Below are 71,773 nucleotides of genomic sequence, written 5' to 3'. Positions count from 1 at the left end.
TACTTTCAGGCAAAAGTATAGACACAGCCTTTATAATTAAAATAACATTGTTCTTACAATTGGGACACATGTCACTAGAACATGATACTCTTCGAGCACTGAGCCGCTATTAAACGAGCGCCTTCTAAGACTTCTTCAAAATAGTGCTCGGCCGATACCCAGCCTACCGTCGAACTCTGGGATGCAATAGCGGTGGCCTCCATCTCTGCCCAGTATGTCTTGACACGGGCAAGAGCCATCCGCGCACCCTCTATGCACGCCGACCTCTTCACAGTGTCGATATGCGGCACAACACCAAGGAATTGTTGCACTAAGCCAAAATAACTATTCGGCTTTGGTCCTTCCGGCCAAAGATGATCCACAACTGACCTCATGGCAAGCCCGGACAACCTATGGAGCTCGGCCCATTCAGCCATTTGCTCATTTAACAGCAGCGGACGCGCCGGAGCATTGAACTCCGACCAGAACAACTTTTCTACTTCGTGATCTTTTTTATCTTCGAAAAACTTGGTCGCATCAGCAGCACTTGCTGCCAAATCCAGGTACGCGTCCGCAGAACTCCATAATTGATCCAGAAGGGCATACTTAGGATCTCCGAACTTTGTCCGCAACAAAAAGGGCTTCCCAGCCGTCATATTTCCGGCTTGACGTAGCTCCTACTTCGCCGCTCTGATTTTAGAGCGGGCTTCCTTGGCTGCTACCGTGGCTTTCTCCAGGTCCACCGTCTTCGTTTGGTTTTCCTTTTCAAGAAGCTCATAACGGTCGGCGGCATCTTTCAGCTCAACAGCCATCTTGGCTATTTTCTCTTTGCTCTGGCAATGCGCAGCCTGTTCGGCTCTTAGCTCTTCGACCGCCTTTAGGGTGGCCGCATCACTCCTCGTGGCTTGTTCCTTGGCTCGGGCAAGTTCCGCCCGAAGGGTCTCCACGGCGGCAGCTCCATCTGCAGTCACAGCATATTACAGATACTAGCATCATGCTCCTCTTAATATGTGTTGATCATAGGAGAATATGTACCCTGTGCCTCGTCAAGCCGCTTGTTTACAAGCACGATGTCGGCATCTGCCGCATCAAGTTGCCGCTTCAGTTCGGCAAACTCACCAGTCCAGCTAGCCACCGGACCCTCAGCCGCCTGCACGTGAAAGCAGCATGGTTATTACCTGGGACTATGATCCTCTATTTGCCGCCTTTTGCGACAGCAACTAGAGTCTCAGGGGCTACTATCTGCATAGGGCACACCTAGCGTGTGCGGTACCGTAAAAAAATTACTTTGCGTACCTCAAAGCCTCTCAGCAGGCTCATGAAAGCTTCATGCAATTCGCTTTTGGCGGATGAAATCCTCTCAACCACCGTACACATTAGCGTACGATGCGCTTCTGAGATAGCCGCTTGCTCCAGAAGATTCATCAGTGCGTCTGGTCGCGCACCGGACAGTCCCGGACTCTTTCTGTTGCTCTCCTTAGGAGCCGAATACTCTGGACTTCGGGTGGCCGAAGGGTTACCCTCTGGCCTGGGCGAATCAGGAGAAATCCTCCGTGACGACACCTCAGGGTCGTCCACCTCACGAGGCGGGGAGGCACGGAGAGGCGTTTCGCTCTCCATCATCTCCGGAAGAAGATCCCCCGAAGACGAACTCTGTCGAGAAGGGCCGAACTACAAGACATACGTCTTGGTTATTGTTCTCAGAAACGAAGCAGGGTATATTTACTATAAAGCACTTTTGTTTACTTACAGCTCGGTGGAGGGTTGGTCCCCTTGCGGGTACTGTGCGATAAGGATGCCCTCCGAGGTAGGTGTCAGGACCCCAATTCTAAGTCACACCGATCTAGCCTGTAACACCTCATATCACTTTGCGGCCTCACGCACGGTATTCCCACGGGTGTCGCCTTACCATGGCCCGGGACCGTTTGCGCCTTTCGGCTCATGTATATGATAATGTCGCTAGCATCCATATGACAGAGAACCCGGGCCGACATGACTAGTCGTGAACCCAAAGTGGCACTAACTTACGGGGACAGGCATACATGAATCAACATCGAGCATGACGGTCAGCAGCGTGTGAATCCGGGCTGTAGCACTGGGCTAACAGGACTCCGGGAACCCGGGCTGTAGCAGGCTAGGCAGGACTCCAGATGTCACCGCGTGACATTTCCCCGGAGGGACAGACACAGGAACGAAGTGAATCACATGCCGGCCAGTCAAGTGTTCCGGAGCAGTAGTGCTGGGCTAGCAGGACTCCGGTGAACCGGGCTGTAGCGGACTACTATGGCTCATGGAAGCACAAGACTACATTTCCCCATAAGAGAGGCTACCAAGGATAAACAACTAGGTTGTCGGATCCCACACATACCAAGCATTTCAATCATACACACAATACGCTCGATATGTGCAAATACAACATGGCATCACAACAAGACTCTACGACTCAGAGTATTTATTCATTAGGCTCCGAAGAGCCAGATATTACAAACATGGCTCTCATGACCCAACATTCAGAGCATACAAGTCAAACACATGCGGAAGCTTAACATGTCTGAGTACACACATCTACAAATGAAAAAAGGCTGAGAAGCCTGACTATCTACCAGATCCTGCCGAGGGCACAAGATCGTAGCTGAGGTATCCAGCTAAACGTCGAAGTCCACACGGAACTACTAGCGAGACCGGCGTCTCTCTGCAAAACATAAAATAGGCAAACGTGAGTACAAATGTACCCAGCAAGACTTACATCAGAACTAGCTACATATGCATCGGTATCAACAAAGGGGGGTGGTGGAGTTTGACTGCAGCAAGCCAGCTTTGACTCGGTGGCTATCCTAAACTATGACTGCAAGTAACTCTTTGAGGTGGCGCACACGAGTCCACATATTCACCATATCCTCCACTATGGATCCGCTCCCGTCTCCCTACGAGAACGCCATCCATAGCACTCACGCTTATCTTGCGCATTTTAGAGTATCCACTTTCACTTGTCTATGAACTGTTATAGGCAACGCAGAAGTCCTTTACCGTGGACACGGCTATTCGAATAGATGATGTTAACCTTGCAGGGGTGTACTTCGACACACACGCTCTCACCACTTACCGCCGTTTACACGACATGTACTCGGCAACCTTCAAGCTGAAGCCCAGCGAGGGTGTCGGCCACAGCTTACCTAAACACTCAAGTCTCTAGTCCAGGTTTATCGCCTATTCAGGTTCCATCCGCAGGGAGTCCGGCCGAGGTTTCCACATACGGCCCCGAACGATGTGTGCGGGGTTCCGAGACACCAAACGGGCGCCCGGCATGCCCGGCCACGTGCCTACCGCATCACAGCCCACCCCTCCGGTCAGCGCTGCCCACGGCCTCCAGCATACTACAAACACCAGAAACTACTTGCAACTCCTGGACAGAGGACAAGGGTGATTAAGAAGCCGAGAGGGTCCATTGGTTTCGGGCCCAATGCGTGGTAGTAACTGTATCATGGATCACAAACACAGAACTCAGTTCCTGAGGACGGCTGCAATGAGACAACCCACCATGTACTCCTACATGGCCTCTCACCGCTACCTTTACCAAAACGTGTTCACACACTTAGCTCACACACAGTAGGACATGTTCATCACCATTCCAACTCATCCCCGATGAATCAGACCTGACACAACTCTAAGCAATAGCAGGCATGACAAACAAGCATGAATGAGTAGGCACACCAGGGCTCAAACAACTCCTACTCATGCTAGTGGGTTTCATCTATTTACTGTGGCAATGACAGGCCATGCAGAGGATAAGGGGTTCAACTACCGCAGCAAGTAACAGATGAATCGTTGTTGTCCTAATGCAGTAAAAGAGAGCAGGAGCGAGAGAGAGTGGGTTTGTAACGGAATGGACAAGGGGGTTTTGCTTGCCTGGCACTTCTGAAGATATTATAGTTCTTCATCGGTGTCATCGATCACGTCATCGGAGCATCGGCTACTGAGAGGGGACGGTTACCGGCAAACAGAGAAGGACACAATCAATGCAATGCGACAATATGGTGCATGGTCATGACATGTCAAGAATGTTATGATTTACACTAATGCATCTAGCAACAGTTTAAATGAGGTCCATATGAACTAAGGGTTCATATGCAAACTCCATATTTAGCATTTATAATGTCATTATCATGTTTTCACCTATACAGCAGGTATAACTTAGTTTGACATGCATGAAAATGATACAGATGGATAGATTGTATTTTTCTGATCATTTTTCATATATAAATTATTTCATTTTGAGCTACGGTTGATTTTATATGATTTTTAGAAGTTTATACTATTTTCTGGAATTTTCTGAATAACAATAAATCCAGAAAATGATTTATTGCATCAGCACTGCGTCACTATGATGTCAGCTGGTCAACAACGCCTAACCAGAGTCAAACCTGACAGGTATGGCCCATATGTCAGTGACACAGGGGCTAAACGCGGTCAAACCCAATGCTGACTGGGTTTGACCCTGCGGTAGGGCCCGCTGTCAGTGGCTGTTAGGGTGATTAGCTGGTTGGGTTAGCGCCTAATGACGTCCACGTCATCGGTCGCCGGAGTTCAACCGGCCGCGACCATAGAACACGGCGGGGCACGCCGGACTTGCGCTAGAGGCGTCGGCTTGGCACGCTGAGGGCAATAGGGGATAGCCCTTGATCTTGCGCATCCAAAGGACCAAGTGAGAGGTCGCGGGGTCATCGGAATTCATGCCGGCGACGAGCTTTGGCGGCGGTGTTGTTCGGTGGTGCACGGGCGCGTCGCTACGGTGTATCAGTGAGCAAATGGAGGGGCTGGGCAGCACCTGCTAGGCACGGGGAGCACTAAGAGCAGCGCGGTGAGGCCAGGGGAGCACGGAGGCTATGCGTGCAGCGGCAATGGCGGACGGCGGCTTCGGTGCTCGTGGGGAATGGTGCTATGGCAACCAAACGGAGACAGGGTTAGGGGGAAATGACCCGGGGCTCACCGCGGTCACGAAGAGCTTCTCGGCGAGCTCGGGGAGGCACGGACGGCGTCGAATCGACGGTGGGGTTGCCGGCGGCCGAAGCTCGAAGACGATGACGGTGCAGTCGTTGCAGGGCGTCCGGAGTGGCTTATTTAGGTGGAGAGGCATAGCGCGAGGTGGCGGAGCTGCTGGGCATCCTAGCTAGGCGGGGGGGCTCGGTGGCCACGGCAACGGCGAGCGGCGTCGACGAGCTCCACTCGGGCAGAGAGGAAGAGGGAGCAGAGGAGGGGGAAGAGGTCGGGAGAGAGAGCAGCGAGTGAGGGAGAGGAGAGAGGGGTTGAGGGGAGTGCGTGGCGCCCTCGGGTGCCTCCAGCGGCGAGCAGGTAAGCAGGAGGTGGCCGGCGCGTGGCCAGCGTGCGGCGAGCACGCGCTCGTCCTTCTGTCCAGGGAGGAAGACGACAAGGGGGGCTAGCTGGGCTGGGCCGCCACAGTGGTGGGCTGGCCTAGCCACTTGGGCTGCAGGTAAGGCCCAGGTATCTCTCTTTTATTTCTGTCTTTAGTTTCTGTCTTCTATTTTCTTTCTCTGTTTTGGATTAGCAAAAATACTAATTCATGCTGTAAAATCCTGAAAATAATTGTGGGCACTTTTGAAAATATTTCCAACAGCCCTCAACTAGTTTCAGAATTATTAGAGCATTTAAAATATTTATAGGATTTAAATGCCCCAATTCAAATACAATATGAGTTAATTCAAAAATCCAAAAATGACCTAGAAATATTGGCATCATTTTTGGCAGAGGTTTTCACCTTTATCAAAAATCATGAACATTTTCAAAGGCATTTTGGGTTAATTGAAAATATTGTTTATTTGAACCTAGTTGAATGCATTTGGTGCTAGGGTTTCAACATCCCCATTTCAAGTTTCTTTGAAAATTAAACATGATGACATGAGAAACAAGAAAAGTCAAACAAGGGCTGATCTGGGGCTGTGACAGTAGGGCCCTCTGACAAAGGTTTCTTCCCTCGTTTGAAAACCATTGTTTCCAAGTCTTTAGAGGCGGCCCTCTTCCTTCCTTGGGGAGAGAGAATTTTAGATTCTTCTCCCCGGTTATCTCCTTCTCGGAGGCACTAATTCCCCCGGTCTAGATGAATAATGAGTGCGGCCCGCTTTCGGCTGCTTTGTTCCTCCCTTTATCTTCCCCTGATGGCGCTTGATAAGGCGCAAGCTCAAGCATCCTGGCTAGTACAGGATCCAGTGGGCCTTCGGGAAGGGGGGCCGAACACCTGATCATCTTCGCCTTTTTTATCCAGCCCTGGTCAGAAGGCGACTTTTCAGAATGATGTTGTGGTTGTTGGAAATATGCCCTAGAGGCAATAATAAATGGTTATTATTATATTTCTTTGTTCATGATAATTGTCTATTGTTCATGCTATAATTGTGTTATCCGGAAATCGTAATACATGTGTGAATACATAGACCACAACGTGTCCCTAGTAAGCCTCTAGTTGACTAGCTCGTTGATCAACAGATAGTCATGGTTTCCTGACTATGGGCATTGGATGTCATTGATAACGGGATCACATCATTAGGAGAATGATGTGATGGACAAGACCCAATCCTAAGCATAGCATAAAAGATCGTGTAGTTTCGTTTGCTAGAGCTTTTCCAATGTCAAGTATCTTTTCCTTAGACCATGAGATCGTGCAACTCCCGGACACCGTAGGAGTGCTTTGGGTGTGCCAAACGTCACAACGTAACTGGGTGACTATAAAGGTGCACTACGGGTATCTCCGAAAGTGTCTGTTGGGTTGGCACGGATCGAGACTGGGATTTGTCACTCCGTGTGACGGAGAGGTATCTCTGGGCCCACTCGGTAATGCATCATCATAATGAGCTCAATGTGACTAAGGCGTTAGTCACGGGATCATGCATTGCGGTACGAGTAAAGAGACTTGCCGGTAACGAGATTGAACAAGGTATTGGGATACCGACGATCGAATCTCGGGCAAGTAACATACCGATTGACACGGAATTGTATACGGGATTGATTGAATCCTCGACATCGTGGTTCATCCGATGAGATCATCGTGGAACATGTGGGAGCCAACATGGGTATCCAGATCCCGCTGTTGGTTATTGACCGGAGAGGCGTCTCGGTCATGTCTGCATGTCTCCCGAACCCGTAGGGTCTACACACTTAAGGTTCGGTGACGCTAGGGTTGTAGAGATATGAATATGCGGAAACCCGAAAGTTGTTCGGAGTCCTGGATGAGACCCCGGACGTCACGAGGAGTTCCGGAATGGTCCGGAGGTGAAGAATTATATATAGGAAGTCAAGTTTCGGCCACCGGGAAAGTTTCGGGGGTTACCGGTATTGTACCAGGACCACCGGAAGGGTCCCGGGGGTCCACCGGGTGGGGCCACCTATCCCGAAGGGCCCCATGGGCTGAAGTGGGAGGGCAACCAGCCCTTAGTGGGCTGGGGCGCCCCCCATGGGCCTCCCCCCTGCGCCTAGGGTTGGAAACCCTAGGGTGGGGGGGCGCCCCACTTGCCTTGGGGGGCAAGTATCCCCCCTGGCCGCCGCCCCCCATCCAGATGGGCTCCTGGCCAGCGCCCCCTCCCTCCCAGGGGGCCTATATAAAGGGGGGAGGAAGGGCAGTAGTATTACAGCCTTGGGAGCCTCCCTCCTCCCCTGCTACACCTCTCCCTCTCGCAGAAGCTCGGCGAAGCCCTGCCGAGACCCGCTACATGCACCACCACGCCGTCGTGCTGCTGGATCTCCATCAACCTCTCCTTCCCCCTTGCTGGATCAAGAAGGAGGAGACGTCGCTGCACCGTACGTGTGTTGAACGCGGAGGTGCCGTCCGTTCGGCACTCGGTCATCGGTGATTTGAATCACGGCGAGTACGACTCCGTCATCCACGTTCATTGGAACGCTTCCACTCGCGATCTACAAGGGTATGTAGATGCACTCCTTTCCCCTCGTTGCTAGTATACTCCATAGATGGATCTTGGTGAGCGTAGGAAAATTTTAAAAATTATGCTATGATTCCCAACAGTGGCATCATGAGCCAGGCCTATGCGTAGTTACTATGCACGAATAGAACACAAAGCAGTTGTGGGCGTTGATGTTGCCAATTCTTCTTGCCGCTACTAGTCTTGTCTTGTTTCCGCGGTATTGTGGGATGAAGCGGCCCGGACCGACCTTACACGTACGCTTACGTGAGACAGGTTCCACCGACTGACATGCACTAGTTGCATAAGGTGGCTAGCGGGTGTCTGTCTCTCCTACTTTAGTCGGAACGGACTCGATGAAAAGGGTCCTTATGAAGGGTAAATAGAAATTGGCAAATCACGTTGTGGTTTTACGTAGGTAAGAAACGTTCTTGCTAGAAACCTATACAAGCCACGTAAAAACTTGCAACAACAATTAGAGGACGTCTAACTTGTTTTTGCAGCAAGTGCTATGTGATGTGATATGGCCAGAAGATGTGATGAATGATATATGTGATGTATGAGATTGATCATATTCTTGTAATAGGAATCACGACTTGCATGTCGATGAGTATGACAACCGGCAGGAGCCATAGGAGTTGTCTTTATTATTTTGTATGACCTGCGTGTCATTGAATAACGCCATGTAAATTACTTTACTTTGTTGCTAAACGCGTTAGCCATAGAAGTAGAAGTAATCGTTGGCGTGATGACTTCATGAAGACACAATGATGGAGATCATGATGATGGAGATCATGGTGTCATGCCGGTGACGAAGATGATCATGGTGCCCCGAAGATGGAGATCAAAGGAGCATAATGATATTGGCCATATCATGTCACTATTTGATTGCATGTGATGTTTATCATGTTTTTGCATCTTATTTGCTTAGAACGACGGTAGTAAGTAAGATGATCCCTTATGATAATTTCAAGAAAAGTGTTCCCCCTAACTGTGCACCGTTGCGAAGGTTCGTTGTTTCGAAGCACCACGTGATGATCGGGTGTGATAGATTCTAACGTTCGAATACAACGGGTGTTGACGAGCCTAGCATGTACAGACATGGCCTTGGAACACACGCAATACATTTAGGTTGACTTGACGAGCCTAGCATGTACAGACATGGCCTCGGAACACGGAGGACCGAAAGGTCGAGCATGAGTCGTATAGAAGATACAATCAACATGGAGATGTTCACCGATCTTGACTAGTCTGTCTCACGTGATGATCGGACACGGTCTAGTTAACTCGGATCATGTTTCACTTAGATGACTAGAGGGATGTCTATCTGAGTGGGAGTTCATTGAGTAATTTGATTAGATGAACTTAATTATCATGAACTTAGTCTAAAATCTTTACACTATGTCTTGTAGATCAAATGGCCCATGTTGTCCTCAATTTCAACGCGTTCCTAGAGAAAACCAAGCTGAAAGATGATGGCAGCAACTATACGGACTGGGTCCGGAACCTGAGGATCATCCTCATAGCAGCCAAGAAAGATTATGTCCTAGAAGCACCGCTAGGTGAAGCACCAATCCCAGAGAACCAAGACGTTATGAACGCTTGGCAGCAGCGTGCTGATGATTACTCCCTCGTTCAGTGCGGCATGCTTTACAGCTTAGAACCGGGTCTCCAAAAGCGTTTTGAGAAACATGGAGCATATGAGATGTTCGAGGAGCTGAAAATGGTTTTCCAAGCTCATGCCCGGGTCGAGAGATATGAAGTCTCCGACAAGTTCTTCAGCTGTAAAATGGAGGAGAATAGTTCTGTTAGTGAGCACATACTCAGAATGTCTGGGTTGCACAACCGCTTGTCTCAGCTGGGAGTTAATCTCCCAGATGATGCGGTCATTGACAGAATCCTTCAGTCGCTTCCACCAAGCTACAAGAGCTTTGTGATGAACTTCAATATGCAGGGGATAGAAAAGACCATTCTCGAGGTATATTCAATGCTGAAATCAGCGGAGGTGGAGATCGGAAAAGAACATCAAGTGTTGATGGTGAATAAAACCACTAAGTTCAAGAAGGGCAAGGGTAAGAAGAACTTCAAGAAGGACGGCAAGGGAGTTGCCGCGCCCGGTAAGCCAGTTACTGGGAAGAAGTCAAAGAATGGACCCAAGCCTGAAACTGAGTGCTTTTATTGCAAGGGAAGTGGTCACGGAAGCGGAACTGCCCCAAATACTTAGCGGACAAGAAGGCCGGCAACGCCAAAGGTATATGTGATATACATGTAATTGATGTGTACCTTACCAGTACTCGTAGTAGCTCCTGGGTATTTGATACCGGTGCGGTTGCTCATATTTGTAACTCAAAACAGGAACTACGGAATAAACGGAAACTGGCGAAGGACGAGGTGACGATGCGCGTCGGGAATGGTTCCAAGGTCGATGTGATCGCCGTCGGCACGCTACCTCTGCATCTACCTACGGGATTAGTTTTAAACCTCAATAATTGTTATTTAGTGCCAGCTTTGAGCATGAACATTGTATCTGGATCTCGTTTAATTCGAGATGGCTACTCATTTAAATCCGAGAATAATGGTTGTTCTATTTATATGAGAGATATGTTTTATGGTCATGCCCCGCTGGTTAATGGTTTATTCTTGATGAATCTCGAACGTGATGTTACACATATTCATAGTGTGAATACCAAAAGATGTAAAGTTGATAACGATAGTCCCACATACTTGTGGCACTGCTGCCTTGGTCACATTGGTGTCAAGCGCATGAAGAAGCTCCATGCAGATGGACTTTTGGAGTCTCTTGATTACGAATCATTTGACACGTGCGAACCATGCCTCATGGGTAAGATGACCAAGACTCCATTCTCCGGAACAATGGAGTGAGCAACCAACTTGTTGGAAATCATACATACCGATGTATGCGGTCCAATGAGTGTTGAGGCTCGCGGAGGATATCGTTATGTTCTCACTCTCACTGATGACTTAAGTAGATATGGGTATGTCTACCTAATGAAACACAAGTCTGAAACCTTTGAAAAGTTCAAGGAATTTCAGAGTGAGGTTGAGAATCAACGTGACAGGAAAATAAAATTCTTACGATCAGATCGTGGTGGAGAATATTTAAGTCACGAGTTTGGTACACACTTAAGGAAATGTGGAATAGTTTCACAACTCACGCCGCCTGGAACACCTCAGAGAAACGGTGTGTCCGAACGTCGTAATCGCACTCTGTTGGATATGGTGAGATCTATGATGTCTCTTACCGATTTACCGCTCTCATTTTGGGGCTATGCTTTAGAGACTGCCGCATTCACTTTAAATAGGGCTCCGTCGAAATCCGTTGAGACGACACCGTATGAATTATGGTTTGGGAAGAAACCTAAGCTGTCGTTTCTAAAAGTTTGGGGATGCGATGCTTATGTCAAGAAACTTCAACCTGAAAAGCTCGAACCCAAGTCGGAGAAATGTGTCTTCATAGGATACCCTAAGGAAACTATTGGGTATACTTTCTACCTCAGATCCGAAGGCAAGATCTTAGTTGCCAAGAACGGGTCCTTTCTGGAGAAGGAGTTTCTCTCGAAAGAATTGAGTGGGAGGAAAGTGGAACTTGATGAGGTGATAGTCACCCCTTCCGTGCCGGAAAGTAGCGCAGCGCGAGAAAATGTTCCTGTGGTGCCTGCACCGACTGGGGAGGAAGTTAATGATGATGATCATGAAGCTTCGGATCAAGTTACTACTGAACTTCGTAGGTCCACAAGGACACGTTCCGCACCAGAGTGGTTCGGCAACCCTGTCCTGGAAATCATGTTGTTAGACAACGGTGAACCTTCGAACTATGAAGAAGTGATGGCGGGCCCGGATTTCGACAAATGGCTAGAAGCCATGAAATCCGAGATAGGATCCATGTATGAAAACGAAGTATGGACTTTGACTGACTTGCCCGATGATCGGCGAGCCATAGAAAACAAATGGATCGAAGACGGACGCGGATGGTAATGTGACCATCTATAAGGCTCGACTCGTGCTAAGGGTTATCGACAAGTTCAAGGGGTTGACTACGATGAGACTTTCTCACCCGTAGCGAAGCTGAAGTCCGTCCGAATCATGTTAGCAATTGCCGCATACTATGATTATGAGATATGGCAGATGGACGTCAAAACGGCATTCCTTAACGGCTTCCTTAAGGAAGAGTTGTATATGATGCAGCCGGAAGGTTTTGTCGATCCTAAGAATGCTAACAAAGTATGCAAGCTCCAGCGCTCAATCTATGGGCTGGTGCAAGCATCTCGGAGTTGGAACATTCGCTTTGATGAGATGATCAAAGCATTTGGGTTTACACAGACTTATGGAGAAGCCTGTGTTTACAAGAAAGTGAGTGGGAGCTCTGTAGCATTTCTCTTATTATATGTGGATGACATATTATTGATGGGAAATGATATAGAATTCTTGGAAAGTATAAAGGCCTATTTGAATAAGTGTTTTTCAATGAAGGACCTTGGAGAAGCTGCTTATATATTAGGCATCAAGATCTATAGAGATAGATCGAGACGCCTCATTGGTCTTTCACAGAGTACATACCTTGACAAGATATTGAAGAAGTTCAATATGGATCAGTCCAAGAAGGGGTTCTTGCCTGTATTGCAAGGTGTGCAATTGAGCACGGCTCAATGTCCGACCACGGCAGAAGATATAGAAAAGATGAGTGTCATCCCCTATGCCTCGGCCATAGGGTCTATTATGTATGCCATGCTGTGTACCAGACCTGATGTAAACCTTGCCGTGAGTTTGGTAGGAAGGTACCAAAGTAATCCCGGCATGGAACACTGGACAGCGGTCAAGAATATCCTGAATTACCTGAAGAGGACTAAGGATATGTTTCTCGTTTATGGAGGTGACGAATAGCTCGTCGTAAAGGGTTACGTCGACGCTAGCTTCGACACAGATCTGGATGACTCGAAGTCACAAACCGGATACGTGTATATTTTGAATGGAGGAGCAGTAAGCTGGTGCAGTTGCAAGCAAAGCGTCGTGGCGGGATCTACATGTGAAGCGGAGTACATGGCAGCCTCGGAGGCAGCACAGGAAGCAGTCTGGATGAAGGAGTTCATTACCGACCTAGGGGTGATTCCCAATGCGTCGGGCCCGATGACTCTATTCTGTGACAACACTGGAGCTATTGCCCTTGCGAAGGAGCCCAGGTTTCACAGGAAGACCAGGCATATCAAGCATCGCTTCAACTCCATTCGTGAAAGTGTTCAAAATGGAGACATAGATATTTGTAAAGTACATACGGACCTGAATGTAGCAAATTCGTTGACTAAACCTCTCCCTAGAGCAAAACATGATCAACACCAGGACGCAATGGGTGTTCGATTCATCACAATGTAACTAGATTATTGACTCTAGTGCAAGTGGGAGACTGTTGGAAATATGCCCTAGAGGCAATAATAAATGGTTATTATTATATTTCTTTGTTCATGATAATTGTCTATTGTTCATGCTATAATTGTGTTATCCGGAAATCGTAATACATGTGTGAATACATAGACCACAACGTGTCCCTAGTAAGCCTCTAGTTGACTAGCTCGTTGATCAACGGATAGTCATGGTTTCCTGACTATGGGCATTGGATGTCATTGATAACGGGATCACATCATTAGGAGAATGATGTGATGGACAAGACCCAATCCTAAGCATAGCATAAAAGATCGTGTAGTTTCGTTTGCTAGAGCTTTTCCAATGTCAAGTATCTTTTCCTTAGACCATGAGATCGTGCAACTCCCGGACACCGTAGGAGTGCTTTGGGTGTGCCAAACGTCACAACGTAACTGGGTGACTATAAAGGTGCACTACGGGTATCTCCGAAAGTGTCTGTTGGGTTGGCACGGATCGAGACTGGGATTTGTCACTCCGTGTGACGGAGAGGTATCTCTGGGCCCACTCGGTAATGCATCATCATAATGAGCTCAATGTGACTAAGGCGTTAGTCACGGGATCATGCATTGCGGTACGAGTAAAGAGACTTGCCGGTAACGAGATTGAACAAGGTATTGGGATACCGACGATCGAATCTCGGGCAAGTAACATACCGATTGACACGGAATTGTATACGGGATTGATTGAATCCTCGACATCGTGGTTCATCCGATGAGATCATCGTGGAACATGTGGGAGCCAACATGGGTATCCAGATCCCGCTGTTGGTTATTGACCGGAGAGGCGTCTCGGTCATGTCTGCATGTCTCCCGAACCCGTAGGGTCTACACACTTAAGGTTCGGTGACGCTAGGGTTGTAGAGATATGAGTATGCGGAAACCCGAAAGTTGTTCGGAGTCCCGGATGAGACCCCGGACGTCACGAGGAGTTCCGGAATGGTCCGGAGGTGAAGAATTATATATAGGAAGTCAAGTTTCGGCCACCGGGAAAGTTTCGGGGGTTACCGGTATTGTACCGGGACCACCGGAAGGGTCCCGGGGGTCCACCGGGTGGGTCCACCTATCCCGGAGGGCCCCATGGGCTGAAGTGGGAGGGAAACCAGCCCTTAGTGGGTTGGGGCGCCCCCCATGGGCCTCCCCCCTGCGCCTAGGGTTGGAAACCCTAGGGTGGGGGGGCGCCCCACTTGCCTTGGGGGGCAAGTATCCCCCCTGGCCGCCGCCCCCCATCCAGACGGGCTCCTGGCGGGCGCCCCCCCTCCTCCCAGGGGGCCTATATAAAGGGGGGAGGGAGGGCAGTAGTATTACAGCCTTGGGCGCCTCCCTCCTCCCCTGCTACACCTCTCCCTCTCGCAGAAGCTCGGCGAAGCCCTGCCGAGACCCGCTACATCCACCACCACGCCGTCGTGCTGCTGGATCTCCATCAACCTCTCCTTCCCCCTTGCTGGATCAAGAAGGAGGAGACGTCGCTGCACCGTACGTGTGTTGAACGCGGAGGTGCCGTCCGTTCGGCACTCGGTCATCGGTGATTTGAATCACGGCGAGTACGACTCCGTCATCCACGTTCATTGGAACGCTTCCGCTCGCGATCTACAAGGGTATGTAGATGCACTCCTTTCCCATCGTTGCTAGTATACTCCATAGATGGATCTTGGTGAGCATAGGAAAATTTTAAAAATTATGCTACGATTCCCAACAGTGGTAAATTAAAAGACAACGTGTTCGGCCGCGGAATTACTTACTTGGGTATCTGGACGATTGCAGCTCAGACCCGCATCCTCGGTGGTGTCCGGACACTTTATTTGTGATCCGAAGAACAATCCGTACATCTCTTCGTGCGTCATGCCGAAGAAGTGCTGAATAGTTCGCGGTCCTTCCGGGTTGAACTCCCACATACGGAGAGATCGACGTTTGCAAGGCAGGACTCGACGAACTAGAATGACTTGCATTACCTTGACAAGGCTGACATCTCTCTCGAGGAGATCTCGGATGCAGCTCTGCAATGTCGGCACATCATTTGCTGGCCCCCAGTCCAGCCCCTTGTTGACCCATGACGCCAATTGTGGCGGGGGGGCCGAGCGGAAAGCAGGGGCGGCAACCCACTTAGTACCACGGGGAGCTGTGATGTAAAACCACTCCCGTTGCCATAAGCTGGACACCTCCGGGAAGGAACCCTTTGGCCATGGAGCATCGGCGCCTTTGCTTATTATGGCACCTCCGCATTCTGTGTGTCGCCCATTAATCATCTTCGGCTTCATATTAAAGGTCTTGAGCCATAAGCTGAAGTGTGGGGTGACGTGGAGGAAGGCCTCACACACGACGATGAACGACGAGATGTGAAGGATGGAATCCGGGGCCAGATCATGGAAATGCAGCCCGTAATAGAACATGAGCCCTCTAACAAAGGGATCTAGACTAAAGCCTAGCCCTCGGAGGAAGTGGGAGATAAATACGACACTCTCGTTAGGCTCGGGAGTGGGGATGACCTACCCTCGAGCAGGCAGCCTGTGCGAAATTTCGACGGTCAGATACCTGGCCTCTCTTAGCTTCTTGATGTCCTCCTCTGTGATGGAGGAGGGCATCCACCGACCTTGAAGGTTGGATCCGGACATGATTGAAGGTCCGAAGCGCCTAGCCTGAGCCTTGGGTGTTGGAACTCGAGGTGGGGGAAGGATTCGATTAAGCGCGAGAAGAACGGGACAGGCCTTGGCCCCTTTATAAAGAGGGTGAATATCAAGCGTCCTTCGCGTGGCCATTTGGGACTTGTCTAAAATCGAGGAGTCATACCAACAGGCACGATTGGGTTACCCATACCCGTATTGATGAGAATCCCGTGATAAGGGGGACACGATCTCTGCTTTGACAAGACGTACCAATAAAACCGCCTCGCGAAACATGCAGTGGCAGGCTCGGAGAAACGGTTCGAATAATGACCGGGCCGTGGTGTGATGCCACGTCATGAAAAGTTGTCAGCGGATTAGATTTGTGGAAGTATTATTCTCTCTACGGTGGTATGTGGAATTTGTTTTGCAGAGCCGGACACTATCCTTGTGTTCAAAATCTTCTATGGAATATTCGGAGGAGGAAGCCGCCTTGCAATGCCGAAGACAATCTGTGCGCCAGACTCATCATCATTGAAGCCTGGTTCAGGGGCTACTGAGGGAGTCCTGGATTAGGGGGTCCTCAGACGGCCGGACTATATCCCTTAGCCGGACTGTTGGACTATGAAGATACAAGATTGAAGACTTCGTCCCGTGTCCGGATGGGACTCTCCTTGGCGTGGAAGGCAAGCTTGGCAATATGGATATGTAGATCTCCTCCCTTGTAACCGAATCTATGTAACCCTAGCCCCCTCCGGTGTCTATATAAACCGGAGGGTTTAGTCCGCAGGACAACAACAATCAGACCATAGGCTAGCTTCTAGGGTTTAGCCTCTACGATCTCGTGGTAGATCAACTCTTGTAATACTCATATCATAAAGATCAATCAAGCAGGAAGTAGGGTATTACCTCCATCGAGAGGGCCCGAACCTGGGTAAACATCGTGTCCCCCGCCTCCTGTTACCATCCGCCTTAGACGCACAGTTCGGGACCCCCTACCCGAGATCCGTCGGCTTTGACACCGACAGGGATAGACAAGGTTGCTTCTTCGTGGACCCTTTGTGGGTGGAGCCCATCGTGGACTCGCGCAACCGTTACCCTTCATGGGTTGAAGTCTCCACCAACGTGGATGTACGATAGCACCACCTATCAGAACCACGCCAAAAATCTTTGTGTCTCCAATTGCGTTTGCACACTCCAATCCCATCCCTTTACTTCTTGCAACTTGCATACTTTACTTTCCGCTGCTCATATACTCTTGAAATGCTTGCTTGAAATGTATTGTGAATGTTTAAACTTGTGCAAAAACTCCACCTTAACTTGAAGAAATTAAAAACTGCCACTTTTACTTGTTGAGGGTCTAATCACCCCGCTCTAGACACCTCTTCTCGATCCTTTCACTCTACCTTCGGGATTAGTGTTGGACCTAAATAAATTCTATTTTGTGTTTGCGTTGAGCATGAATATGATTTAATCATGTTTATTGCAATGCGGTTATTCATTTAAGTCAGAGAATAATTGTTAATCTGTTTACATGAATAAAACCATATATGGTCATGCACCAAATGTAAATGGTTTATTGAATCTTGATTGTAGTGATACGCATATTCATAATATTGATGCCAAAAGATGTAAAGTTGATAATGATAGTGCAACATATTTGTGGCAATGTCGTTTAGGTCATATTGGTTAAAACGCATGAAGAAACTCCATGCAGATGGACTTTTGGAATCACTTGATTATGAATCATTTGATACTTGCGAACCATGCTTCATAGGCAAGATGACTAAAACTCCGTTCTCCGGAACAATGGAGCGAGCTAATGACTTATTGGAAATAATACATACCGATGTATGCGGTCCGATGAGTGTTGAAGCTCGCTGCGGGTATCATTATTTTCTGACCTTCACAGATGATTTGAGCAGATATGGGTATATCTACTTGATGAATCACAAGTCTGAAACATTGGAAAAGTTCAAAGAATTTCAGAGTGAAGTAGAGAATCATCGTAACAAGAAAATAAAGTTTCTACGATCTGATCGCGGAGGCGAATATTTGAGTTACGAGTTTGGCATTCATTTAAAACAATGTGGAATAGTTTCACAATTCACGCCACCTGGAAGTCTGGAACACCACAGCATAATGGTGTGTCCAAACATCGTAACCGTACTTTATTAGATATGGTGTGATCTATGATGTCTCTTACCTATTTACCACTATCGTGTTGGGGTTATGCATTAGAGACAGTTGCATTCACATTAAATAGGGCAGCGTCTAAATCCGTTGAGACGACACCGTATGAAATGTGGTTTGGCAAGAAACCTAAGCTGTCGTTTCTTAAAGTTTGGGGTCGCGACACTTATGTTAAAAGGCTTCAGCCTGATAAGCTCGGACCCAAATCGGAGAAGTGCGTCTTCATAGGATACCCAAAAGAAACTGTTGGGTACACCTTCTACCACAGATCCGAAGGCAAGATATTTGTTGCTAAGAATGGATCCTTTCTAGAGAAGGAGTTTCTCTCGAAAGAAGTGAGTGGGATGAAAGTAGAACTTGATGAGGTAATTGTACCTTCTCTCAAATTGGATAGTAGTACATCAGAGAAAACTGTTCCCGAGATGCCTACACCAACTAGAGAGGAAGCTAATGATGATGATCATGAAACTTCAGATCAAGTTACTACAGAACCTCGTAGGTCAACCAGAACACGATCTGCACTAGAGTGGTACGGTGATCCTGTCCTGGAAGTCATGTTATTAGAACAAGGCAAACTTACGAACTATGAAGAAGCTATGATGAGCCCAGATTCCGACAGATGGCTTGAGGCCATGAAATCTGAGATAGGATCCATATATAAGAATAAAGTGTGGACTTTGGTGGACTTGCCCAATGATCGGCAAGCCATTAAGGATAAATGGATCTTCAAGAGGAAGACAAGCGCTGATGGTAGTTTTACTATCTACAAAGCTCGAATTGTCGCAAAAAGATTTTCAACAAGTTCAAGGTGTTGACTACGATGAGATTTTCTCACTCGTATCAATGCTTAAGTCTGTCCGATTCATGTTAGCAATTGCCGCATTTTATGAAATCTGGCAAATGGATATCAAAACTACATTCCTTAATAGATTTATTAAAGAAGAGTTGTATATGATGCAACCAGAAGGTTTTGTCAATTCTAAAGGTGCTAACAAAAATGTGCAAGCTCCAGCGATCCATCTGTGGACTGGTGCAAGCATCTTGGAGTTGGAATATACGCTTTGATGAGTTTATCAAAGCATATAGTTTTATACAGACTTGCGGTGAAGCCTGTATTTACAAGAAAGTGAGTGGGAGCACTACAACCTTTCTGATAAGTATATGTGAATGAAATATTGTTGATCGGAAATGATGTAGAATTTTCTGGAAAGCATAAAGGAGTGTTTGAAAGGATTTTTTCAAAGAAAGACCTCGGTGAAGCTGCTTACATATTGGGCATGAAGATCTATAGAGATAGATCAAGATGCTTGATAAGACTTTCGATGAGTACATACCTTGATAAGATTTTGAAGGAATTCAAAATGGATCAGTCAAAGAAGGAGTTCTTGCCTGAGTTGTAAGGTATGAAGTTGAGTAAGACTCAAAACCCGACCACGACAGAAGATAAAGAGAGAATGAAAGTCATTCCCTATGCCTCAGCCATAGGTTCTATAAAGTATGCCATGCTGTGTACCAAACCTGTTGTATACCTTGCCATGAGTTTGGCAAGGGGGTACAATAGTGATCCAGGAGTAGATCACTGGACAGCGGTCAAAATTATCCTTAGAGGACTAAGTAAATGTTTCTCGGTTATGGAGGTGATAAAGAGTTTGTCGTAAAGGGTTACGCCAATGCAAGATTTTACACCGATCCAGATGACTCTGATTCTCAATCTGGATACGTATTGAAAGTGGGAGCAATTAGCTAGAGTAACTCCATGCAGAGAATTGTAGACATAGAAATTTGCAAAATACATACGGATCTGAATGTGGCAGACTCGTTGACTAAACCTCTCTCACAAGCAAAACATGATCACACCTTAGTACTCTTTGGGTGTTAATCACATGGTGATGTGAACTAGATTACTGACTCTAGTAAAACACTTTGGGTGTTGGTCACATGGCGATGTGAACTATAGGTATTAATCACATGGTGATGTGAACTATTCGTGTTAATTACATGGTGATGTAAACTAGATTATTGACTCTAGTGCAAGTGGGAGACTGAAGTAAATATGCCCTAGAGGCAATAATAAAGTTGTTATTTTATATTTCCTTATATCATGGTAAATGTTTATTATTCATGCTAGAATTGTATTAACCGGAAACTTGATACATGTGTGGATACATAGACAAAACACCGTGCCCCTAGTAAGCCTCTACTAGACTAGCTCGTTAATCAAAGATGGTTAAGTTTCCTAACCATAGACATGTGTTGTCATTTGATGAATGGTATCACATCATTAGGAGAATGATGTGATGGACATGACCCATCCGTTAGCTTAGCATATTGATCGTTCAGTTTTATTGCTATTGCTTTCTTCATGTCATAGACATATTCCTTTGACTATGAGATTATGCAACTCCCGGATACCAGAGGAATACCTTGTGTGCTATCAAATGTCACAACGTAACTGGGTGATTATAAAGATGCTCTACAGGTATCTCCAAAGGTGTTTGTTGGGTTGGCATAGATCGAGATTAGGATTTGTCACTCCGAGTATCGGAGAGGTATGTCTAGGCCCTCTCGGTAATACACATCATAAGAAGCCTTGCAAGCAATGTGACTAATGAGTTAGTTATGGGATAATGTATTACGGAACGAGTAAAGAGACTTGCCGGTAACGAGATTGAACTAGGTATGAAGATACCGACGATCGAATCTCGGGCAAGTAACATACCGATGACAAAGGGAATAACGTATGTTGTCATTATGGTACGACAGATAAAGATCTTCATATAATATGTAGGAACCAATATGAGCATCCAGGTTCCGTTGTTGGTTGTTGACCAGAGAGGTGTCTCGGTCATGTCTACATAGTTCTCGAACCCGTATGGGCCGCACGCTTAACGTTCGATAACGATTTTGTATTATATGAGTTATGTGATTTGGTGACCGAATGTTGTTCGGAGTCCCAGATGGGATCACAGACATGACAGGGAGTCTCGAAATGGTCGAGAGGTAAAGATTCATATATAGGATGATAGTATTCGGACATCGGAAGTGTTCCGGGGGTACCGGGTACGTATCGGGTCACCAAAAGGGGTTCCGGGCACCCCCCCGGCAACTATATGGGCCTAATGGGCCAAGAGGGGAAACACAGCAGCCAGCATGGGCTGCTGCGCCCCCCATATAGGCCGAAATAGGAGGAGAAGGAAAGAGGGAAGAGAGAAGGAAGGGGAGGGATTCGACCTCCCCCTTCCTTCCCTCCTCTCTCCTCCTTCCTTCCCCCTTCGGAAGTTATGGTAATGGGGGTGCCCCTTGGCTGTCCCCCTCCCCCTCCCACCTATATATATGTGGGGAGGGGGCACCTAGAACACACACCAACAATTGTTAGCCGTGTGCGGCGCCCCCCTCCATAGTTTACGCCTCCGGTCATATTCACGTGGTGCTTAGGCGAAGCCCTGTGCGGATCACTTCACCATCACCGTCACCATGCCGTCGTGCTGAAGGAACTCTCCCTCGACACTTTGCTGGATCAAGAGTTTGAAGGGACGTCATTGAGTTGAACGTGTGCAGAACTCGGAGGTGCTGTACGTTCGGTGCTTGATCAGTCGGAACGAGAAGAAGTTCGACTACATCAACCGCGTTGTCAAAAGCTTCCGCTTTCGGTCTATGAGGGTACGTAGACACACTCGCTCCCGTTTCGTTGCTATGCATGTCCTAGATAGATCTTGCATGAGCGTAGGATTTTTTTTGAAATTGCATACTACGTTTCCCAACACACCATCTATCAAACAATAGAGTAATCATGAGAATCCTACATTAAAAACTAAAAATGCAAATTATGAAAAACTTTGCAATTCAACTTACGTGACTTTGGACTCCAACCCGACTTTGATTCCAACCAAGAAACGGAAGCATAGTGCTCATCAAACTTGTTCACATGTTCTTGGATGGTGGATTATCTATGTTGGAGAGATCACATTACGGGTGGTACTGGTAGGATGCGGCTCCACATATTTCTTGTATTCTTGATTGTGCTTGTAGATCTTCTCCCAATAATTCTTCCCCTTTCCATCCGTGCCACATATAGGGTCCATACTTGTGGTCAACCAAACTTTGACCTATAAAATATCCTCAAAAGTTGTGAATGCTAGACCTCTTGCCTTGGCTACCTTTACCTTTTCTTTCTTCCTAGTACGTGATGCTCCCCCAACATCAAACGTAGGACAATTTGGATCCCCAACTCATATTCCAAACTGTCTGTAGGCTCTTGACCCTCGTTGATCATCTCGGCCATGTAATTCTCCTAAAAAGATCATGATTCCAAATAAACTAACAGAATATGCAACTAATTCATTCAATGGCATATCCAGATAATTGATCCAGTGACATAGCAAAAATACAAACAAAGGGATACAAAATGGAGCAAAATTTGTATTGCCTCCTATTGGGACATTCCGTCGAACATGAGCTGGGTAGACCGGATGCCGACACTGCCCGTGCTTCTCCGCACCCGTTAGAGTTGCGGCAAGCCGCACACCTCGTCGTCCTGCCCCTACATTTATGTAAATCCGCCCGGAATCTCTTAATCGGCCATCAGATCAATGTCGATCACGGGCGGGGGCGAACAACGACTTCATTGTCGGCGCCACGATGGACAGGCGCAACGCAATCGGGCATAGCGAAGGGGACACATCCTCATCGAGGTCCACAACATCCTTGGTTGGAACTCCCTGCACCCTCGCCTCCCTCCGCGCTGCTTCCTTCGCCGCTCCCTCCAGGCGACGTTCTCCGGCTTGTAGCTCATCGCCGCAGACGGGAGCCGCATGGATGACGGCGAGGCAGCATCCGTCGTGGCAGTTGGGGATGGGATACCCGACGATGACAATTAGGGTGGCGGATGGGGGTGGCGGTGCGGATGGGGAAGCAAGGATAGAGGGTGGCTGTGGCTAGGGCGCAGGAAATGGAGGGCGATGGATTTGGTGAACCTGGTCAATTTGGTACAATTTGTGGTGGGTCCTATCTTTTGGATCCGATGTGGCGGATGTGCATGGGCGCATCCGGGCCTCCTCATATCCGCCTCAGATTTGGGCTGGAGATGAAGGGTGTCAATCAGCCCGGACATATAGGGCTAGTTTGAGGAGCCCGACTGAGTCGCATTTTTGTGTCGGTCATTGATTGGGCCATTGCTCGGACGTAGGGGTGTTGAGGAGCCTGGCTGTAGATGCTCTTACCACTCACATATACCCCAAATTTAGTGTAGCGATATAGGTTCTACAGTACGCTAGCCTATTACAAATTTACAATACTTGGGAAATGAGTTGATAAGATCCATCGACTGTGGAGGAGATATATGCAAAGGGAGCTGGCCATCACTGCAACTACCTTAGCAATTTTGCAGCTCTATGTAGATTACAATTAGATGGCGGGAAATGTGTGACAACGAACATAAATCTTCCAAGCAATATCAGTCGTTGATAGTGACTTACTACCAATCATTTGAGTTATCCATCCAATCATTATGCTCCCCTGTTTCTCCTTTGTCGCCAGTGTTCATTTCTTCAGTCGTCGGGAAGTGCAGGGCAAACCTAATAGTCGCCCGCTCTAGAAGAAGGTCCTTGTCCTCAAGGATCTTGATTTGGAAACCAGGAGCGTATCGTGTGGTTGAAGAATTCAAGATATTGAATTTCATGATGTTTGTCTTTCCAAGTAGCTTCCATGAGGGACATGTTCACCCACTCTACTAGTCATTGAGTAAAAAATCGGGGATGTCTTGGGACAGAGTGAGTGACAAGAATACATATTGGAACCACCTTGATTCTACCAAAGGAATCCACCAAAGGTAGACCTGGAGCTGGAACAACGTTGGGTCCATGGTGTTTGTTCAGTCGACTGACATGAAGACATGATGAATTTGTATTCCTGCTAGTAACTGTAACTTGTATGAAGAACTTCTCGCTTAATGTAAAATTCTAAAAGGTCCATAGAACTTTGTTGCTAGCTTTAAGCCAACCCAAAAGACACAAGTCTGTAAGGCTGCATTTTCAGCTACACCATGTCTCATGTATTATAAGATATGTCGGTCTTTTTTCTTTTCGTTGATAAATGACATTTTTATTGACTCATAATATAGTATCGAGGGGTACAAAGACAATGAGTACACACCCAACCTCTACATAGCTAGGATGCACATAGCCAACACTAACACACGCACACAAAAGATCACGCCGGCGAAAGGTAAAGCCATACAATACCAAAGCTATATGAGGCGGAGAGAAATAAAAAGAATAGAAACAGAGCAACATTGATCCTCACCATGCAGTTGTTGACATAACAAAGATGATGCAAGCATGCACGATCTGAACGTGTATCCAACTACGCAACCGAAAACCCTGCCCACCCCAGGTAAAGCAGCATTTCTTCTTATTTGAAAGTGTTGAAGTATTTGTGTGCTCTCCCTACGGGAAAGGGTGTTTTGGTCCCTGTTTCTCGTTGTGTGATGCTTTAAACTTATCAAGTAGCTCGGTGCCTCTCATGCGTTGCCTCAGACCTAATAGCTGAGCACGGGCTACATTTGTACAATGGGGATAGTTATGCTTCTGTCATGCCATCGTGGTTTTAGGGTTTTCATGCGTGTGAACATGCGTGCTATTCGTGCTCTCGGTAGTGATGTGGAGGACGCAGCTGACATATCAACCCTTGAATATCAAAAACAACCTCCGGAGACCGAACTGAGACAATAAGCCTAACCTTTTCTCCCAAACCTACATTCTAAGGAACCAATCTTGCAAAACATCAGGCAAGGAAAGGGAACACACATACACAAAGGGCACAAAACTAGGAAGCTCATGAAATAACTACAACCCCCAAATCATGTGCCTATTCAATTGATTCTGGTGAGCCACTTTAAACAATACATAAGGAGAAACCAACAACAGAAGAGATGAACTCAATAAGAGATAAACTCAATGAAACAAAAGGAAGAAAACAAAAGACAATGAAAGCAAGGACAACAAACCAACAACAGAAGAATGAGTCGGCTTTTCTCAACGTCACTGAATGTGCACCACGAAGAAACAACAAAATCATGCTCCTCCTTGCAACCACCAAAAACAGGCAAGACTACAGAAGTATCAGACATCGAGCCACCTAGATTAAAACACACACACAAACACTGAACTAAACCAACCCAACACAACCGTCGAACCCCATAAATAGAAGGACACAACCAACACAGAAAAACATACTCGCATGCTTCAATCCACTCCGGGTACGAACAACCTCCGAGGGATCCATCTACCATGAAAGCTAAAAGCAAAGCTAGTAGCCAAAGTTTAAAAAGGCTAGATAAAAAAACTAACAGCAACAACCACAAATAATCAACAACAACAAAAATGCAGAATAACCCTATAGAATCAAACCATTCAATCCATGAATAATAAAACATAATTCAATATCGCAAAGCCACCAATACGAAAAAATAGGAGAAAGCACCAAAAATACTCCACTAATAACATAACCAAGACAAAAGTTGTCCAGTCAATCAAAAAGCTTAGAGAAACCATTGTGTCATGTGGCATGAATAAAAGAAGACTTCAACCATACAACAAAAGATTACCAACCAAGGATAAAAAAATGAGCGCAAAATAAACATTTCCCTGAAACATAACAAGACCCCCCCCCCCCACCCCAAACATTTTGTGAATAACCATACTAAACGAGGAAACACCAGCCTACATAAATAGAACAAAACATTATTTTAATGTGCAAAGACAACACAATCATCAAGCAAACATCTAATCAAGCCTCCCACGTATCCCAATAGAACCATTTACTTTGGAAGCAAAGTAGAAACAAGCATCAAACAGAATCGTTGACCACAACCAAAGGCCTCGTCAATGAGAAATAAGCATCCCCTTGCAACATCACAAGACCCACCCACAAACACTTCCTAAATAACCATTTTTATTCATAGAAACAACAAACAACCTCTCACACCATAAATCCCAGTGCCTACAAACAACATATATACACCAATAGTCGCCAATCTCAATGCCTGCAAGCAACCCTATGTGTCCCAGTTTAGCCCCCAAAGTTGGACAAGAAAAAGGATCGATGCCGAAGAAGATAGAACCGCAACTTGACAGGCACACAGACCACACAGGCCACCAATGCGGGCCACTCCAGCACCCAAACACTCCGAAATCCACAATCAACAAACCCCGACCCAACAAACATCACAAATCTATTTCAACAATTTAATCGAAAGCAATTAAAAGGAAGCAAAAAAGGAACAAACCTATGAGCCGAGAGAAGAATAATGAAGAAGACGACGCAAACCAAGCACGCGTAGCACGCTGGAACCTCCGTGCGAAGCGAGCAACACCAAAGAAGCCGATGTGAAAGAGGAAGAAACGACCAGCAATGACCCTGCCAATTCAACGAAACATCAATATCCTAATCCAGAAGTGAAGAACACCACTAACCCCTCTTGCGCAATAGACCACTGTCGCCGACCCTCTTGCCCAAATCAGAATAAGAAACCAAATGGAGACATGTCCGACAAGAAAAAGGGGACACGCACTGACACGTGGACAAAAAGGGCACCTAGTTGCCACAAATGCACGCGAAGGGACCAAGTGTAGAAAACACGGCTCCACACACACACACACATGTGTGGCCACGACCCACAACCCACAACCCGTATCACCCAGGTGCCTCCCTTTCAAGGGGGCTTAGAGTTTTAGGAGATGTATCTGAGAAACTATATGAATGAAGAGGGGTACCAACTTCTCAAATAAATAAACAAATATCACCTAAAACCGTCTCCTAAAACTTTTACGAAACAGAAAAATGTTCACATTTTTTTTTAAAATCGCATATTTGAAAAAAGTTCAAGAATATGAAAACAAAATCAGGAATTTCATAAAAGGTCTTAAAGCTCTTCAATTTGAATTTTTTTTTCTCAAATTTTAAAAAAATTCATGAATTTACAAAAAATCCAAATTTTAAAAAGTTCATGGATTTAAAAAATTGTTCAAGAATTTGAAAAGATTCACACATTTTAAATTTTTTTCATGATTTAAAAAAAAGATCACAAACTAAAAAACGTTCATGAATTAAAAAAATCAAGAGTTTTAAAAAGAAATCTTGGATATAAAATAAGAGAAAGGACAAACAAAAAACAAAAAAATAATAAACTGAAATATAAAACCAGGAAAAAACCGATTGGAAGCTTCTTGAATCTTCACAGAAACCGGTCAGAAGCTTCACAAAACCGGATTGTGTAAGCTTTCGGAAACAGAAAACGCAGCATGGGCCAGCCCATTTCGCACGTAGGTCCGTTCGCTGGGAGGGTGTGCGCGATGTGCAAAAAAGCATATAAGATGGCGCCTGAAGCGGCAAACAGGAATTGGCTCGAGTCGTATCCAGTTCAAATTCAAACCCAAGGTTCTAGAACCCACCCAACCCACCATTCCGAGGCCAGAGCGGCACCGCCCACCATGGCCAAGCCTCACGCCGGCTTCAACACCCCGCGCCCCTCCTCCGTCCGCTCCGCCGCCGCCGCCGCCGCTCGCACCACCGCGGGTTCCTCGTCGACGGACACGACTCCCCTCGCCCCCACCTCCATCCCCCGCGCCGACCTCTCCTCCTCCGGCGCCAAGGCCGGTGTCACCTCCGCCATCCGCACCCCCGTGGGCTCCTCGTCATCCACAGATCTCTCCGGGCCCTTCACCCGCAGCTCCGTGGGCTCCTCGTCATCCTCGGATCTCTCCGCGCCCACCACCCGCGACATCGCCTCCATCGCCAAGGTAACCGCGCATACCTCCCGTTAATTGCCTGCGAGAGTCTCGCAGCCTAATCGATGACCTTCTCCGGCCTCTTTGTGACCAACAGGAGGTGGGCAAGCGCCTGGACTACGAGGACGACTCCCCCTTCCCCACCGCCGCCTCCCTGCAGCAGCCGATGCTCGCGCCCGAGGGCCTTGCCGACCTCGCGCCGCTGCTCGAGCTTCCCGACCCCAACAACGCCTCCTCCAACACCGTCGTCTACGCTTCTGACGCTGACGCGAAACACGCGATGACCGCCTCCGTCGACTCCACCGTCACCGAGGTGAGGCTCCCAACTGATTCCGATTTGTGCTGCTCCTCGAGTTCCGATTGCTGGTTAAAATTTTGGAGTGCGCGCCGCGGTTATGGATTCGCGTTGTTTTATTTGAGCTCTCTGTGGACCAAGTTCGAGTTGATTCGATGGAAATTGAGAGCCATTCTGCAGGGTCTGTGTCGAGGTTGCTTCGGTATGCTCCGGTGGTGACGAAATTTGGGACGAGGGTCCGTGTCGAGGAGTTTTCCCGTCCGAATCATGATTCCTGTTGCCGATCAATTAGAATTTGTGCAGGATCTCAATTGAGTTCCGTTTGCCGCTTTGAATTTGCAGTGCAACTTGTTGTCGGGGATTCTTAAACTACGCGGCTACGGCCTATCTGTTCCGTGAATCTGCAAGTTCCTGACGCACTGAAGAAAATGTCGGTGTTCTTCTCCATGCAGGTTGCAGCGCCTGCCGACTCCACCGCCGACGCCGATGGCCCCCTGCTCACGGAGATGGAGGTCGCCCTCGACGAACTGAGCAGCGCCCGCGGCCTCAGCCCGCGCTCAAAGCGCCTCCTCCTCGCGCTCGTTGAGGTCGCCGACGCGGAGCTCAATGCCAACCCGACTGCCGCTGTCCTCCACATTCGCCGCGCTGCCTTCTGGAGGAAGGTGCGGGTCGGGATCCTCGCCGCGACGGTCTTTTCTGTCGCCGTGATCGACGCCGCGCTGGCCTTCGCGCTCTACGGAGCCCGCCGTGGCAACGGCCGGTACCACCACGTGCTGCCCCCTACCTGATGCGTGCACACGAGCCGGTGCCGGTAGATTTGCTTCGCTTCTCCAAGTGTTTGCCGCTTCCGATTTTTACCAGTACTTATGTTAGCCTTGTCGCTCTAGTAGACACATCGTGATGTTTAATTACTGGTGTTTTTACATGCATATATAGATAGAACAGAAGAGAAGGGCATTGCTGTTTTAATTAGTGTGACTGAGTTCTGCTTCAGTAACAGTGCGTGGAAAAATCGGTATTATGCTTGCCAGTGCTAGATGCAAATTGTAAGATCAGCGCCTCTTGAGGAAGACCAAGTGCCATACATATTTGGCTCTTTTTTGTGGGCACTGTTCTGGTAATTCTTGAGCAAGGTATTTGTGGATGCTCGAACACTTATGAGTCTTGAATGCAGGTGTTGATATACTAGAATGTAGAAACCACACTTGTCCAAATTTGTATAAGTCTTCAATGGACTCCATGGATGATATACATCAGCAAGACAGTAGCATTAGTTATTCATCTTAACAAAATCATAAGCCGATGGCACTAGTGCAAATCAAATATGCAAAATATAACAGCTGTCCAAATATATGTGGAGTGGATGTTTCATGAGTCTCTGTTTCGAATCGGGTTAATAGTTGCATGAAGTTTATGGCCCTTTGTCCAACTATGCTTGCACTCAGCTACCTGGTCATGTGAAGTTACGCACAAATACACCTGAACTGACATGGATATGGCAATATTGTACAAAGACAAAAGTTGAGTTAATTGAAGTGATTTCTCAGGTGGACTCACATTGTCATTTCATTATCATCTTGACCACCATATAGCCATATAGGGTGAGTCCAATCTCCATCAACTATCACCAAAACTATCTCAAACAACTTCATGGGTTTTCATCATCCTCTGTTGGAATGTTATATTTTAGATAAAGACCGGTGTTAGCACTTAGCAATATGAACATTGGCCGTGTGGATAATTAAATGTTAGGAGAAAAACAAACTTTGTGAAAAAATAAGCAAACGAATGGCAATCATCTCTTTTATAGGCAGATAATGTTCACCACTTTAATTGACACAACACAGACTTGTATTTGTAACTAGTAAGATGCCCGTGCATTGCACGGGACACCAAAATTGGAGGTGGACGACGCCGGCAGCGGCCATCGCACCAGATTGTTCCATGGCCTTCTGGATGTGGTGGCGAAGATATAAGGCTGATTGGGAGAGACAAGGAGTTGTTTGTAAATATGAAAATAAGTGTGGGCATCTTTTTGCAAAACTGCAGCAGTTTTCTTTGTATGCGTCAGATTTAGATCCGACGGCTATTGATGAAAGATGGCAGGCACACCATCATCACCAACTCAGATTTTTATAGGAGTAGATAATATATCATATGGAGTATTGTAGGAACGAACTAGATAATATTGTGCCCGAATTTCTTGTTCGGCTTGAATCTTCAACCTTTACAATCTTCTTCACCGTTGCATTCTCTTTTCAGGTAAACCCGAACTCCTGGCCGGAGGCAAAGGAACTAGAGAAAAAAACAAATTTGAATTTCGGTGTCAATTTTGAAAACCCATAATATTTTTAACCCAAATTACCCAATCCAAATTTTCAGGTAAACACGAACTCTTGGCATGAGGCAAAGGAATTAGAAAAAAGAACTCTACAAACTGGAGTAATCTCGTAGGTTTTGAAAGATCGTTGAACACATTGTGGCCGAGGACACTCCTTTGCAAGGAAGGCTCGAACTGCTACTTCGTTGCGTAGTGTCAGGGACGAAGATAAAGAGTAAAAGGTGAAACAGAAGGCTCAAGACGACATAAAACAAAGCTTCATAGCCTAGCATGTAGGCCAATTTTGCCTTGCATCTTTCCAAATAAACTTCTCTTCATGTAAGAAATTCACACAAGCTGGGACCAATAACTCTCCAGTGAGATCCTTCTTTTTTAATAATGAGGAAACAACAACTCTCCAACAATCCTAGCAGCCTGGAACGATGGAAAATCTGCCGAGCTCTACTTTTTTCTATGATTAAGGGTCGATTTTATTGATTTAAAATGAAGCATCAAAGAGATACAAGCACAATGAGCACTCCCCCAACATATATATGACAAGGATGCACACATATAACACCAACATATAACACCAACATATACACACAATGAATCACATCAACAAAAAGTAAAGTCATACAAGTCTGAGACAGAGCTTGATCAGACGGATCGGCAATGGCTCAACAACAAATATATGGAAGGACAATTGGTTACCACATGATGAGATGTTGAGGCCGTACAGGTGCAGGGTTCCAAACCCTCTGGTCCTGGTAGCTGAACTGGTCGATGCTACTTCTGCCACTTGGAATATGCAGCGGGGGAAGAGGTGTTTATGCTAATATCATGGGGATCCCACTGTGTACAAGGAACTTCGAAGATTTCTGGGGGTCGAATTTCGAGACGAGTGGAGTCTTTTCTGTGAGATCCACATATAGAATGCTTGTGGCGACAAAAGAGAGGCGGGAGGCGTGGCTATAGGGCTCGGCCGGATCTTCAATCACTAATACCAAAGAGAACTCTTGGAAGATGCTATGGAAAACACAAGTCCCGGCCAAGATTAGAATGTTTCTTTAGTGACAAGCATTCAATTCCAATTGAAGATGTAAGAGCCCATTGCCATATGACCAATTCAAGTGCTTGTGGATTATGTGATGCACCAGATTTGTGGAGGCATTCATTGGTGGAGTGCACCGTGGATAGGTGTATGTGGGCACTGGAGGATGACGAAATTGCTCAACACCTTATTGCAACAACAGAGCCAAATGCACGACACTAGTTGTTATCGTTGACGGAGTCTCTTCCACACACACAATTCACTCGGATAGCGGTCACTGTTTGGGCCATCTGGTCATCGAGGGGGAAAGCTATTCACGATGGAATTTTTCAAAGGCCGCAAGCGACTCATATTTTCACTGACAAAATATATAAGAGACTTGGAGATTCTGAAGGAGCCTAGGCCGATGCAAAACACTGGAACTGCAGTAGTGCCGAGAGGTGTTAGAAGACAGATGGCGCCACCAGCCGGCTATACCGAAATCCACATGGACGCCGGGGTGTCAATGCCATCGAGGGGTGGCATGGTGGCAGCGGTTTGCCGAGATGATCAGGGGAATTATATGGGAAGCTCGGTACTGGTTGTGCCTGGACTCCAAGACCCGGTGACTCTAGAGGGTATTGCCTACAGGGAGGAGTTAGCGTTGGCAGAAGATTTGCTCGTGCAAAATTTTATGGTGGCCTATCAGACTCCAAACATGTGGTGGGAAACATCCACAGGGCAATTGCGGGAGATACAGTACTATTGTTAGTGAGATTCTTCATAGCGCTACTAGTTTTACTTGTCATTTTATGTTTGAAAGTCAAGATTCGAATAGCGAAGCTCATAGTCTAGCCAAGTTTGATCGTTCTTTATGTCAAGAGCGTCGTGTGTGGCTTGGTCAACCTCATGATCCGAGATGTATTCCTGGCTTACGATGAATATAAAACTTGGTTACACCCTCAAAATCAAAAACAAAAATAAAAACTGGAACCAACATGTTCTAAAAAAAAAGCTGGGCCGATCCTAAAAAAAACAGCAGCAGGTCTCCAACAGTCGTAGCAGGGCGGCACGACGGGAAATCGCCAAGCTCTAAGCTATGCTTACACATCCGCAGGCTATAGGATCGATCACAAATCATCTGCATATCACTCTGGGCGGAGATGGTCCCGGAGCACAGCAAGCACATCGGCGCAGCTGACGACTCCGACTAGAGCGCCGCTGAGCTCATCGACGACCCAAACATGCCCGACTCGGTGCGCAAGCGCTTGGGCCATGACGGCGACCAGCGAACTCTCAGCATGACACGCCGCCACGTCCTCCGTCGACCGCCACCGGAAGCTTCCCGACGACATCTTCCTCGCGCGTCTCGCAGGCGCCAATGGCAAACACTCCTCATCAGATGACGTTGATGACGACGACAGAGCTCCAACGTCCGTTGTGTAGGCGGCATCCATGAGGTCGCACATGGCATGAAGCCCTTTGCCCGTGAGCTCGGCTCTGATGGAGCGGAGCAGGAACTCGGGCGGCGAGAAGTAGCAGTCGATGTACGTCATGGCGTCGCCGGCGGAGAGCGTGGCGAAGGCCGCGGACACGGACTCGACGTCGTCGCACGAGCCGAGCACGCCCGGGCAGATCTCTCCGACGAGCGCGTCGTCGTCCGCCACGACGGCCACGGCGGTGCCTTGCCCGATGGACCTCCGCAGGAGAGGGATGGCGTCGAGCGCGTCGTCGTCGACGTGGACGGCGTGCACGTCGTCCCGGCGCACGAGGCCGAGGGAGGACACGGAGAGCGCGGCGACCGGGGAGAAGAGGGAGATGGAGCCGAAGAGGTGCCGGACGATGTCTTGCTGCGTCAGCACGCAGTAGCCGGCGGAGACGTGGTGGTGCTTCTTTCGGGCCCGGGCGTGGAGCGGGACGACCAGGCTGTGCGAGTTGTTGGCCAGCAGCGCGTCGATGGCGTCGAGCAGGCTGCAAAAGTTGGACCGAACAGTCAGTTTTTTCCAAAATGGGTTGGTATGGGCGGCTGAGAGAGACAGTTCCGATTTCAGAACAAAGTAGTAGCAAGATTCAAAAGGTACGGCGGCCGGGCGGCGGCTGACCACGGCCGTATTCACGCACCTCGTCTGTGGATCCACTCGGCGAGTGACGCCGTGATCGCCCACCACGGCCGTGAGCACGGAAACGGGCCGGCCGAGCGCGGCCGCGGGGTCGCTGAGGTTGCCACCGTCGCCGCAGACGTAACACAGGATCTCCGCGACGCTGACCTTGACGACGGACAACACGGCCGTCTTCTTCGCGTCCGGGGGTGCAGCGTCCACGAAGACGAACGGGTCGGCACCAGCGCGGAGCGTGGCGAGGGCCGCCGCGATTGGAGTCGACGGCGGCAGCACACGCACCGCCGGCTTGCCGATGCAGAGGTCGGAGACAACGTGGGACAGAATGCTTGCAGCCATTCTCGCACGAGAGGAGTGCAGAGAACGTGTATTACCGGAGAGCGGGATGAGGCGATACTAGTCATGGAGCGGCGAGGGCTATTTATAGGTGGAGCAGGCGGGATGTGCGATGTGCTGTAATCTTGCGAGGATATCCTATTTGGAATGTTCTGCAACAGAATCAATCCGTGTTTCACCGCACATTACTAATTTGATGATTGATGAAAGGCCTAAATTACGCTATTGTATGCGGAGTAACATTATTTTACTCTCCATGCATGCATGTAGGAAGACCACCAGAGGTTATTTCCAGTTAGTGGTAATACTTTTCCTTTGATAGGCTAGATGGTTAACACCCTATCTATTGCAGCGAGATAGCTCAGGTGTCATGTACTATCGAGCACCAAACAACCTCCCATTTTCAACCATTTTGGTCTGGTCCAATCAGTGCGTGCTACTAGCACCACTTCAATTTGTTCTGCTTCATACAGGCTGGGACAGTCCTACTTCAATTTGGCTTGCCCAAAACACACATGCCGGTCGCTGATACAGTATATTAACATTTGCCACGGCGGACACGACGGGGAAGATGCGTCCTGTCCCCGTACGACACATTACAGCCCAAATCTGAAGTACGAATACACCCATCTAATAGAAAATTGAGAACTGCTACACGTACGACGAATTTATACGATTTTTCCTACGACAGTCCTCAGCAGCCGATTGATCAACTGGCCGGACGAGTGAGATCAAGTCGTACAAAGTCGTACGCACAATTCATCATACGCATAGCAATTTCGTAGAAAATTTTGAGACGAGCAACAGCTATTACACCCGGATGCGGACAAGCCCTGGAACGGCGCGAAGTAGCGTCCCGGTAGACGCCAATCCCACGGTCTTCGAACACGTCGACGAGCCGTGCTGCCGTGCAGGAACAGCTGGGCTCCTCGCCGTACGTATCGAAATGGCCAATGGCAGATCACATGGTGGCAGTTGGGGCCGTATCGCTACAAGACGAGGGGTGACGGCGCCGCACCATGCCCCGCCGCGGTCGACGGCGCTTATCACCTTCCATGGAACTTCGTGCATCGTGATCCCAGCTCACGGCCCTGTGTTCCGAGGGGACATCACAAACAAGAAACCAAAATGTGGTGGAAACCACACCAAAATGATGTTCGAGGTTTTAAAAAATCTCGAAAAGATATCGAATGTTAGGGGGGTGATGTAAACTCAAGCTCAAACATATTTTGCTGATTTGTTTTTCATATCTTGCATCTCGTAATGTGTTTCGTCTTTATTTTTTGCATGGCAGTAGGACATCATCCTTTTAACATCCAGTATTTTTTCAAGTTTTTCTCAAAAACTTTCGAATGTGGTTTCCACGAAGTATTCTTTGAATGTTGATTTTCATGTGTTATTCTCGCCCTTCGTCCCTTGTAACCTGAGGCGTCGGCGCTTCAATTTGCAATGCAGATGGTGGCCCAAATTCACAACTTGCCTATTATTACCTTCATCTCAAAAAGGTTATTTTAGATTTATCTAGATACAGTGTTTGACAAGTAATTCAGGACCAAGGGAGTACTTTCTACACAGGCAGCCTCACACTACTTGCCTACTACTTTCTACACAGGCAGCCTCACACTTGCCCACGCCGCAACCTCATTCTCTACCCTGGGCATTGGGACATTTGAGGTCAACTAACAGGTTTCTTTGCTGCAACATCTCCAGATTAACACCCAGGTGCTCCATATCTCTACGAACCTTAACAGGGAAGCACACACATGTGCATCCAATGTTTATAACTTGAAATTAATGTGAGTACAATAGTGAGATGTAGCACAGCGCACAGAGATGTCATATGCTCTTATAGGCAATCTAAATGTAAAAGATTTCCAAATCCTCCCATGTAAACTATTCTTGATGGTAATATATTCCACTTTCGCCTCCCCTTGTTCAAATAATAAAATAAATAATGGAACATATCATCAGCACATTACTGAGGGCATCAAACATACAAGCATCAAGATGCAAGAAAGAAAGGCTCTTGATTAATGAATTAATCACAAAATACCCCAATTTTGTTGTTAGGGTTGCTAACAAGAAAATATGGGGGGGGGGGGGGGGGGGGGAGGGAGTATACTTGAATGGTAGATAAAACATAAATGTTGCTGCAACTCTTTTTTCTTTGAGAGCGATGCTGCAACTTTTAATGGAGCAATGGATTATGAACATCCATAAAGGAGACCAAAACCATTAGCATCTACTCCCTCCGTTCCCAAATACAAGTCTTTTTAGAGATTCCAACAAGTGACTACATACGGAGCAAAATGAGTGAATCTACACTCTAAAATATGTTCTACATACATCTGTATGTTGTAGTCCATTTGAAATGTTTAAAAAGACTTATATTTAGGAACGGAGGGAGTACACAACAGCAAAACAGGATAGATTACTACAAACACAATACCTTGAAACAACTCTTGATAAGTGGTGTTATCAAGTTAATAATTCTACAGTCAAATATGTTCATTGTCACATTCCAAGATTCTGACAGGCATCACTGACAAGTGATAAGCACAATATAATTGCACTTATGAGCTTAGATTGCTCTATAGGTGTGCTTTTGTGCTGAAGACAATGATACCAATTTAATGGAGATCAATAATATAATGTAATCAGCAGTTTGACAATGATTGCCCTTCCCGAAAGAAGGGCATGGGTCTAAATGGTCTTCATATTAGGAGGCATCATTATGTTGGTAAGTCGCAAGCAGCCATTTGATTCTTTGATTTCACCTGTCCAAGCATCTCAGCTACTGTCTTGCAGCGACATTGTTTGCCAGGACGAATGACATCCCCATAGACTGCCATCTCGATTACATCAAGCTCCTTGTCTGACCAAGATGGAAGAAACGCTAGCAAATCAGGCCAAGTTTGCATGATATGAAACTGGAAGAGATGTTTATGCATGCCAAATAATTTAGATGAAGAAAGTTGCACAATAGGGGATTCTGGCTTGATTTCTCAACTTAGATTGTTATGATTTTATATAACGGAGGACAAAAAAGAATAGGTCAAAAATAGTCTGTTGCATACTTACCAGATTCATGATTCATCCGGGTCGCGATTCAAATTCGCTGGATCCTACAAATTGGATCCACTTGTGGCATCTAGCGCGTAGGGCATGGAGTGCCCTGCGATAGTGTGGAGTGTGACTGCTGCCGGCACAGCGAGCACTCACATGGCGGGCCAGCACCTCGGCAGCACTGCTCGCGGATTTGCCTCATGGACACCGGCGATCGAGTGGCAAGCAGCGTCGTGGACTTCGCCCACCGTACATCAAGCTCGAGCTGTAAAAACGACTGCACGGCTCCTCTCTTCTTCCTCCTCACACCATGCCTCTCTACTATTTCTTCAGTATGGAGGAGCTTGAGCCGAGGTCTTTTGGTGAAGCCGCGATCCTGGTGCTGTTCCGGCTGCTCCTAGCGGCGATGTTGGCGGCGTTGATCGGCTCGTTGTTGCTCCTGTGGGCGATGGTCCACGATGAGCGTCGTGATGCGGCTGCTCGTGTAGTGGCGGCGGTGACGGCGATCACGAAGACTAGGTATCGTGTTGGGTACGAGTTTAAACTAGCGTGGTTGTAGTGGCGGCGGCGGCGACAGCGATCACGAGGAGTCGAGGACCTAGGTACCGGTGTCGGGTACAAGTTTAAACTTTAAACTAGTGTGGCTGTAGTGGGCTCCGTAGAAATAAACCTGCGGTTTTTCTTTTGAAAATCATAGTGTAGTTCTAGCGACGTGCCAAATGAAGTCTGTAAGGATGTGTGTGCGTGGTGTCAGCACTTGGTGCATCTTGTAGTGTTGATGTGGCTGTGAGCTGGATGCCAAGGTAGCACGTGAATTAAATTTATGTTAAAAAAATTGTGCTAGTGGGTATATGTAGTCCTGGTATACATATACCTACACTGACTTGCATTTTGGTGTTAATTTCCAAGGTGTTTTATTGTCGTAATGTATGTGTTTTGTTGGGTTTTAAAACTTTGCAAAGACACTCACCGCCAGCCCTACTAAGTGTTTCTGCTTAACAGAGAGGCAGATGAACAAAACTACAAAAACAACTAGCAAACAAACACAAAATTAAAATAGCACAAGGAAAACAAACAAAGACACGCCAACCACGAACTACTACTACACGCACACTTAGGCCTCCTTTGGTTTGTAGGAATCTCATAGGATTTCTATAGGATAGGATTTGTATAGGAAAATTTCCTTTGAAGCCCTCTGGTTTGTAGGAATGGATTCCTATTCCTATGTAGGATAGGAATCAATCCTTCACATTTTGGAGGAAAAAAAACATTAGCTAAGACTCAATGGAAAAATTCCTATCCTATGCATCAAATGACATCTCTTTCTCTATAGGAATTGAGATACATGTCATCTCACTTCCTATGATTTTCCTATTCCTATGACATTCCTATCCTATGAACCAAAGGAGGCCTTAACTGTACTGCCCTCTTCGAACTTGCGGCTTCACTGCCTAACTGATGTTGACGGCGCAACTGAGATGCTCGTTTCCAACTTCCACTTGCTCTGCCCAAGGCCTGGGCCACTGGTTGGCCTAATCCATCTGGGATTTACATGGGGTGCACAGACTGAGGTGCTTCCCGTAGTTGGGCCTTTCCGAAAGTCTGGGTCCAACGACTTGGGGTTCATGGGGCTCTGAGCTAGCAGGGTCCTGACTGCCAGCGCTCCATGCAGGTAGAAAACTTACTAACTGCGGGGAAGGTACTGGGTTTGCAGGCTCCGGGTAACGCGTGAAGTGTTTTTTTTTGTGGTAACGCGTGAAGTGTTGCGGGGAGTCCTGGTTGCCCCTGGAGGTCTTGGGTGGTGGCATCGCTTGCGGCTGTCAGCTGGGCATAGGTCTGGTGTAGCAGTACTCCTTGGGCGTGGATGTGCGGATCATCTGGACAATTGCGGGGTCTTCTTCCTTGGAGGGGCGGGGATAGGTGAGCTCTTTGTCCATACCTATCGCATGGGGAAAGTAGCAGTAACCTCTCATTGCTCCGAGCTTGGGGGAGATGGTGCGGAGTCTGGTGACAGCTTCTTCGGCAGTTGCTTGAATGGCCAGCCTTGCTGTGGGAATGGTTGCTCCTTGGTAGATGAGAGGCTTCCCATCTTTCAATGTGCCGGGGCACACATACACCTCTATGGTAAATATTTGGGTGAGGAGGTGTGGCGTCGACTTGTAGACCAGGTAGTAGAGGCAGATACTGCACTCTTTGAGCCGGGCAATCATGTCCCAAAGGAGGACAAGAAAGCCGACTTGGTCGCTCGCAGTAGAGCGACCTTCCAGGGTGACCTTCTCGGATGAACTGGACATGGCTTGAGTGGGTGGTGGTTCTGGATCTTGGCATTATATATAGGCAGGACTGGGTTATATATAGGCAGGACTGGGTTGCTCTAGGATCACTCGACGCACTCTCCTACTGGAAAAGTCACGCTGGGACAGTTGGGTAGGTTTGGGTCACGTCCTACGATGGTCATTTGTTAGCTGATAGGACCCATGAGAGATGAGGATAAGACACTGGATCCCCTTGGTTTGTTGTCGGTTGGCAGGAACATCATCCTAAGCTAGCGTCCCTACTGCAAGCCTAGCGCTCTGATACCATGTTCTGAGGCACCCCGACATGCGTCGGACAAATGTCTGCATGTGCCGGCCCAAGACAGGTCCCGACACGCACCAAATTCACGATATAGTGCTCCAAACACAACTTTATTAATAATACAAAGTATACAACACGATTACAAGAGTCTTAAGTCATATAACTCCATGACAGAGCTATTCGACAGCGGAAGAAATAAACGGCAGCGGAAGACTGTTGAATACGTCGGCGGCTTGGTTGGGCTTCACAACACACAGGACTAGCCGGGGCGACCCTTTAGCTTACTCCTCTTCTCCAGAATTTGGCCACGTGCAAGGCCAGGTAAGTACATTGAATGTACTTGCAAGACAGCTAATTACATAGCAATCAAATAAACAAGTAACAAAGCTTAAGCAAAAAATAACACTATTATCCAGACAAACACACAAATAAACTTACCGCTACACTAGAAAGCAAAAACACCTTTACCTTCCGTGAGGGGTGAAGACATGTGAGTTGTTCCATCAATCAACTCACTGCCCCTTGTGGGCTACCCCTGACTCACAGACTCCTCGTGAGCAGGTCAGACAACACTGTGACCTTTTCAGGTCCTCACAATCCAACTTACTATGACAACGATACGACCTTACACCATAGGTACTATTACTAAAGTCTTTCCTCAAACTTGATCGTTTCTAAATTGAACTTTGACATAATTCAAGTGGTCATAACTCAACTCATCGCAATCCACGTGGCCTTACATTAAAGTCATCGAACTCCAATTGGCCACATCTTTCATCTTAAACTTTTCCAAGTTACCCTTATAATCCCGGTGGCCTTATATTAAAGTTATTGAAATCCAATTGGCCAAACACTTCGTCTCAAACCAAAACTAAATACTTTTCCCAGATTACCAAAACTCCTGTTCTGCGACTCCTTCCTTTGTGAACTCTTGCTTTAGTTGTTATTAATGAAATAGTGGATTAAACCTGAACTCGTCCTTGACCGCGAACACGGCTATTCGAATAGATTTTTAACACTCTGCAGAGGTTGTAGATTTTTCCCATACCACGGACAAACATGATATACAACATGGCCCTCCTACCGTATCACCGACATCCCACAGGGTAATCCTGGGACGAGGGAAACTGGACCCGACCACCCTGTGGCACAACTCATCCACTCTAGGATTCAACCATTTATAACTCGCGCTCAAACCATCCCAGGCCCTCTAAGCTTTGAACGTCAATCTCCCCTGTCGAGGAGATACTGACCGTCGAACTCCCCTCTTTGGCGACACGCATAAGAGACATAACTGCAACCCAGGCTAGGGCCTTCCCATAAAGGCAAATATGGTTGCATGATTTAGTTCAACTAGTACAAATGCCCGTGCGTTGCAACGGGCAAAAAAACGCAAAACTTGATTCGTGTGCATTACGCGCCATTTCTCATATCTAGTTCTGATAAACATCGGTGATAAGGATACATTGTTATCACTTTTCGGAGCATGAATGTGGACGTGAAGAAGCTACCCTAACATCCTTCATCCGATGGAAGAGTAGTGGTGCATGTACATGGAATAATCTGTAAATCGGTTTTATTTTTTGCTTTTTGGAAAACCAAACTATTCCTTTTTTTTCCTTTCTATTAAATTGAATATTTTTTGATTTTTTTATTTATTTTACTAGAATTAGAACATGTTTTGAAGCCGAACACTTTTTGAACACATGATTCTTAAAACAAAATTGTGATTTTTTTTATAATTTTGTGAACAATTTTAAATGTATTTAAAAAATATCGGAACATTCTTTTCAAAATTTTGAGTATTTTTTAAAAGCATGAACTTGTTAAAAATGCGAATATCTTTGAAAATCAAGAACAATTTGAAACTCTCTTTATCTTGAAAAACACACACGCTCAGTGTTCACAATTATACACGGATGGGCTAGATGGAGAAGTGCTGATAGGATCCAACTTATGTGGGGCCGGATGGGCCAGCGTGGCCAAATCTGACGTGGCATGCACGTCCAAACGTTCCAAAGCCCCCTAGATATAGGTTGGATATGGAGAGTGTCCGTCAGTCCGGGTGTTTGGACCAGAAATGGGGTACCCAATTGGGTGACATTTTTTGGTCCGAAGACCCGCGGACGGGTATGAGAGGTCCGGGCTGTAGATGGTCTTATAATTCCTGTCTTGTTTTTTGCACACTTTGCTTTCCACTCCCCAAACAAGTATTTCACGAATTGTAGGCTGCCTAAAAGAAATAGAATGTAGGCTCTTTCTCTAAAAAAAACACGTGCACTTTGGAGAGACGCACACACACCTAAAAAACTTTACTCTGCACCCCCTAATTTAGCCCACATAAACTTGTACGCGGCCATGGGCAAACAAAGAGTATATTTGTGGAACACTTCAGTCTTAATATCCCACGAGCAGCCAGCATAACCACATACGGAGAAATAACAGACGTAGGAGCCAGCGTGAACCGAGTGCTCAGAGTAGTGTTTTTCCCCGGCCTCCTTCCTCGTATTCTCCGCCTGTCTCTCCAAGCTTCCTCCTTTTCTCTTCCTCCGCTGGCCTCTCGCTCCTCCCCCTCCCTCTCCCTCCCCCTTGCTAGTTAGTAGGTCGCAAGCCTAGCGCACGAGGCGCTCGCCGGGGCATGGAGGCGTCTGCAGCCTAGCTTCTCTACCCGCTGCTCCATCATGGGTGTCATGGTTCTTGGTGTCCCCCTCTTCGGTGCTGCAGGTTCTAAAAATAATTCCCCCTCCTTATAATCCGTTTGGATCAGCTCTTTTCCCCTCTTCAATGGCTTGCCGCAGGAGCCGGTGGATTTGTTTGTCTTCTTTCTGCCTAAAATAAATCCCCTGCTATCTCTCTGCTTGATCTACTCAAAGCTCACCGGTCTGGTCTCGATTTGGATTGAGTACGACGCGCTCGTGACCCGCTGCGCTCTTGCTCCCTCCAGGTGCTACGCCCCGATCTGCGTTCAATCCTTATTTATTCTTATTCCTTCTCTGTTTTCTTCACCGGCAGCCGGCCTGTTTATTCAAGGGGTCGTCCGCCGATTGTGCTATTTCGCAGGTTTTCATCTGTTTTCTTCACGGGCCGCTCCCTCTTCCCCTGTGTAAGGGTTATAATTCGTTCGTTCTATTCCCTTCCTCTCGGCTTGTTGATTACCAGCGCCATGGCCGCCTCCCTCCCCCGCACATATTTGCCAGCTGCCATTCACACAAGCACATAGAGAGGAGAGAGAGCCCCCGCGCGCCGCGCATCTGCTTCCTCCCCGCCGCTGCTGCCCTTTGCCGTCCGCGCCAGATTAACTCTGGTGCTGCCATCTCCGTCCCCTGCCTCACTCCACCTTTTCCCGACACGACCACGACCACGGGATCTCGCGGCCTGATGACGAAAGAGGCCGGGGATGGAGGCAGGTTGCGACACGTCCGCCGACCGCCGCGAAGCCTCCTGCAGCACACTCGCCCACGAGCCCACCCGGAGCTGTCGCCGTCGTGAAGGGCGTCGCCCCGCCGTGCTTGAGGAAGCGTCTGGATAAGATAGAAGAAAGGATCGCGGGCTGAATTCTTACAAACATAGGGCTACTTTTGTAAAAATGAATAGTTTTCTCAGATTCACTTAAACAGGGACTGCGGGTTGATTTGTGAGAAACAGAGGGGTTTTTTTGCAAAATTGCTGACGACGTACGACCAGAAACCCAATTTTCTTTATTATTAGGTAAAGATTTTGTGGCACCGTGACTTAATGTTGTTAACGAAGGAGGAGGTGTGCGAGACAAAATGACTTTACCCTCCGTCGTGTTCACAGTTTTATCCAACTTGACCGACAATCAAGACACAACAACAACAAACCGATAGTACGATAGTATATTAGCATCAAGCAACGAAAGTAAACCACGGTGCTCCTCGGTCGTCGGCGGTTCCAATGCTTCTCTCGCTCCTAGGCTCCATCGATGATGGCGTCGGCTTCCTCTTGCTCCTCTGAACTCCCTCGTCCTCTCAATTTCTCTCGTGCTGGTCTAGGGGTGTGGCTTGGGGTGGTGGTCGTGCGCGGCGACGCCAACGGAATTCGAGCGCGAGGATGGCCGGCAGCTCAAACCCGAGGCTTGGGTAGTGCTAGGGGAATAGAGGGAATGAGGTGCGAGTCAAGAGGGCCATGGAGGGCTCTATTTATAGTTGGCCGAGGGCTTGGACACCACAGCGGCAATGGCAGCTGGTTTATCGGGGTCCAGGGTGGCGCTTGGCCAGCTCTGCGGCCACGGGCGGCGTCACGACGCGGTTTGGTAGGCGCCTAGGTGCGCTACACGTAAGGGGGGCCTGGACGACGCGTCCGGCCAATCCAGAGGGTCAAGTGGGCAGCTGGGTGGTCCGGGCGACGGGGCCGCCGGCGATGGTGGGGGCTTGCCTTCACGCCAAGTCTTCTAGAAGGTCAAGGGGGCCTAGGGAGGGCGTTGAACATCAAACGCATGGCCATGGCAGCTGGACGGCGAGGGGGTGCACTGGATCTAGCCAGAGCACGAGTTTGGCATGCTCTGCCTGTTGTCACCAGTGGGCCACAGGGGGCCAAACTATGTCTAGGGGGTCTGTTAGTGTTCAGTGAGTGTGGGTGTGTGCTCTAAGTTGTCCCAGGATGAATTAGTGCTGGAATCCTTCATCCTTTCCATTTGGGCAGCAAGGTGTTTGTGTTGGTGTGTTGGTTTCTGTGTGATCTACTGTGAAGCAAGTTGTGAAATTTTGGAGAGAATATTGTGGTGCTAGGGTGACTATTTCCTCCAAGACTCAGCCTCCGAAGATTTGCCTAGCTAACACTTCCTTCACAACCTTATAGTTAGGGCAAAAACTTGCCCCTTGCCCTGTGCTTTGGTGTGGCTGAGAATGGCCAAGTGTGTGGTGTATTTTGGTCATGTGTCACTACTAGGTGCTGCCCAAATTATTTGGGAATTTTCAATGCTACCAAAATGGTAGTTCCTTTATAACAGAAACCAAGAGCATGGCTTTACCAATTAAGGCAAGACCTCGTCTTGCCCTAATTGAGCCAATATTTTTACCAGGGTCTACTATAGGCACAAAGATCATCTCCAATTAATTTCATTCTTTCCGAAGGTGCCTAAATATTTTTCTGGATTTATTTCCCCAACTGGCAAAAACTTGAATTGTCTCTAGAAAATAAATACTGCTTTTGGCATGGCAATATTGGTTCACTCCTTTGATCCATAGGAATTGGAGAGTCTTTTCAAACCTTGGGGTAAACTGGCTCAAATGGCGCTCCCACCTCCCACCACGGCGCTGACCTCACCACCGGCGATCTCCATCCTCCACCACTGATCTGTGGATCCCTTCCGATCATCATCTCCGGCGTCTCTTCTGGATCAAGGCAATACCCATCTTCTATGGGTTCCTTTGGTGGATCTACCCTTGTCTTGGATTTCTCCAAGGGTAGGGTTTTCTCTGATGAGGTTTTCAGATCTACTGGTCAAACCATCCATCCGATGGGACGAAGGAGAGCTTTCACATTGATTGTGTCCTTTAGCCGCCATGCTTTCCGGTTGTCGGAGGATTCTGTGGCGGCAGCTCTGGAAGCTGCGATTGGTGGATCGGCCATCGATCTTCGGGTTCTTCATGTCAAGGACAAGGTTTTTTCTTTCCAAGTCTCATGCAAGCAAGTTGGCTTTATTATTATGGATCTGCGTTCATTTGCTTGCGATCTGTTTAAATGTTATTTCAATCTTTGGGGCAATGGAGGGCCTAATTGGGTTCGGGAACTTAAGATCTGGCGTAAGGAATGTGATGCTGAGTGGATTTTGATTAGTCCTACCAAACGTAGATCTTCTTTAGATTTATTGGCCATGCATAAGCCTCCGGTTAGATCTTCTCTTAAGTCAGCTAGCACTGTTCGGAAGAAATTATCTTTTGCCACGTTTGAACATTATTCTGCTTGCAAAGGTTATAGATATCCTGCTTCTCAAAACTGCATTGATACTATCATGGATGGGGGATATGATCTATCTGCTCATGAGCGCGTTGTTATTCGACAAGCGCCCCCTCCTGACTTGCATTGGACGGTGGCTCGCCCACCTATCGTGTTTGGTACAGTCGACCCGTTGCTGGAGTTGCACGGGTCGACCACGTCGCCCACACTTGATCTGGTACCTGTGGATCCGCAGCCCGTGGTTTCTGGTAATCTATCTGCACGATTTGCGGAAGTGGGAATTTCTCCAGTTCAAAATGGTAGCTTGGGATCTGGCCCATCTCTTTCGGATGCACACCAGGCTGGCCCAGTGTCTTAGGATTTTTCTGTTGGGCCAATTTCTGGTTCTGTTGCTGTTGGGCCTGCCTCGTCTCAGAATACCCCAGTTTCTGATAGGCTGGATGCACCTATTGACCCAAGCCCAGCGGCCCTCCCGCAGGAAATACCCACCACGCAAGAAGCTGCACAACAATTTGAAGCCATGGTCGATGACATGGTGGACCGTGTTTTAACCTGTACCCTATGTTCTCAGAGGGGCCACCTTGCAGCCTCTTGTGGAATGCGAGCGGTCTGCTCGGCTTGCTCCCGCACGGGTCACTCTAGCAAGGATTGTAATGATTTCGCGCGCACCAATGGATTGGTTTGGAGACCAATTTCTCTGCAACAAAGCACGAGTATATCGGAAAACCCTGCCGGTCAGGGGAAGGGTGCCGGAGTTATTGGGATAGCTTGCCCAGTCATATCATCGCCGCCCACATTGCGCCAATCCCCCCCTCTTCCTCCCAAAGAAAACCCCATCCCCTCCCCGTTGCGGCCGGCCATGGCGAACTTTGAGCTTGATCCACAGCGCTTTGTGTCGGCAGGCCATCACATCATTGATGGCGGGGACAGGCGTCTTCCACGCACCTTCTTCACGCCTGCGGCTCGTCCTCCTCGCCGCCATGAAGATTACATGGTCGTTGAGGTCATGCCTGCTCCGGAGGGACCGCTCGGGCCGGTCAGGGAAGAGATTGTTCGGTTCTTTCAAAACAGAGGTACTCTGGTTCGCTCCGCTCAGCCTTGGTTCCATGGGGTTGGGTTATTTCAAGTCAGGGATCCATCTGTCAGATATACGTTGATTCAGCATGCCCCATTTCCTCTGGGTGATGATCATTTTGTTAGATTTATGAAGCATGATGAGGGAGAGAACTTTAAGGGGAGTCATGGTTTCCGTAAGGGTTGGCTTATGTTCATTGGTATTCCTCTTGATTATCGCAATACGGAGTTCATACCACAGGCGGTAGGCACTTTTGGGAAATTTCACTCTTGGGATAGTGAGGATCCATATTTGGTTCGTACTCCTCTAGTGGAGGCTAGTTTTCCGGACACACCACGGGTGCCACGTGATGTGGTCTTTGGAGATTATGCATAATGGGGAGGAGCTCAGGTTTCTTGGATAGCGGCTTGCTATGTGCTAGGTGCTGACTTCGCTGACCAGATGCCAAACGATGAAGATCCAATGCCTCTGGATGGTAATCCTCACCCATTACCTGGAAACCTGCTGCAAGACAATCTGTTGTTTGTTCTTCCGCCATATCCAATGCTGGGATGGAACGATGCGCCAGTGGCCCCTCCACCGCCTCCAGAAAATAACATCGGGGATGCAGGATGGGGAAATGCAAACTGGGGAGACAATGAGGATGACCTTCAGCAGCCACCACAGCCTGCAGTGCCGGAGCAGGACCAGGTTTCTATTGTCATTGATCAGCCAGAGGGCTCTGGGTCTGTGGAACAGCATGTGGAAGTTCAGTTTGATGAGCAACATCAGTTTCAGCTTGAGCAACAGTTACAGGACAATGTGCAGCCGGCTGTTTTGGAAAACCCTTTGGCAATTGTACCATATCAACCTCCTGTCATTCATCAGCATCAGATCTTCATTGGCATGGCGAGGATTGTGGCTGGGCCACCGCTTCCTCCTGAGATGATCTGGAAGAGATCTTTTGAAAATCTGCTGCCTGAATTTGCTGTCAAGGAAGTGCCTAGACCTATCTTCTTTAAGCCACTTGGAACAGTGACATACTCCAAGCGCACGTGGACCATTGCTTTTGATGATTCTCAGAAGATGTCTTTATTGGTGCCAAGCTTGCCCAGCAATCTGACTCTAAGGAAATCTATTGTGGCTAAACGCCCAGTTGCCAGAGCTCTTTTCGGAGGTTCACCTGAGGAGGTTCTCAGTGCTAATGATGATGCTGTGTCTGAAGAGGTGTTTCCTGAAGATGTTGTGTCTAGTAGCATGGAGGAGAACTCTTTTTCCTCTTCTGTGGTTTTTTCTGCTGACTCGCAGGCCAATGAAAAGAAACAGACAAGAAGAAGGAAGACCGTTGCCCCGTTAGTGGATACTTCTGTACGGAGATGTACAAGAAGCGCGGCAAAACTGGATGGGTTTAAGCCTGTGAGTTTTGAACAACTTTCCCTCCAGCCCACTAAAAGGCGTCCCCGGTCCAAGCCCATTGAACTGAAGGCCCAGCCCAATCCTGACGACGCTGGCGATAATGGCAAGTCTGAAGTTGTTCCTCCATCCACACCTCTCAACGTGCTGCAAACAATTGGAGCGGAGCTGGAGATCGACCCCAACCTGCTGTCCAAGGATAAGCTTATGGCTAATCCCAAGGACGACTCCTCCAGCGGTGTTTAAATGTTGCAGTTTAAAACTTTATCTAGGTGTAGCGAGCCTGTTAAATTTGCTGTCTTTTATGTCGTGCTAAACTCTATGCAGTGTGGTCAGAACTGGATGAATTTTGTTTCTTATGACATGGGATGTATGGCATTGTATGTCATGCTGTTTTTGCTACTTTTGCTTTTGGTTATTCCATGAATCAAATGTCTATGCGTAATTGGAAGGTGCTTTGTTGGAATGTTCGTGGTCTGAACTCTGAAACACGACAGCGTTCTGTTACAGAGAAAATTACTAAAAGTCAGTGTGCGGTTGCTTGTTTGCAAGAAACTAAGTTATCAGATTGTCCTCGTTCATTAATTAAGAGCATTTGCCCTGTGGGTTTTGATCAGTTCATTGAATCTCCCTCGAGAGGAGCCTCGGGAGGTATTCTGACAGTGTGGCGTTCAGATGTTTTTACGGGTACTTTAATTGAAGTAAAGCCTTTTGGTATTGTCATCAGTTTCACCTCGGTGCATAATAGTGATCAGTGGTTTTTAGTAAATGTTTATGGGCCTTGTCAGGGTATAATGAGGGATGCGTTTGTTAACTGGCTGTACAATCTTCAGGTGGAACCTGAGCAAAAATGGTTGTTATTGGGAGATTTTAATTTCATTAGGTCCATGGATAATCGTAATCTTCCTGGTGGAGATGTTAATGACATTTTCATCTTTAATGAGATCATTGGTCACTTAGGTCTGCTGGAACTTCCTTTAGAAGGTACTCCCTCCGTTCCTAAATATAAGTCTTTCTAGAGATTCCACTATAGACTACATACGGAGCAAAATAAGTGAACCTATACTCTAAAAAATGTCTATATACATCCGAATGTAGTCTTTATAGTGAAACCTCTAAAAGGACTTATATTTAGGAACAGAGGGAGTAGAAGATTCACCTGGTCAAACATGCAGGATGTTCCACTTCTTGAGCAATTGGACTGGTTTTTTACTTCTGCCAGTTGGATAAATCAGTATCCCATGACACAAGTTGCACCTCTTGCTAAAACTGCTTCTGATCATGTTCCTTGTGTAATATCTATCTGCACCTCAATCCCAAAAGCTCATATCTTCAGATTTGAAAACTATTGGATGCATCAACCTGGGTTCATGGACTGTGTGCATGAGGTTTGGAACAAACCTTCACATAAGACTCATATATCTGCAGTTATTATGGACAAATTGAAATCCTTGAGATTTGCACTCAAGAAATGGCAGAAGGGGCTGTCTCATATCAAACCATTGATTGAGAAGTGCAATTGGGTAATTCTGTGGTTGGATGATTTGGAGGATTGGAGGCCTCTATCCAGACCTGAATACAACTTCAGGAAGATAGTTAAGATGCATCATGAGCACCTTTTACACTTACAATTTTTATACTGGAGGAAAAGGTGCACTATCAGATATATCAAGGTGGGAGAAGAAAATTCAAAATTCTTCCAGGCCATGGCAACTGAGAGGTATAGGAAGAATTCTATTGCTAGGCTGCAACTATCTGATGGAACAGTTTCTTCAGATCATGGGGAAATGGCTAAGGAATTTTTGGAATCTTTCAAGGGCAGAATGGGAACTGTTAAGCCAATTTTGTTGGGCAATGACATTCTTTCACTTATCCCAAAAGTGCAGGGACTTGAGGTGCTCACAAAACCTTTTGAGGTGCAAGAAATTGAAAAGGTCATAAAAGAACTGCCCATTGATAAGGCTCCAGGGCCAGATGGTTTTAATGGCCTTTTTATGAAGAAATGCTAGCCTATCATATCCAGTGATTTTATTAGGCTGGTGAGGGAATTTCATGCAGGAACTGCTCATTTGGAGAATCTCAATGAAGCTTTCATTACTTTAATTCCAAAAAAACAAACACCTGAGGTTGTAGGAGATTTTAGGCCAATCTCTTTGACCAGTGTGGGACTGAAATTTCTTACTAAACTGGCAGCCAATAGGTTTCAAGATGAAATCACCAACTATGTTCATAAGAATCAGTATGGCTTTGTTAAATCAAGAACAATTCAAGATTGTATTGCTTGGACTTTTGAGTATATTCATCAATGCAACCATTCAAAGAAGCCAATCATATTGCTCAAGCCTGACTTTGAAAAAGCTTTTGACTCTATTCAGCATGAGGCAATTTTAAAAATTCTTGTGGCAAAAGGTTTTGATAGCAAATGGATCACCTGGGTTCAACAGCTATTATCATCTGCAACCTCCTCTATCTTGTTAAATGGTGTACCTGGAAAAGATTTCAAGTGCAAATGTGGTGTAAAGCAAGGAGATCCTATCTCTCCTTTGCTCTTTGTGATTGCTGCTGATCTTTTGCAGACTATGATTAATGATCTTTTGTGTAAGGGCCTGCTAACCTTGCCATTGCCAACACATGATCCTGATTATCCAGTGGTACAGTATGCTGATGATACTTTGCTGTTTGTGACTGCTGACTCAGCTCAGTTGGAGGTCCTCAAATCAGTTTTGAATTCTTTTTCTTTGGCAACTGGACTGCAAATTAACTTCCATAAGTCTTCAATGTACCCAATCAATGTGGAAGCCTCTGTTGCCTCTGCACTTGTTGCCCAGTTTAGTTGCCAGCTAGGTTCAATGCCCTTCACATATTTGGGACTTCCTGTTGGAACCACTAGGCCCAAAATTGTTGATCTGCTACCTTTAGTAGACTGCATGGAAAGAAGGCTAACTGCAAGCTCTTGGTTTCTACCACAAGGCAGTAGGTTACAACTGGTAAATTCTGTGATCCCACTGCCTATATTTTTCCTTTGTAGTCTATCTTTACCACAAGGTATCCTAAAGCAGTTAGAAAGAATTCAGAGACAGTGCCTGTGGAGGAAATATGGTCAGGAGAAGGGGCACTCTTTGGCTGCTTGGCCTCTGGTCTGCAGGCCTAAGCTGAAGGGGGGTCTTGGAATTTTGAATCTGGGACTGCAGAATGATGCTCTGCTTCTTAAGTATCTGAATAAATTCTATAATAAAGCAGATGTGCCATGGGTTCGTTTGGTGTGGGATTCATACTACTTTCAGAGAGTTCCTCATGACACTACTCTTTGTGGCTCCTTCTGGTGGAGGGACATTTGCAAATTAATGGACAAGTTTAGGGCGGTTACCTCTGTCACTGTTGGCAGAGGGGATTCTGTACTATTTTGGTCTGATCGTTGGGAGATTGACCAGTCTTGCATTCCTCTTCAAGAAAGGTTTCCAAGGCTATTCTCGTTTTGCCTGCAGAAAAATCTCTATCATGGAAGTGGTACAGGCAGGAAATTTGCAGCAAATGTTTTCTCTACCACTGTCTGAGATGGCTTTTAAGGAGTTCAATCAGTTATCAAGCATGTTAGCTGTGACTTCCTTGGACAATGGTTGTGATGATATCTGGGCTTGGAGGCATGGGAAAAAGTCTGAATACTCAGCAAAGAAGTACTATGATTTTGTTCACCAGCCAGTTCCTGCCAATCCTATTCTGAGCTGGGTTTGGAAGAGTTGCTGTACCATGACAATTAAAATGTTTGCCTGGCTGGTAATTATGGACAGAGTTAACACCAAGGATATGATTCAACGACGACATTGGAAAATTGATGATGGACCTAGTTGTGTCATGTGCCCGACTGGAGTGCTTGAGGATAGGAACCATCTTTTCTTCCAATGTAACTTCAGTATGAGAATCTGGAACTATCTGCAAGTTTCCTGGTTGGATAGCAATGATATGGTGCAAATTGCCTTACATGCCAAGGAGTTTAATAAGCCTTTTTTCTCAGAAGTGGTTTTTCTTGCATGGTGGAACATTTGGAAAGTTCGGAATGACAGGGCTTTTAGGCATGTCAACCCATCTTTTAGGCAGTGGAGGAATGGGTTTATTCATGATATTACTCTCCTTTCACACCGGATCAAGACCAGATACAAGGAAGCTCTGCTCAAGTGGATTGATTTCTTGCCTCCTTGAGGGCCACCACGGATGTATATTCATTCTTTTCTAGTTGTAGATTTTAGTGCTTTTTCTTTCTCTTTAGATTACTTTAGCCTTTCTTGTATAGCTTTTCTTTTTGTTTGTTCCTCCCCTTGAGGAACCTTGTTTTGTATCTGTTTGGTTCTTTTCTAATAAAATGATGTGGGGTGTAAGCCCTGCAGTCTTCCAAGTTAAAAAAAAACTGGCTCAACAAAGAAAGTGAAATTTCCTTTGTGTCAATTCAGAGCTAGGGTTTCAAATTCCATATGACTGGGATTTGAGCTTAGTTGGTCTTGGTTGTGCAGTGATCCAGCTGTAAGCTAGGGTGAGGGACTTTCATAACAAAGTTCAGAAGAAAAAGTTTGGACGAAAGTCAAAAATTAATAATAGCACAAAAATCAAACCACCCTAATTTTTGGGGTGTTACAGGAGTATACACCCTGTTTAAGAATTCGTCCGATTAACCAGTTAACTTGCCGATTAATCCCTACTCGTAGGGTCACCGAGTAGCCGATAAACCGATAAATCATCCATTAATTGATTAAAGGGCCGATTAACTTGCCGATTAGCCTATTAATCCCCTACTCGCCAGCCGACCGAGCAGCTACCAGTTAACGATTTCCTCAACAATGAGTATACATCTCCGGTTCGCAAACCCATTATTCAATAAACTTCAGAAGCAAATGGCCACAGAAAATCCCGCAACACAAACGGGAAAAGGAAAAATTATGTTGGTTGGCCCATCAACCCAAATAGGCCTCCCGCTTGGCCTGCTTCTACCCCCCTCCCCCCTACTCGTCCAGGCAATCACCTCGAGGGAAGGACGACACTGCTGCTCCACACTCCCTTCTGCTAGCTTCCCTCTGCCGGATGATGCCACTGCCTCCCAACATTACTCTCTCCTATGGTCCCCTCCTGCTCATACTCCTGATAGATGGAGAGGAGCCTGTCCTCTGTGCATGTATCCGCAATGAGCAGGAGGAGCTATTGTTGCATGACAATGACTGGCCGGCCAACTGGATCTTGGCCAGCATCACTGTTCTCACACAGATGGTCCTAGCATCGGGGGAGAACGATTTCATTTTTCTGTTAGCAGATCAACGACTCGAGGTGCAGACTCGGACCAATCTGAGCGATCTCGAACCCTGATCTAGATTAATCGATCGGGGTCAGGGTTCAAAGCTCATCCGAGTGAATCAAGTAACTATGGTCTATTGGTAACTTGAATCTCCTCTAGCCAATGCGGCCAATGACAAATAATTGACACCTTGTTTGGCTACCAGGTATTGGAGCTGGAATTGAGGAACTGTAATCGGATTCCGTAAATTTAAGTGTACGGCTAACACTGGAATCGGAATCCTTGACTCAAACCACAAATCCCAGCGAACTATCCAGCAGCAGGAGTAAAATTATATCTTTAACACATCCTTTATTCATAGGCTATGTCTCTCCCACCCCAAATTCTCCTTGCAATCAGCCAATCATGTGATAGTGCTTGTACCACCCTGACCTTTTTTGTTGCGCTTCACCCTGTCCAGTGACATTTCCTATCCTTGAAAGCATCATCTTCTATGGTACTCCTCGACAACTTCAATGGAGCTCGACATTGTCATCAACGCTGGTTGGTTGACTTGCGAATTAGCATTCCATCATGTGCTTGTGATCAGGGGCAGAGACAGGACAGGGGCACGCCACGGCCCAGGTCATGCTTGGGTAGTAGCACCTAGGCTATACTACTGTAGCTACAGTGCTCAAAGACCCTGAAGCTTCATACCGGCCTGGCTTTGCCACTGGTTGTGATACCAATAGTTCCGTCGACACAAGATTGGTTACTAGTACTCACACTAGGATATGGAGGCATTTATTTCATTTGCTACTTCTACCAATTCTCTAAATTAGGGATATGTTTTGTTGTTGTTTTGTTGTAGTGCCGACTACCGAGTGCTCCATCAAGTGTGTGCACGTTTTGACCACTTTAGCTGCTAGGAGAACCCACTAGCCATCCTGCCATTCGAGAGGACTGTAATGTGCAAGAGCATTTGTTATGGCGCTGCTAGAAGGAGGGCGCGAGAGGGCCGGCCGGGGGCCTTTTGCCCACGGCCGGGCAAGATGGAAGGGATTTCCTTCTTAATTCTTGCTTGATTAGATTGATACATTTTCTCTCTTCATATAAAGGCCCATCAGGACAAGCTGCATGTCCAGGTGGGGTGTAGTGTTAGAGTACGTAATGGGCCTAATGGGCCTGGGCTGGCGGTATAGCCCGTTAGTCTTAGGATTAATTAGAGATAAGGGTCGCTTGCTTAGGGGTCAAGTAAGCCTTACTTGGGAGTCAAGTAAACCTCTTTATATAAAGAGAGGAAATGTATCAATCTAATCAAGCAAGAATTAAGAAGGAAATCCCTTCCATCTTGCCCGGCCGTGGGCAAAAGGCCCCCGGCCGGCCCTCTCGCGCCCTCCTTCTAGCAGCGCCATAACAATTTGGTATCAGCTAGCTTCAGTTCGATCATGTCTTTCTCCGTCGCGCCCTCCCCCCCCCCCCCCCGTCCTCACCCCGGAGGAGGTGTCCGGGGCGCTGCGGGACCTAACCCAGGCGGTCCAGGAGATCCGCCTGTTCTTGGCCGGGTCCTACGGGCCGCACCCGGCTGCGCCGCCACCGCGCCGCCGTGGCAGCCGCCGCACCAGGCGGCCTCCGCCGCGCTCGCCGGGCTGCTGCAGCAGCCGCAGCAGCCGCTGCAGCTGCCATCCACCACCACCACCGCCTCGCCCTGGCTGCAATGGCAGCCGCCGCTCCTAGCGGCCTCCGCCGCGCCCCGCGCTCTGCCGCAGCAGCCGCTGCAGCTGCAGCAGCCACCACCGATCAGCTCCGGCCTCGCATCGACCGCGTCGGCGGGAGTCCCGATCCACCAGATCAAGTTCCCGCCGTCGCCATCACCGCTTCCCCAGGGCGTCCCCATCCAGCAGATCAAGTTCCCGCCGTCGCCGTCACCGCTTTCGGCTTGGATCACTACCCGCCACGTGTCGGCGGTAGTGAGGCTGCAGGATGCTGCGCGCGGCCTCCTAGCGCATCGGCGTGTGCGGGAGATGCGTGATCTGCAGCTGCCGCTCCTCCCAGTTGCGCTTCGCTGCGCAAAGGACCTCGATCTCGTCCGCTGCGTCGGGGATCTTGGGCATGCTGTTTTCCCCACGGACAACGACCTCAAAGTCTGCGACATCAGCGGTTGGGGGGCGCACCCCTCCTCGCCATTCTCCATCGACAGCCCTCCACTCTTCTCTGTGCGGTGCAGACCAACAGCCGTCCGGCGGGGAGAAGGCATGGTGTCACCGACAGGAGCGCACCACGTAGCACCACTGCATTCCGCCGGCGGCCGCCGCGAGGGCGCCTCTGCTGGTCGCTCTTGCGACCACTTCCAGGTGGCCATACACATGCACTCCTTTTGTTCAGATGGTGTCCATGGGATCCAGGTGGCTGTACACGTGCACGTCCGACGTGCGGATGGTGTCCATTTTATGTTCAGGGGTCCAAAATAAAGCGTCCCAGTCCATTTTAGATTGAGAGTAATAAAACAAGCCGAGATGTAAAAGGCTTGTTTTTAGGGCTTGTTTTTAGGTGTTAGGTTTGTGTTGCATCGAGTCATGGTTATAAGTTGGTTAGGCTGCAGCTCGAGGACAAGCTGCATGTCCAGGTGGGGTGCAGTGTTAGAGTACGTAATGGGCCTAATGGGCCTGGGCTGGCGGTATAGCCCGTTAGTCTTAGGATTAATTAGAGATAAGGGTCGCTTGCTTAGGGGTCAAGTAAGCCTTACTTGGGAGTCAACCCAAGTAAGGCTTACTTGACCCCTAAGCAAGCGACCCTTATCTCTAATTAATCCTAAGACTAACGGGCTATACCGCCAGCCCAGGCCCATTACGTACTCTAACAGCATTTGACATATGAGCATGTATTTGGCTGCCTCAACAGATAGTAGTACAAGAGCTGTGTTGACTGTCACATTGACCGATACCATAACTCTGCAATGAGTATATTTAAGCATCTCCACATCAACAGTCACTGTATTTTGGCTGAAAATATCACAGAAAGGATGGAAAAACATAAACATGCATAGTGCAGTACGAGAAGTGAGGAGGAGGGTGGGCGACGGCTTTTTGCACATAAAGGAGAGACGGTATGGCCCAATGGAAAGTAGAAACTGGTGACACAGTGGATAAGCGTGGTTCAACACTCATACTTGGAGTGGTGGAAAAACTACTACCTCTTGGCAGGGATCAAGAATTGCTCCCTCACCGATAACATGCAGCGGCTAGGCATCTGGCTGCAGGCAAAGCAAAGTGGCTCGGGAAATCGGAGGGAGCATTCAACGAGAAGCGGAGCAAGCCACCGCATGGTCGATACTCGATAGATATAGTGTTTACTACAGTGATTATGAATGTAAAGCTTTGTCCTGAATTGTAGAATTTGTTTGTCAAAATGCCCCCCATGCTAGATTTTCATATTTACGTGGTAATTATTGATGGATCCCAATGACTGTAACTTGTGTGTCAAAGTCATAACCAGATTCCTGGTTTACCATTCTAGATAACATGCAAGCAATATTTGGATTTCATTTCATTTTAGAAATCCAAACCGCAGCCAAACACAAGTATTAGAGATGGAATCTATTTTTAACTAATCCCGTCCAGAAAAATGGTACTCTCTCCGTAAAGAAATATAAGAGCATCTAGATCACTAAAATAGTGATCTAAACGCTCTTATATTAGTTTACCGAGGGAGTATTTGAATTTAACTGAATTCACCAAATTCAATACACGGCTACCAAACAATGTGTGAGTGAAAACGTAAACTTGTAATTCTAAAATTCATCAAGATTATATTTGTTCATACGCAAGAGATACAAGTGAGTCCGCAACTCGCAATCATTAAGAGTCAAAAAGGTCAACACAGTTCAAAATTCAACCCTACCTTAAGTGATGATTAGCTTATATGAAAGAAATTGCTATTTCCAAAGCAAATGAACTAGGATGGGATACAAAATATGCGTTGTAGCAGCTATTGCAGACACATAAATGGGGAAAGTTTACCACAGACTAGATTATTATGTGCCAACTGCCTACTCTGATCGAACAGGTGAAATGACTGTCAAGCCAGGACAAGGCACACACACAGTCCTAATTGGAATAGAAGAAAACAACCGAAGAAACTGGTATGGTCATGCGCAAAGCAGCAAAATTATCCCATGATCAAATAAAGATAGAATACTGGAGCTGGCCTGTAACTTAAGCTTTAGAGCCTCTCTTTCTGTCAGGAACAAGCCTTATAGTGGGTAGCTGAGGACAAGCACAATATCCTCAGTCTTTGAGCCCTTATCCAAACCCAAATTGATCCATTGTGAGCCAAGGTTCATAACAGAAAAAAAAGCCAGAATATTTCCCAATCTATGTTAGTAGAAGCTGTCAGATAGTCTAACTTTCGGTCTAACTTCTGGGGCACTTCTAGATGGTTTTGCATGTTTTTCGCCTACATCACATGTTAAATTCAATCTAGACTCATTTCAAATATAGTACCAGCGTATGAACGACCAATTGATTAATTTAGAAAAGAATTAAGAACATCAGCACCCCTACACTACAGTACTACACCTAAATCAAGAATCATCACTACGAAAACATAACTCCCAGATGGTCCAGGAATATGCTATTAAACATATAACGATACTCAATTCTAGTAGACTAATAGCAATTCTGCTTCCACAGCTCACCTAATTTTCTTTCTTATAAAGAGATTATATACAGTACTTTTCGATACCCTATTACCCTCTATGTCCGATGGGAATATGTATATAAGCGATGACATAAGTGTGTCTCTGTGACACTTGCCCAATAACATTAAGCAAGTCATGTATCAGAAGTTCATCTGCCAAAAATGAAAAAACAGAGCAGGTATATTCCGTATCATTGTTGAAATGTAAGAATCAAAATATTGTTTAGCTCACCTGTGAACTTGATATCGCAGGAAAAGCCTTGCATCTCTGCCTTCTCCACCCATGCTTTATCAGACTTGGAACGGTTCACCCTAGTCTGAAGGATCTGGCAATTCTCAACAGTAGACTCCCCTCCTAAATCCAATGATCAACAGTTAAACTGAGCAGTCTATAATAACTAATGCAAGAAAATCAGAGTTTCAAAGAGAACATATTGTACCACTTCCAGGTACACTGCAAAAGGGCGGCAACAAAATATTTACAGATAAACAAGGATTAGGAAAGAGTAAAAGGTAGAAACAACAAATGATGCAAGATGTTCCTGTTTAGAACAAAGCTCATACACCTCAGGAAGTAAAAGATGCAACAATTAATCGACATATTTGGTAGCACAAGTTGTTTGGATAATTCTAACTTAAAACATTCAGACATGGGATCCTGCACAAGATATACAAACAAAGCTAGGAATCCTAATATCTTCAGTGTCATGGGAATGCTGAGACGGCTGCACAAAGGACATAAGATCATGTCGTCTTTTGTTTGCCACACATATATCAAATCAGGTCGTGTAATATTTGGTTTGGTAGGTATGTTATCCGTTGCTTTGCCTGCAGTTATTTCCAACTAATCAAATCCAAACACACATCCGATAAATTTAAGACTTGGACCCAGCTATGAGCCTATGATATATTGATATATATCGTAGAACAAAAAAATGGTAGCATCCACTGTTTCGACAACACTGTTATCAAAATCCAAACTAAATATTCATCCATTCAGATTTCGGAGCTAAATGAGCAGGTGCTTGGAAGAGTTGGATTCTAAACTCAAAGATGTATCCGCAAAAATCACCTCATATGCCCCTGAACTAAACTTACGAGTGTTCAACAAGACACTAACCTGATAAAAAACTAATCAACGTTTTGAACATGCTCGCGTGCAACAAAACATAACTGCTTACTACAAAGTAGGCGGTTTGTTTAATCCCCACCCTCTCTTTTAAGCAATAAAAAATAAGAAATGTGGTGGTTTCTGGCGGAAACAGCAAGCTGACCTTTGGAGAAGGGAATGATGTGGTCGTATTCATAGCAGAGGCAGCCGTGGCAGCTCCAGAAGCGGCGACACACCACGTTGCCAGCGGCGTCCTGCCGCCACCGCTCTGGGTGTCGCCCTGCCAGCACCGCCGCCTTCCGCCAGCACGCAGTACGGGTCTTCTCGTCAAAGGACCTTGGCCGCTCCTTCTCCTTCGATTTTGAGCCCGCCCCGCTGCTGCTCGCCTCACCGTTGTGCTCTCGATCGGATGTGGAAGGCGCCATCCAACTCGACCCCTGTAGCTTTCTCTCTAGCAATCAATTGTAGGAGACGGGTTACGGAGCGCGCCGCCGTGGACGATAGGGTTAGGGGATGCCGACGCCGCGTATGGGTGTGTGCCGGAATCGAGTGAGAGGTTTACCTTTTTTTTAGGGGTGGAATCGGGAGAGAGATGATGGAAGGAAGAGAGAGCGGTAGGGCGGGTTGGGCTGGGCCGACGGGCAGCTGACCGCGCTGGTCCAAAAAAAACTGGCGGCTGGTCCATGTAGGTTTTCCAGTTTTCCTCGAATTTTTCCAAAGAAAAAAAATCTCATTAACCTGTCTTATTTTCCTAGAAAACTTCCTATGGCATGGCAGTGCAAAGAACATAGAAATAACAAAAAATACATCTATGTTCATAGACACACGAACTAGTGCAACAGAACAACAAACGTCGCTGATGAAGAAGTATAGATCGAGAGAATCTAACCTGTAGACACAAGAACAAAGACGAACAAAGAATGGATCCAAACAGATCTATCGAAGATCAGAACCGACCAAACCCTGATATCCGCCGACACTTTTGCATGCCCTTCAACAACGTTAGATGCATCATCGAAACAGGGACTAGGCGGGGAGAAGCTTATTTCATCTTTAGATCTGCTTCCCAAAATAAAGGCACACGTGTTCTTCCAAAAAAATGAAAAGCACGGATGTGCTTCCTATTTCCATTTTTCGGGTTTTCGTTGTTTGCTTCTGATTTTTTTTGTTTCAATTTTTTTTTTATTTCCGACTTTTTCCCATTACAGGTTTTCCTTTTTTTTCTATTTCACAAAAAAAAAACCGTCAAACCTACTAGCATGGGATCTAATTTTGAAGATATTGATGCGAGAAACGCAACAATAAAAATAGTTTATAATTTAGATGCACGGTTCAAGAGATAAAACATTAAAAAAACGGACGGACGAACATAAAACACAAAACTTCCACGTTATTAGAAGTGTTACATATACGCTGCACCACTTGTCATCGCAAGTGAAGGTGAGATCGAATTTTTTAAGGGGTATCCTCTAATTAATGATTTCGACGACAACCACACACACAACTTGGGTAAACCGTTCCACCAAACTAGTCATTCTCACACCAGTACTAATCTTGTCACCCACGCAATTCTAACGCCACGACAATCTTGTCACCCACGTGACACAAGATGAATTTCATTATGAATTTCGACTTATACTCCCTCTATTTTTTATGCAAGACTATTTCGGTTTTCATGTTAAATTTCGACTTATAATTTTGGTCAACAAAATATGTGTATATGTCATTAAAAATATGTCATTGGAAAGTTCTTTAAAATGTGCATCCAGTGATATGCTTTTTCTGGCATATAACTCACATTTTGTTGACAAAATTAATGATCAAATGTAGACATAAAAAAAAATAAGAAGTGACCTTGTATATAAAAATGAAGGGGGTATCAAATTGTTGAACACCGTTGATTCCTACCTTGCGAGTTAAAGGCCTGCATGCAAATTCAAGCATACGCACGACTCGTTTTGGCATTATGATTTGTTAGAGTTGTGTCAAATATTTGTGTGGGAAACGTAGTAATTTCAAAAAAAAAATCCTATGCACACGCAAGATCATGGTGATGCATTGCAACGAGAGGGGAGAGTGTCGTCTACGTACCCTCGTAGACCGTTAAGCGGAAGCGTTATGACAACGCGGTTGATGTAGTCGTACGTCTTCACGATCGACCGATCCTCAGTACCGAACGTACGGCACCTCCGCGTTCAGCACACGTTCATCTTGGTGACGTCCCGCGAACTCACGATCCAGTAGAACTCGAAGGAGAGTTTCGTCAGCACGACGGCGTGGTGATGATGTTGATGAAGCTACCGTCGCAGGGCTTCGCCTAAGCACCGCTACGATATGACCGAGGTGGATTATGGTGGAGGGGGCACCGCACACGGCTCGGAGAGATCAATGATCAACTTGTGTGTCCTAGGGTGCCCCCCTGCCCCCGTATATAAATTAAGGAGCAAGGGGGGAGGCCGGCCGGCCCCTGTAGGTAGGCCTGGGCATTCGGTTAGACCGACCAAATCGGTTTGGTGTCTCGGGTTTTTTCGAATTTCGGTTTTCAGATTTTCCTGACCGATCGGTCTGCGGAGAAATCAAAGACCGAGAGTTCGGTCCATCAATAAATCGGTTCGGTCCACCGTTCTAACCGAAGTGACCTGGTGTTTTGGGGGAGGAAGAAATCGTGAGCCAAAGCTTGACAAGGAAATACGAACTGACCAAATCAATCGTAAGAGTAAATGACGCATCGTCGGAACTCGGAAGCGGGCAGCCTGCCGTGAAGCAACGATGGCCGCGAGCACACAACTAAAGAGTGATGGACGTCGTTGTCCACGGCTGAACGAGATCCATGGGCGCCGCCGGCCACCACCGCGTAGGACCCATCAGCACAGGCCTGCAGCTGGCCGCCACCGTGCAGGACCCATCAGCGCATGTGCGCAGCTGGCCGCAGCGCAGGTGAGTTGAGAAAATGGAGGCAGCGGCGTGCGATTTGCATGTGGGAAGCCTCGAGCATATCCAGGAAACAGGATAAGGTTTGGGGGCTGCGTTTGTGGCTGAGAAAAAAGGGTGGAAAAAGGCTTCGTGTATTTGCTGCATTAACATGGATGGGCCATTGGGCTTAATTAGCTAGGATTAATACAATCTATTTTCGGTTAGTTCGGGAATTCGGTCAGCAGGCTACAGCGACCGAACTCACCGAAGTATTTTCGGTTTCTACCGTTCGCTAACCGAGTGAACAACCGAAGGGTCGGTCCTCGGTTCTTTCGGCTTCGGTCCCGGTTATTTTGGCTCTGGTTTTCGGTTGTCGGTTTTTATGCCCACCCCTACCTGTAGGGCGCGCCAGGAGGAGGAGTCCTCCTCCTAGTAGGAGTAGGACTCCCCTCTTTCCTACTCCTACTAGGAGGGGGAAAGGAAGGGGGAGAAGGAGAAGGAAAGGGGGGCGCTGCCCCCCTTCCTAGCCCAATTCGGACCAGAGGGGGAGGGGGCGCGCGGCCTGCCCTGGCCGGCCCCTCTCTCTCTCCACTAGGGCCCAACTAGGCCCATTAACCCCCGGGGGGTTCCGGTAACTCCTCCGGCACTCCGATAAAATCCCGATTTCACCCGGAACTCTTCCGATGTCCAAATATAGGCTTCCAATATATCAATCGTTATGTCTCGACCATTTCGAGACTCCTCGTCATGTCCGTGATCATATCCGGGACTCCGAACTATCTTCGGTACATCAAAACATATAAACTCATAATACCGATCATCACAGAACTTTAAGCGTGCGGACCCTACGGGTTCGAGAACTATGTAGACATGACCGAGACATGTCTCCAGTCAATAACCAATAGCGGAACCTGGATGCTCATATTGGTTCCTACATATTCTACAAAGATCTTTATCGGTCAAACCGCATAACAACATACGTTGTTTCATTTGTCATCGGTATGTTACTTGCCCGAGATTCGATCGTCGGTATCTCAATACCTAGCTCAATCTCGTCACCGGCAAGTCTCTTTACTCATCCCGTAATGCATCATCCTGTAACTAACTCATTGGTCACATTGCTTGCAAGGCTTATAGTGATGTACATTACCAAGAGGGCCTAGAGATACCTCTCCGACAATCGGAGTGACAAATCCTAATCTTGATCTACGCCAACTCAACAAGTACCATCGGAGACACCTGTAGAGCACCTTTATAATCACCCAGTTACGTTGTGACGTTTGGTAGCACACAAAGTGTTCCTCTGGTAGTCGGGAGTTGCATAATCTCATAGTCATAGGAACATGTATAAGTCATGAAGAAAGCAATAGCAGTAAACTAAACGATCAAGTGCTAAGCTAACGGAATGGGTCAAGTAAATCACATCATTCTCCTAATGATGTTATCCCGTTAATCAAATGACAACTCATGTCTATGGCTAGGAAACTCAACCATCTTTGATCAACGAGCTAGTCAAGTAGAGGCATACTAGTGACACTATGTTTGTCTATGTATTCACACATGTATTATGTTTCCAGTTAATACAATTCTAGCATGAATAATAATCATGATATGAGGAAATAAATAATAATTTTATTATTGCATCTAGGGCATATTTCCTTTAGATTACAGTTGGACTTGTAGTTGTATTGTGTTTAGATAGGATATGGAGTCGTGTCCTAGTAGGACACTTGTATCCTAGGCCTCTCATATATAGTGGGGGTAGACACACGATGTAACCTATGCCAACATAATAGCACCGGAACACAGGGGAAGCCGGCGGCATGTGCCGGCGTCCAGGGCGACCAGTTGTGGTATTGTAGCGGTGTCATGGGGAGGAGCGCCCATAGTCAGGCCCCGGGGATGTAGCCATATCAGTGAATCTCGTTAACAAATCTCGGTGTCGTGCCTCGTGTGATTGCTTGGTCCTTGGATGATCGACGGTATGCCTCGGATTAAATTCTAACAAGTGGTATCATGATCAAGGTTACGAGGAGGCTATGGAAGTTGATCTAGAGGAAGTATGAGTTTGAGATGCAGCCGGTTGCGGTGTGGTTCTCGGCAAGATTGAGGAAGCGATCAGCGGAATTCTGTGTGCGCATGACAGCGGTAGTGCAAGACGTGCGGCGATTGATTACGTGGATCGATCGAGCGAGCGTACATACGGCCGGCGTGTCTTCCGGGCGAAATTCTCAGCGAGGTCGGATCGAGCAGGCGACTGTGATGGTGTTCCAGATCGAGTCGGTCGTGACAGGATCGTGGTGATTAACAAAACATGCAGACGAGGTAGCGGAATCCGAGGCACGTGTGAGGTGGAAGCCCACACGGGGCGCGTGGCCCTGCAAGCGGCCGATCGCGCAGAGGCAGCGGCCCACAAGCTGGCGTGTAGCTAAAGTCACGTAGCTATATGATGCAGGTAGCTGGATCATGCAACACATCATGGAGGTTTGTTTGAAAAAAAGAGGACCGAGTCCTCGTATACGACGCAAGGCAACAGATCGATTTGAGTGAAAAGAAAAATCCATCAAGCGGCGTATTGATACGTGTCCAATGTATCTATAATTTATGAAGTATTTATGCTGTTATATTATTATTCTCGGATGTTTTACAATCATTTTATAGCAAATTTATATCATTTTTTGGGACTAACCTATTGACCCAGTGCCCAGTGCCAATTGCTATTTTTTTGCTTGTTTTTTACATCGCAGTAAATCAATATCAAACGGAGTCCAAACACCGTGAAATTTTTTGTGGATTTTTTATGGACCAGAAGACATCCAATGGGCCAGAGCAGCGCCTTAGTGGGTTGTGCTCACCTCAGTGGCCTCCCGTACCCCCTCTTCGCCCTATAAATTCCTAAATATTCCAAAAAAAACTGGGGGTAACCCTAGATCGGAAGTTCCGCCGCAAGCCTCTGTATCCATGAAAACCAATCTAGACCCCGTTCTGGCACCCTGCCGGAGGGGGAGATCATCACCGGTGGCCATCTTCATCATCCTGGCGGCCACCATGATGAGGAGGGAGTAGTCCACCCTCGGGATGAGGGTTTGTACCAGTAGCTATGTGTTTAGTCTCTCTCTCTCGTGTTCTTGAGATGTCACGATCTTGATGTATCACGGGCTTTGTTAATATAGTTGGATCATATGGTGTTTTCCCCTCTCTATCTTGTTGTGATGAATTGAGTTTTCCCTTTGAGATTTCGTTTTATCAGATTGAATACTTTTATGGATTTGAGAACACTTGATATATGTCTTGCATATGAATACCCGTGGTGACAATGGGGTATTATTTTGATTCACTTGATATATGTTTTGGCACTCAACTCGCGGATTCCCGAGTTGACATTGGGGTAATCTACGCATAGGGGTTGAGGCACATTCTTGTCTTTGTTTCTCCCGTAGAAATCTTGGGGCGCTCTTTGAGGTTCTTTGTGTTGGATTGAGTATTATGAATCTAAAATTATTTGGTGTTATTTTAGTACGAACTCTTGGATACATCGATCAGAAAGAATAGCTTTGAGGTGGTTTCGCACCCTACAAACGATTTCTTCTTATGTTCTCCGCTAGATAGGAACTTTGGAGTGATTCTTCATCGCACTTTGAGGGATGGTTATATGGTCCAATTATATTAGCATTGTTGGGAGATTGCACTAGTGAAAGTACGGAACCTAGTCCTCATTTTCAAGCATTGCAATACCGTTTGTGCTCCGTTTTATCAATTGCTACCTTACTGTTTTTATTTATTCAGATTATAAAATATATATCTACTATCCATATTACACTTGTATCACCATCTCTTCGTCGAACTAGTGCACCTATACAAATTACCATTGTATTTGGTGTGTTGGGGACACAAGAGACTTTTTATTATTTGGTTGTAGGGTTGTTTGAGAGAGATCATCTTCATCCTATGCCTCCCACAGATTGATAAACCTTAGGTCATCCACTTGAGGGAAAATTGCTACTGTCCTACAAAACTCTGCGCTTGGAGGCCCAACACGTGTCTACAAGAATAAATTTGCGTAGTAGATATCAAGCTCTTTTCTGGCGCCGTTGCCGGGGAGGTGAGTGCATGAAGGTATATCTTTAGATCTTGCAATCGAGTCTTTTAGTTTCTTGTTTTATCACTAGTTTGGTTTATAAAATAAAAACTATATAAAAAATGGAGGTTGCATCATATTATTGATCATCTTTATAATATCTTTCTTGAAAATGATGGATCGAAAAATTGTGCTCAATTGTTAGAAGAAGAAGTCAATAAAATGTTTGGCAAAAAATATTTGAATGATGAGCATGATTGCAATGTTGTTAGTATGAATTCTTTGAATATCCAAAATGCTAATGATGATTGCACAAGTCATGACAAAAATGTTTTTATAAGCATATCAATTTTTGTGGAGTGCATAAAGTTTGTGAAGACATGCCTTATAGGGAAGATAGATTTGCAAGAAGCATAGACATGATAGAACCAATTCTTTGTGAAAGGATCGAGAAGAGGTGTCTAGAGGGGGGTGATTAGACCCTCAACAAAGAAAAGTAGCAGTTTTTTAGTTCTTTAAGTTAAGGTGGAGTTTTAGCACAAGTTTAAACATCCACAATACATTTCAAGCAAGCATGGCAAGAGTATATGAGCAGCGGAAAGTAAAGCATGCAAGTTCCAAGAAAGTAAAGGGATGGGATTGGAGTGTGCAAACGCAATTGGAGACAAGGAGATTTTTGGCATGGTTCCGATAGGTGGTGCTATCGTACATCCACGTTGATGGAGACTTCAACCCACGAAGGGTAACGGTTGCGCGAGCCCACGGAGGGCTCCACCCACGAAGGGTCCACGAAGAAGCAACCTTGTATATCCCACCATGGCCATCACCCACGAAGGACTTGCCTCACTTGGGTAGATCTTCATGAAGTAGGCGATCTCCTTGCCCGTACAAACTCCTTGGTTCAACTCCACAATCTTGACGGAGACTCCCAAGTGACACCTAACCAATCTAGGAGACACCACTCTCCAAAAGGTAATAGATGGTGTGTTGATGATGAACTCCTTGCTCTTGTGCTTCAAATGATAGTCTCCCCAACACTCAACTTTCCCTCATAGATTTGGATATGGTGGAAAGATGATTTGAGTGGAAAGCAACTCCGGGAAGGCTAGAGATCAAGATTCTTGTGGTTGGATTGGAATGTCTTGATCTCAACACAAGAGTAGGTGATTCTCTCTCAGAAAATGAATGTTGGAAAGTGTAGGCACGTTCTGATGGCTCTCTCCACAAATGGAGAATGGGTGGAGGGGTATATATAGCCTCCACACAAAATCTAGCCGTTACACACAATTTACCAAACTCGGTCAAACCGATATGGTTCAAAATGTGAACGTTAGAGTTTTCGGTGGGACTGACAAGGTCAACTCGGTGAGACCAATGTGCTAGGGTTAGGGTAAAACCTCAACTCGGTTTGACCGATTACTCAAACTCGGTGAGACCGATTTTGGTAATAAGCAAACAGAGAGTTGGTCATGCAAACTCGGTGGGACCGATTGCATATCTCGGTGGGACCGAAATAATTGCAACAGGCAACAGAGAGTTTGCAAGCCCATCTCGGTGAGGCCGAGATCCCATCAGTGAGACCAAACTGATTATGGTTTCTAGCAGTGGCTATGTCAAGTGAACTCGGTGGCGCCGAATAGATCAAATCGGTGGGGCCGAGTTTGACTTTAGGTTTAGGACATATGTGGAAATGAGAAAGTGGTTGAGGGCTTTGGAGCATAACAGTAAGCACTTTGAGCAAGCAAGCCATTAAGCAACACCTCATCCCCTTTTAATAGTATTGGCTTTTCCTATGGACTCAATGTGATCTTGGATCACTAAAATGAAAAAGTAGAGTCTTGAGCTTTTGCCAATGTTTGTCCTTAGCATCTTGAAGGGGTTCCACATCCTCTTGTCCATGCCACGCCTTTGTTGAACTTTCTGAAACATACTAGATAAAAATATTAGTCCAACAAGAAATATGTTGACATTAATTACCAAAATCACCCAGGGAGCACTTGTGCTTTCAATTTCCCCCTTTTTGGTAATTGATGACAACATACATCAAAGCTTCAGATAAAGATATGAAAAATATCAAGTAAAGCTTTGGAAAGACATGTAACATGCATATGCTCCCCCTACATGTATGCAATCATGTAAATATGGAATGTAAGAGCATGCGAATGCATAAGCATGACAGAGCAATCAATGAGTTACATGTATCTTGGCTATATGCATGAAAGCAGAAGATGTAGATACAGGAAATATACCTTCATGTCCATGAGTCTGTCTTGCAAACAATATGTACATCAGCAAGAGATAATCATGCACATAAGTGTGATGCATATACTTACCTTGTGGTCTAGAGTTGGCTTTGGAAGAGATGACCCTGAGTAAACAAGGTTAGATAACACACGAACACCTACTAGACAAAGCAAGTACAGGAAACCACAAGAGTACCAAGATTGGGATGACATGTAGAGAGTGAGTACTAGGTACTCTATTTGGATATAGACATGTCCCCAAAGAGTAAAGATATGCAATGAATTCAAAGATTTCCTTCCCTTAAGTGTCTTTCTCCCCCTGAATCTTATATTGGATAACGGGAGAAGATAGGGTAAAAGGAAATCGGAGCAAAACAATCATAACAAACATAACACATACTAACATGTCTTTCCCCTCTTGAAGACATGTGACTTCTCTCCTCTATGGATAATAAGCATCTAGAGAAGCTTAAGGTGTGCATTCTCTCTTATGTGATAAGCTTTGATGTGCTCACTCTCCCCCTTTGACATCAATTTCCAAGAAGGGATCGTCTGGAGCATGAGTCAAGTAGGTTTGGTCCTTGAGTCACATTACAAAGCAACATGTAATATAAGATGCTAGTAGAGGACAAGAATCATCGAGTGGAGCTGGAACAAATATGGAGGATGCTTTCACACCCTGATTTTCATGCCACAACACTTAAGTCAATAAATCATGCTAAAATGTGGTTTGACAATTTTTTTGAGTGTTCTGGACTTTGCTTGATTTGCTTTTTGTGTGTTGTTTGCAAGTGCTCTAAAAATCAAATAAATCCTCCAACTCTTATACTCATTCTCCTTGATCCAAAAACTTTCCTCAATGATCATTCCATGTGTATAGGACATAATAGTATTTTCTTACAAAAATAGTTTGGCCAAAAAGTATTTTCTAAATTAGGTTTTCCAAAACCCCCTGAATTGAGGTTTGCACTGCAAGTACTTGATTTGGGGTGTGAAAAATCTTTCAAAAATTATTTTTGAATCCTATTAGGTATAGGACTCCCATAAACCACAAAAATTTAATTTTAAAAGTTATTTTCCTATTTTATTTAAAGGATTTTTCTTAAGGCCAGAAATGGTCTTTAATAGGTTAAAATTATTTTAAAGATTCAAAAATATTTTAGAAAAATCAGGGAAACTCAGTGGACATATATTTTCCATATATAAGAGTTTTAACACATGGTCATGTTCAAATTATTTGTCAAACCCCTCAAAAACCCTTTATGGATATTTCAAGCTTTTGAAATATTTACAAAGGAAATTTTCTTCATTAATTCCAATAAAATTCTAGCAAGTCACATATGCATAATTTGATGATATTGCAAAGTTTCACCTCAATCAAAATAGTTTAGGTTCACAAAAGTGCCCCAAAAACCTCTCTGTCCAGATCCAAGTTTGAACAACTTTACATTGCCAAGTATCTCCTTTTGATCTGAATTTTTGTGGACATGTTCAAATCCTCAAATAATGACACTACACCAAGTGGTGCATCAAGGAGAAAAGATTTGCATGACTAAATCTTGGAAAATCCATTTCTGTTGATTTCTAGGGTTTGCCAAAGTTACATTGGCAACTTTCCTCAAATGAGCTCAAAATTGGTGGACAACCTCAATTCTTTATGCCATTTGATCCTGTTAATTTTCATGTCAATTGGAGTCCATTTGCTTTCCCAAAACAATATCAAACACCTTCTGGCACTTTGCCAAAACTACCATTTGGACCACTTTCACTACTCCCCTTTACCTCAAATTTTTACCAGAGCGGCACCTGATCATCTTCTACCTCCAGTAAGTTTTTCTTAGCCCAAGCTCAATTATTGGGGGGATAAAAACCTCTATCTCCCTCTTTGGACAACCATTTTCTCTCTCTCCCTCAACCTCTCTCCTCTCCTACTGGCTCTCCAGGGCATCCAATGCCTCTACACACTTCTTTACTACCCCCTAGCACTACCAGACACACTTGGCCACGCCCACAATGCCAAAAAAATTGCCATGCCGGCCACACACGCGCTTTGGAGCGCACTACAGTGCGCTCCCGCACTGTAGCGTCTCCCTGCCCAACACCTTCGACCACCTCGGCCCTCCCCGCGCGCCCGACGATGCGCCTCGACGTCCACAACACGCAAGGATGTCGGGCCCCTCCTCCCTTGCCCTCCTGCCCACGGTGCACAAGTGCGCCCACTATATAGGGCCCCGTTGAACTCTCTTTGGTCTCTGCTCGCTCTCCCTCTCTCTCAGCAAGCTCTCGGACATGCCCAATCTCCTCCTCGTGCCCTCTCCCCACCTCCATGGACGGGGTACCGCCACCGGCCTCCACTCTAGTTCGGGCAAGGGCGGGCTTATACCCTCCTCCTCTCCACACCAGAAGAGCCGCCAAGGTCCGGCCACCCTTCTCCCCCCATCGCCCAGGCTTCCGGGGCGCTGCGCTCCCTACACATCATCGCCCGGGCTTCCGCCCGCCTCTGCCGGTGCCGGGCATGGCTCGGCCATCTCCCTGCCGTCCCCAAGGGTGCCCCCTGGTGCGCCGCTTCCCGGCGACCTCTCTGGTGGCTGGGGCTTTGCCGGGTGTGGCCTGTGCCGCTGGGGGCAAGCACCGGCCACCGCGCTGTTGGGCTCGATCCCCCTCTGTCCCGAGCGCGCGAGGAGGGAGACGACCCTGCGGCTGGGGCCCGCAGGTCAGCGACCCTGTCGGCCAACCACGTCATTAAGTGGAGACGCCCCCACCTTTTCTTCGCCTCTCTGCAGCGAAAGCGCCCACGGGGAATGCGCCTTCGGCGTGGCCCTTCAGCACGCGTGCGGCCGAGTCTCTGGGCCGGCCCAATAGCGCCCTGCCACTAACTCACGCCCGGCGCGCGCTGCTGCCACCCCAAAACCGGCCCGTTTAGGTAAACCTCCTTTCTTTTTCTTTCTGGAAAAAATGTAAAATCCATAGATAAATCATCCTAAGTCCAAATTTGATGATTCAAATTTCTAGTGGATCCATAAATCATGCTCTACCTCATGAAATACCTTTAACCTTTTTCCACAAAACATTCCCTCACAAATAATTATCAAATCCCATTTTTCCATTTCTGTGATAAACTTTAGAAAGTCACAGAGAGCCCATTTTTATTCAAATGTCATAATTCAAATTCCTATATACTTTTAAGTTCGAAACTTAGTTTTTGAACATTTTTCCCAGTACTTTCTGTGCCACATAAAATATTGGTCCATTTCTCCATATATTGCTAACTTTGCAAAATTCATAGAGAAATCATTTGAACTCCAAATCAAGTGAAACCAACTCCTAGATGCTTCTAAAATCATTCCTTCTTAAATGGGTGCCTCTGCTCATTTTTCAAAATAATTTTTCTGTGCACTTCTTGCAGATCCATAAACCCTTTGAATTCAACAT

The 71,773-nt window shown here is 46.6% G+C and overlaps 4 protein-coding genes across 5 annotated transcripts; 2 read left to right on the top strand and 2 right to left on the bottom strand.

The window, feature by feature from the left end:
* Nucleotides 1–27,534: 27,534 nt before the first annotated feature.
* On the top strand, nt 27,535–29,309 carry LOC109765458 (uncharacterized). Its single transcript, XM_020324242.3, has 3 exons — nt 27,535–27,923; nt 28,009–28,224; nt 28,659–29,309. The coding sequence occupies exons 1-3, from the start codon at nt 27,615–27,617 to the stop codon at nt 28,992–28,994; spliced, it is 861 nt and encodes a 286-aa protein (XP_020179831.1). The 5' UTR covers nt 27,535–27,614; the 3' UTR covers nt 28,995–29,309.
* Nucleotides 29,310–32,678: 3,369 nt separating this feature from the next.
* On the bottom strand, nt 32,679–35,094 carry LOC109765457 (CBS domain-containing protein CBSX5-like). The gene is made up of 2 exons (XM_020324240.4): nt 33,681–35,094; nt 32,679–33,530 (listed from the first exon to the last, which is right to left on the bottom strand). The coding sequence occupies exons 1-2, from the start codon at nt 34,013–34,015 to the stop codon at nt 32,708–32,710; spliced, it is 1,158 nt and encodes a 385-aa protein (XP_020179829.1). The 5' UTR covers nt 34,016–35,094; the 3' UTR covers nt 32,679–32,707.
* A 1,349-nt stretch (nt 35,095–36,443) lies between these two features.
* LOC109765452 (uncharacterized) lies at nt 36,444–59,692 on the bottom strand. 2 transcript variants are annotated; one of them, XM_020324236.4, is made up of 4 exons: nt 59,271–59,692; nt 58,229–58,351; nt 51,409–51,520; nt 36,444–36,887 (listed from the first exon to the last, which is right to left on the bottom strand). In XM_020324236.4, the coding sequence occupies exons 1-3, from the start codon at nt 59,530–59,532 to the stop codon at nt 51,414–51,416; spliced, it is 492 nt and encodes a 163-aa protein (XP_020179825.1). In that variant the 5' UTR covers nt 59,533–59,692; the 3' UTR covers nt 36,444–36,887; nt 51,409–51,413. The 2 variants fall into 2 exon arrangements, with proteins under 2 accessions (XP_020179825.1, XP_020179824.1); XM_020324235.4 differs by lacking the exon at nt 51,409–51,520 and having other exon boundaries at nt 59,271–59,687.
* LOC141025644 (uncharacterized) lies at nt 37,095–50,798 on the top strand. The gene is made up of 2 exons (XM_073501538.1): nt 37,095–41,908; nt 41,946–50,798. Exon 2 carries the CDS (start codon nt 47,091–47,093, stop codon nt 48,285–48,287), a length of 1,197 nt encoding a protein of 398 aa, XP_073357639.1. The 5' UTR covers nt 37,095–41,908; nt 41,946–47,090; the 3' UTR covers nt 48,288–50,798.
* Nucleotides 59,693–71,773: the final 12,081 nt, after the last annotated feature.

The sequence above is a fragment of the Aegilops tauschii genome, chromosome 6 (genome assembly GCF_002575655.3).
Source record: "Aegilops tauschii subsp. strangulata cultivar AL8/78 chromosome 6, Aet v6.0, whole genome shotgun sequence".
Classification (NCBI taxonomy): Eukaryota; Viridiplantae; Streptophyta; class Magnoliopsida; order Poales; family Poaceae; genus Aegilops; species Aegilops tauschii.
The sequence above is the reverse complement of the archived record's forward strand: the minus strand, read 5'-3'. Positions and strand labels throughout refer to the sequence as shown.

Coding starts and splice junctions, on each gene's coding strand:
- LOC109765452 (XM_020324235.4), bottom strand. CDS start 59,532: ATGGCGCCTTCCACATCCGATCGAGAGCACAACGGTGAGGCGAGCAGC. Junction 58,352..59,270: donor CATCATTCCCTTCTCCAAAG/GTCAGCTTGCTG, acceptor CATTGGATTTAG/GAGGGGAGTCTACTGTTGAG. Junction 36,888..58,228: donor CTGCGATATCAAGTTCACAG/GTGAGCTAAACA, acceptor CATCTTGGTCAG/ACAAGGAGCTTGATGTAATC.
- LOC109765458 (XM_020324242.3), top strand. CDS start 27,615: ATGGCCAAGCCTCACGCCGGCTTCAACACCCCGCGCCCCTCCTCCGTC. Junction 27,924..28,008: donor ACATCGCCTCCATCGCCAAG/GTAACCGCGCAT, acceptor TGTGACCAACAG/GAGGTGGGCAAGCGCCTGGA. Junction 28,225..28,658: donor TCGACTCCACCGTCACCGAG/GTGAGGCTCCCA, acceptor TTCTCCATGCAG/GTTGCAGCGCCTGCCGACTC.
- LOC109765457 (XM_020324240.4), bottom strand. CDS start 34,015: ATGGCTGCAAGCATTCTGTCCCACGTTGTCTCCGACCTCTGCATCGGC. Junction 33,531..33,680: donor CGAGTGGATCCACAGACGAG/GTGCGTGAATAC, acceptor CAACTTTTGCAG/CCTGCTCGACGCCATCGACG.
- LOC141025644 (XM_073501538.1), top strand. CDS start 47,091: ATGCCAAACGATGAAGATCCAATGCCTCTGGATGGTAATCCTCACCCA.